The sequence below is a fragment of the Castanea sativa genome, chromosome 6 (genome assembly GCF_040712315.1).
Source record: "Castanea sativa cultivar Marrone di Chiusa Pesio chromosome 6, ASM4071231v1".
NCBI classification, from domain to species: Eukaryota; Viridiplantae; Streptophyta; class Magnoliopsida; order Fagales; family Fagaceae; genus Castanea; species Castanea sativa.
In genome coordinates, this window is record NC_134018.1 from 29,302,880 (window position 1) to 29,374,968 (window position 72,089).

Here is a 72,089-nt window from a genome sequence, read left to right on the forward strand (position 1 = left end):
CTTGGATAGCTTTGACAAGTAGGTCACAATTAACACATCATCAACCAACTTATTGGGCCTGATAAAAAAATTTGGTTTCCCGTCTCTCTACCGACCTAGCCTCAGTCGAGAGACGATTGACTGGCTGTTCTCAATTGAACAAGGGTCAATTGAAATTCAAGTGACTTCCCTTTCTTGAGCTGAACCTTGGAATTGAAATAAAACTTACATGTCATGGAATTAGCTAACACTAAAACTAACAGAAAGTTTCTGTTTAGATGACTAGGATGTGTGATCACGTGCCATTTATATAGTAATGGTACTGAATCAATACATTGATGTTGCTATTATTTTGTTCTAAGTAGTCTTTAGAGAAACTAAAAGATAAATTAATTTAATGGACTTTAGGTTCAAAAGAAATGATGGTGACTTTATGTTCAAAACTAGTGTACCCTACCTTTGAGATGTCGTTCCATCTGGGAAAATATAGAAAATGAATATGTACTGCGGGGAGATTGTAACTTCTATCAAATGCAGCTCTTTGAATCTCCAAATAACATGTACAATTTAGTGAAGTTTCTGAACATTATATAGAAATCTCATCCTGAAGTTGCTTGCAGAATCAAATGCAAATCAAAATCTCTTGTTGGATCCATATCAATTAACTGCATATGGAATGTGATTTGTTTGGAACAAACTAAAGTGACTAAATGAAAGAAAATATGAAAATTAGGAGAGCAAAAGTCTTACTCATGGACAGAGTTGGGCTTTGTGATGTACCATATATGTCACTATTCACCAGTTTTTATATATAATTTGGTGGGCCAACTTCTGGCCGAATTCTCAGACTTCTTTAGATTCCTGGCTTCCAAGTAATTCTGATCGCTGACATTTTTTTTTTTTACCAGTCCTGCATATCTTGACACCTCTAGTGTATTCCATTGAGAATTCCGGCATAAAGTTTCAGTACTATTTGTATCCCTTCCTACTTGTACTATTTAACTACTAAATACCTAAACTTTTCTCTGCCAATCACATTTTTCATTTCCAGCTTGTCTTATACTCAAAAAGTTTTTGGTTAAACATATGTGCTAGAAAGTATAAAATCTGGAAAGACATTCATAATTGAATGTGTTGTTGGTAGGCTATCTTTTGCAACAGTTACGGCCCATGCTGAACTGTATACTTATTGATTGATGGGGACTTGACGTTGCTTACTTTACATGTTCTGGCATTAATTGTACAAAACAACTTTAGTACCACATGGGTCAAACTATAAAACTATGGTGCAATAATTGCTCTTTAAACAGCTTTTTATTCCTAATATATATTTACTACCATCTAGTCTTATATATATCTTCTCTTTTGTAGTTTTTAGATGATGATAACAAGTGCTACTTGGAGATCAACTATGGCTTTGATATCCGAAAGGAATGGGCTTCAACTTGAGCAGAGAAATTTTCCAATGAGAGCTAGCATAAGCCATAATTCAGCTGATATTCTTATATTCACAATTAGCTTTAGTTTTTTTTTTTTTTTTGCCCTATTAATTACTAGAAGATTCCTGCCTGTGGCTAAGTTACATGCGGTTGGAGTGTATGGAGATTGGAGAGAGATGGATTCTTTGGTGACTGCCTTTAATAAAAGAAGAGCTTAGACTGACTTTTTCATATCCTGCTTGTACTCTTACCATTATTGACGTGAAGTCTGAAAAAGGGATGGAGTAACTCTTTGGGTCAATTTGTTTATAATAAGCTCTTTGGGTCTCATCTATCTGCTACTAGTACTGGGTTGTAAAGCATTTGGTTTCAGCCAAGAGTTGTAAAGCATTGGATAGCGGGTTGTTTTTGAATTGAACTCTACCTTTTCTTTAATTTCTTTATCTGCTTGTTATAAAGTTAGCTGGAATGTTATCTTTTTCATTAGCTATTCTTCTATTAATTGTTTCTTTTCTTGAATTTTTCATTCCTTGGTGAAACTATTTCCCAATATGAATTGGAAAAAAATTTGCCAAACTATAACTTAATAATGCTCCACCCAAAATGCACCTATCAGAATAAGGTTGGTGATTTAATGCTAGAGCAAAAAAAGAAAAGGGTTAAAAAATATACATTGGAATTTGTGTGCTTTGATTAGAATAAACTTTGCATTAGATATGAAATCTGAGAGACTCCAAGTGAGATGGTTTTTTTTTTTCTTAAGGTTCAGGAGCAACAAGCTGCCCATTGAGCAAAAGTTCAAGATATTAGACATGGCGGCCAATTCTGATTTTCATACTTTGGCTAACATGCAATTCTCAGACCCTTCTTCATTTTACTAAGGGGGAGATAATACTTTTGAGAGACTCTAAATAAGGCCTCAATATACCTTGTTAATCTAAAAGCCTAACTCGTTCAATAATGTTATATTAAATTCTTCAAATATTATCTGTTTTCTTGTCAAATTGGCCTGGCCTAGAGCAGTGGGCTTTCCCCTAGGGTGTAAGCTCTATTAGTAGAATGAAAGTGGCATATGGTTTTTAGATACAAGAAGATGGATTCATTGGTTCTGTAGAACTTGACTAGTTTCAGAACAGAAGAATCAAAGGAGGTTAAGTTGACTACGTGAGCAATTAAGGCTTGTTTGAAGAGAAACAAAAAGATAGATTAGAACATGTGTGATTATTGCTGAATTGAAGTTTGCATCTCCCAATCAAACATCTGGCCACTAGATCTAGGAGCATTGGTATTTTACTTTTGAAGTTAGATCCTGACTCCTGGCTCCTGAGGCATCAAATTATCTACTGAATTGTTTGCTCTTTTTGACCCAAGTATTCCAGGGGACTCGGATTCAAATACTCTGCTTTCTTGCCACATGCTATCACGGGCTTGGCCCATGAGCTCACATTCTCATTTGAGAGTGGGCCATATGTTTTTTATCCTTAGTTGTTCGTGGTTGAATTGGTCACTATGCGTTTTAGGATTGTTCATGTTTGTGGGGCAAGTCTTGCGATCATCCCTGTGCGCATTGGGCTAGTAAGTTGATACGTATAAAAATATCTCTTACCTCTCTGAAGATTTCAGCCAATTAAGACCTAATATGTAGTTCGCCAAAACAGAGTTGTTGAACACAAAATTTAATTACATATCTAAGAGGTTTTGAATCCTTGAACTCTACCACAACCATATATTTATAGGAGGTAGAAATGCTATACGGCCCAGGACCATGGGCAATAATAGGTTGTTAGAGTTTATTCATGCAAATCCATGGAGGTATAACAGTCAAGCTAGCTAAAAAGCCAATGTGTAAGCCGCATGCCAATAGGTTTCTAGCCCTATTGGCACCTTTCTCCTCCATAATCTTTTATGCCAATAGGTTTCTAGCCCTATTGGCACCTTTCTTATCCATAATCTTTTATGTCGTAGGTTTGACCTACCTCCCTCCTCTACTCCAAAAAAATAAGAGCAATGCTATATACACAAAAACTGAACATTTTTCAGCTCTTGTTGATGTGTTAAGGGCAAGCTTATATTGGTTCTTAATTAGGCCCACCACTAAGATCAACTTTTGTATGTTAATGCAATTTATTTTAAAGTATTTTCTATTTTTATAAGTATTATGTTATGGAACATATAATGAATTTTTCATTATATAGTGATATATGTATGAAAGACATACTTTAATAAAAAGATTTGAATTTCATGGTTTTAATATTGTTTTACATTTTTGGAGAAGATGTTATTAAAAGAGATATTTTATTAACATTAAAATGCAAATTGCACCATTTAATTTTGACTAAAATTCATTTCAATTATTTAACTTTACTTTCATTCAATTGAGCTCTTTAAGTTTCAATTTTATTTAATTTAGATATTCCCTCCAATTTCATTGAAAATTTTCCATTAAAAATATATCATTCTCTCATGAAAAAGACCTATAAAATAAATTAAAATATTTTTTTATGTAATTTTTTTTTTCAAAAAATATTTTTTCATTAGTTAATTACATGCTGTTGATGCTCATTTTAGGAAAGCCCAGCAGCAGGAAGAAACCCAACTATATGGGCAAGAAGAGAGTTAATGGATTGAGAGAAAGAAACTCATCAAGCCCAAATGGTAGGAATGATGAGTTTTAGGCCCATAAAATAAACAAATGGGCCTTGAAAAAGCAAATGGGTCAACAGGAGCCCAAAGGAAGAAGCAGTAAACCCATGGGTATTATGTGATGTAGAAAAGTGAGAATGGGCCACAGCAGGTCCGAAGTAATGAAGTAAGAATGTAAGGAGTTTATGGAAAGCCCATGAAGTCCAAGGATGAAAGATATAGTAATTGGGCTAGGGAAGCCCGAAAAGAGTTAGTAAAAACTCATGGCAATGTAGAGTTAAAAATGAGCCGAGGACGCCCAAGGATTAAAAATGGGCCGAGGATGACTAACAAGGAAGAAATTGGTCAAAGGAGTCCATAAGCAATGTAATGGGTCCAGGAAACTCAAAGCAACATAACTACAAACCCAATGACAATATTGGGGCATTGTAACTAATTGAGGGAAAAACGGGCAAGAGGCCTAAAAAAGGCCCTGCAGGCAGGGATCAAATAGCACCATAGCAGGAATAACAGAATGGCATGGCAGGAGCACTGGCAAGCCAGCGGAAAGAACGATTGGGGGGTTAAAGGAGAGAAAAGTCCGCTATCAAGCAAGGCCCAGCCTTTGGGGGAAGTAAGCCATGAGGGGTGGAGGGTCAGAAAATAGTTTACGCCACAAGAGGTCAAGAATGGGTGGCAGAATGCATAGGCAAGTCTCCAGTCCACGACAAACGCATGACTAACAGACAAGTCTTGGACATACACGGAATGTGAAGCACGCACAAGGCCTAGGCACCATCTCTTGTACCCAGCCAATACGAGAGTGGTGGAGGGTCAAAAAATAGTTTACGCCACAAGAGGTTAAGAATGGGTGGCAGAATGCATAGGCAAGTCTCCAGTCCACGACAAACGCATGACTAACAGACAAGTCTTGGACATACACGGAATGTGAAGCACGCACAAGGCCCAAGCACCATCTCTTGTACCCAGCCAATACGAGAGTGGTGGGTCATAAGTCAGAGATAAGAGAAGGTATGGTCTAGTATTGGGGAGAAGGGAATACTTATTCTGGGGTTTTGGTTCAAACTTTTTTTGGGGAAATGTCCTGCTGGGATGGCATACTACTCAAAAGAGGGAGGATGAGTTGGAACTACTAGGTGCATGCTATGAGAGAGAGAGAGAGAGAGAGAGAGAGAGAGAGAGAGAGAGAATACCCACACTGTGATGGATAAGAGTGCTACGGTGAGCAAACAAACAACGTAGAACTCTTTGTTTGGTAATAGGGTATGGCATAGCCAGTGCAGGCAAGTGGTGGTGGCCGGGCAGCTGACAAGTCAGTAAGTGGCTTAGAAATACACCTACACCCAGACAAAGTTGTTAAATGGCAAAATAGTAAAAACAGTCACGGTAGACAATATATAAAAGGCCTTCGCCATGCACAGAATCATCATCGAAAACAATAGCAACTACTAGGAGAGAATCACAACACTACCATCACCATAACACTACACGAATAAGCACTAAGAAAGAGAGAAAAGAGCCGAAACGAATCAAAGTGACAAAACGGAGAAAAAAGATAAAAAGAATCAGGAAGAGAAATAGGGAGTGTAGAGTGGCAAGTATGCACCAATAGGCTAATCGTTTCTCTCCCTCTAAAAGCTTGTCCTCTGTCAAAGATGAATGTTTTGCTTGGGTAAAAGCCATTTAGGCCCGTTCCCTCAAAGTGGGTAATTTCTAATGGCAAAATTGTCATGTGAGATTACCACGTTGAGGAAGTGGTTACCTTCTTGGTCTTAGTCTCATAATACCACTAAGCACAGCAGACTAACCTTTTGATATTATTGTTCATCATAATCATTTCATTTCTTGTCTTTGTGATTTCGCCCATAGTGTATTTCTTATTGCCATATCTTTTTCTTAAGGATTCCTTATTTATTTCATCTAACAGGAAACATATTGCCTTTATTATTATCATACTATACTTGTCTACCATAACCCCTCTGTAACAATCTCGTCTGCCATGGGCATGTGGCCCAAGTTTCAGCAAAGAGTGGCATAGTTTGTATACAAGCCGGCCTAAGGTGGGTTGTAATTGGACTGGTCCCAACTCTCCTATCCAGAATACTTAGGCCTCGGTACAGCAAGAGGTAGTCCAACCCAAAATCACAAAAAATGCCCACCACACATACTTAACTGCAAATTTTATGAAATTGGACAAAAAACCTAAATGGAATAAATTTGAAACTTAAAAGCCTTAAATAAACCAAAGTAAATTTAAAGAATTGAAATAAATTTCAATCAAACTTAGAGTATATAATTTGCATTTTAACTTTAAAAAAAAATGGCATAATCAGTTGACTAATTTGAACATCTTGAAGAATATAAAAAGAAAAAATTGTCCATCTCCAAATCCATTCACATATTACATGTTACTTTAAATTTAAATATTACATAAGTTTAGAATTGTAGCCAAATTTTGTTTTCTTTATGAATATAAATGTAATGTCTATATTTTTTTGGGGAAATTACAGTAAACCCACCTATGATTTGGTCCACTTTCACTTTGCCTACTCGTGGTTTAAAACTTAACACTTTGCCCACTCGTGTTTAGCTCCGTTTGGTTTCTGTTACCCACCTTTTGGCTTTTCCATTAAAAAACAACTTTTACCACCAAAACATAACATAACACAAATCTAAAAGTTAGGGTTTGAATTTTTTGAAAGAGCTTAGGTTATGGGGTTTTGAAAGGGCTTGGGTTATGGAGTTGTAGGAGAAGAAGAATATAGTTTCAAGTGCCTCCTTGATAGATTCATTACTTCTTCTTCTTCTTCTTCTTCTTCTTCTTTTAGAGACAGAGACAAAGATCTTGTTGTTGTGGATGTGGATCCTAGCGATGATGTTGTTCTAACCGACGCTCTTTCAAAAAATAGTCAATCTTATTCTTAATAGCTTTCAACAAGTAATGGTCACCAATTGGGTTATCACAAGGTTCAAGAGGATACCCAATAACGAGCAAGACACAAGGCTTACCATTAATAAGCAATCATGCTCAACATCTCGATTCTCAATCCCATGCTTCATACAAACCCTTTATCATATACGTAGTGGTCATCTTCCCATTCGTCCCAATAATGGCTATCACCGCCATATTCTTCGACAGGTGTCAATAAAAAGACACGGCCAACACAAGAAGAACGTCATTGGTGTCCTCTACAATCACCAAAGCCTTACACACCAAGGTCTCCTCTATATCAATCTCCTTACTGGCCACAACTGCCATTACACCACTCTTATCAGCCTCACTCAAATACAAATGCCCATCAATTTTCCTCCCAACACAGCACACAAATAAGTCCCTTGAGCAAACTAACCTAGAATCATGTTGAATCTAGTAATCTCAACCTCCAAATCACCATAAACCGACATAGGCACGACCTTACTCTCATCCAAAAGCTCAGCTAAGCTCATCTTAAACTTGGGTTCCACTCAGTCGTCCTTCGCCACTGCTTCACTTTTGAGTTATGTTCTCCTATCCCATTGTGTCTCTCTCTCACACACACTCTCTGTGTCTCAAATCTAAAATTATGTTTTTCTTTTGGTATTTTTTGTGTAGGTAAGGTTGTATCTGTGGGAAGAGATCTATAGAATTCTATATATCAATGTGTGAATTCTATATAATCCATGCTTTTTCAAAAAATTCAAACCCTAACTTTTTGATTCGTGTTATGTTATATTTTGGTGGTAAAAGATGTTTTTTAAGGGAAAAGCCAAAGGTGGGTAATAGAGACCAAACAGAGCTAAACATAGGTGGGCAAAGTATTAAGTTTTAAATCACGGGTAGGCAAAATGAAAACAGTCCAAACCACAGGTGGGTTTACTATAATTTCCCCTTGTTTTTTAGAAACAAAATTTTAAGATAATCTTTTGAAAATATATGATATTAGATTGCTAGTGCGAACTTTTTATGTTTTTGTGCTATTAAACACTGTTTATGTATCAAATGCTAAGGAGATGGAATGAAATAAATTCATTTATTAGTGTTGTATTTATCCTTATTTGTGAGTATTAAATATTTGTCCTAATCAATTCCTTTTGAATGGTTTAACAATCTTCTCTTTCTCAAGACTGTGCTTTGTCTTTCCTTGGTTGGTTATTTATTCATCTCCTTAAGTATCAATTTCACATAACATTAGAAATTTCAAGTAGAAAAATAGCAAACATACCTTCGGTAGTCTGAACTCAATATCTAAAAAAGCTAGAGTTTATTGATCTTTAAAATAGAACTACAAAATTTTTTGTAAAAGACATATTTGTTCGACAGCAATTGGCAATGCACACTTCGAGTCTATGGTTAGGCATTTTGGGAGCTTAATGAACATTTTTAAATCCCAAAACTCTATTTCTGCAACAACAACTTCTCATAACTTTTTTACAAATGCTTATTTTAAACTCAAAACACTGTTTTGCAATAGTTTATCCAACTGCACCCTTCAAAGCATTGTGCATTCCTCATATGGCCAAAATAAAATAAAAGAACAGCTACTCAAAAACCAAAACAAAGTTGTAAGAGCATATTCGCTACACTTTTTAAAAACATTACATTTCTATCCATAAAACCATAAATAAGACATGTTTTTTGCGTGGATAATATTGCCTACTAATAATTTAAATAGGAACAATATGTTAACCGCTCTATTTGTGCTTTGTATAGTACTTTAATTATTAAAAGAAATACATAACTTTTCGTTGGGATAAATTGGAGAATTAAATCTGTGAAATTTAGGAACTTATCTAATACAATTGGTGAATATATGCAATATCTACATAACATTTTCCCATATACTTCTTTCATGAGAAAAGTTTAAAAAAATTGTGATCTCTCTCCATAATTTGCTTTGATTTGTTATATCAAATTATCAGTGTAATGTATCCAAGCAAAGACAACCAAATAGGATCCATGACAAGAAGTGGGTAGTCTCATCATTTACAGATTGTTCAAGCGCTTCTTTGACAATGACAACATTTTGGAGGTTCAATCCTTTAATTCTAAAAGTTTTTGGTTTTTGGTTTTTTTTTTTTTTTTTTTTTTTTGGGTCTGCTTGGTTGCTAAGAACCCAAGACAAATATCCATGGCTTCAAATATGATAATTTGGCAGGGGCTCCCTGGTGGGAAGGATTGGATTTTGCATTGGCCATATGTTAGGCTATTAGGCTCCTTATCTATGGAGGGAGAGAAATTGCAGATATATATAGAAAAAATAAATCAATGGGGGGTTTTATTTCCAAGAGGCAACAATTAAAAATTTTGAATATATGCAATACTTATGTAAGAACACAATTCAAACTCCCAATCTAAGGTTGGAAATGGGCTTGAAAGGCCCTTTTACAATAAATTTGTAGAGAGTGTGTTTGTAATCTAGTTCTCAAGGATGGTTTTTGATTTACATAGAAAAGAAAGGGCTCCGAGCCCAATGGCACGAAATAAAGAGTTATTTGTAAGAGTATAACTAAGACCTCCTCCTCGGACACAATCCGAGGATAGTTTATAATATTGCTTCCTAAGGTTGGTTACAATTGTAGATTATCATATACTATTGTCTTTCTCCTTTACAGAAAGAAGCCCTCCCCTTGATCCGAAGGTCTTTCTCTTTGTTTATACTTCATCTTCTTCTCTTTATCATCTTCCACCTCATGGTTGTAATGCTGGCTTGGGATACTTGTCCCATCAATTCTTCCCCAAAGTCCACTGGGGTCAGGGACCAAGTTCCAAACCTCATGCTCAGGTCCCATCTTTCCATCTATGCAGTCAGTATTCAATTACAGAGCTTTTAATGTATGGGCGGTGGTAGCAGCTTTACTTTAGATATTCCACCGCTCTTCCTATTGTCCTCCACGTGTACCGTGTCTTCTCGTAATCATAGGATTTCTTATAACATAGCCCGGGGACACTAAACCTCTCTTCTTATGACCTCGGCTTAAAAACCCGAGGACAAATCTATTCCTCGGACGTAATTGGTCACTCGTTTATCATATCTTTACTTGGCATTTTCTTTATGAGGTACATTCATGTACTCTTAGATCATTTGATGTCCTCGGATTTGGGTTTTTAGCCCAAAAGACTTTGTTGGGCCATCCTTGGTAAATTACTGGGTCCAATGCCCCTACAACTTACATAACATTTTCCCATATACTTCTTTCATGAGAAAAGTTAAAAAAAAATTGTGATCTCTCTCCATAATTTTCTTTGATTTGTTATATCAAATTATCAGTGTAATATATCCAAGCAAAGACAACCAATAGGATCCATGACAAGAAGTGGGCAGTCTCATCATTTACAGATTGTTCAAGCGCTTCTTTGACAATGACAACATTTTGGAGGTTCAATCCTTTAATTCTAAAAGCTTTTGGTTTTTTGGTTTTCTTTTTTCTTTTTCTTTTTTTGGGTCTGCTTGGTTGCTAAGAACCCAGGAAAAATATCCATGGCTCAAATATGATAATTCACCGAGGGCTTCCCAGTCGGAAAGATTGGATTTTGCATTGGCCATAGGTTAGGCTATTAGGCTCCTTATCTATGGAGGGAGAGAAATTGCAGATATATATATATTAAAAAAATAAATCAATGGGGGGTTTTATTTCCAAGAGGCAACAATTAAACATTTTGGAAAACCTCTTGATCAGGAATGGGAAGAATCACCACTAATCAAGAGGCACATATTTGAAAAATGGCTGAATTAGTGCTGAATAAGTTTTAATTGTAAGTCAAAAATAAGGGAACGGTTTGGTGGAGTAGATGGGAAACATTAATTAAGAGTGAAGAGATTGAATTGGAAAACTTTGAAGTTAATGGGATTTTTTTGGGGGGGGGGGGGGGCTGAAGGTGATAGGAAATGGGAAGTTGAAAAAAGAGCAAAACATTAATTGCAAAAGGAAGGGGAAAAAAAGGGGGAAAAAAGGAAAGAAATATGTGAGAATTTTTTTTTTTTTTTGATCGGAGGTATTAGAAAATGGAAAGATGAAAGGAGAGCAAAACATTAATTGCAAAAGGAATGGAAAAAAAGAAAGAAAGAAATGTGTGGATCTGATGTGGCATCTTGAGAGAAGAGCAAAATTAATTGCAGATGTTTCAGTTTATATATAACTTGTCACATTAGTAGGTATCAAATTTTTTTTGTTTATAGACTCTTTAAAAAATGAGGATGAAAGAAGAAAAAAGATGGGTAAACAACATTAAATTTCTTTTGTGTGTGTGTGTGGGGGGGGGGGATTTTGAATTTGATTATGAAACTATAACTACTATTATTTTTTAATTTATAAAGTATTATTGCAACGTCAAACAAATTTAGAGCATTCATATCTGGTTTTTATAAAAAATTCAATTTTACTATCTCAAAAGCTACTTTTTCATTTATACTATACCATTTTAGAATACACCCAACATCCCAACTTTTATTTATCATTCAACACATCAAAATAATATAAATTATACAATAAAACAATATAAAATTATCTATCACTCATTTCTAATTTCTATCTCTCTGTCACTCTCTCAACTACACCTCCACATGATTACCACCCTCTCAACCACGCCACCTCCACACCGCAACCACCATGACCCCAAACCCACCACAATCCTAGCAAATACCAACCCGTAAACCAACCAAAAACCAACCACAAGCCTAGCCACGACCCATTTAAAAAACTATCAAAAACCCAGTCACCACCACACAGCAACCACCATGGCACCAAACCTACACCACACAGCAATCATCATGACCAAAAACCCACCACAAACCTAGCAAATATATAGGCACAAACCAACCACCAACCCAACTACAAACCCATTAAAAAATATCAAACAAACCCAGCACCACAAGGCCACCACCATGCCCACTGCCCTCTGCCCACCACCACGGCATCATGAACCCACATTAGCCACCACCACCATCAATCACCCATCCCTACCACCACGGAAACCCTCCACCACCATGAACAACAAATATAGAGAAACCCATCCTACCCACAACCAAATCCATCATCACCCACAAACCCACATCAGCCACCACCACCATCAATCACCCATCTCCACCACCACGGAAACCCTCCACCACCATGAACAGAAAATACAGAGAAACCCACCCCACCCACGACCAAATCCATCACCATACCTATGCTGATCTCGCTACCGCAAACCACGCTAGAAACCACCACTGCAAACCACCATACCACATTGATCTCACCATAAAAAAATCCCTAGAAAAATGGTGTCAGAAGAGTGAGGGAGACAAAAGCCGAAAAAATACCAAAAAAAATACCCACCATATCAACCTCACACCTTCGTCGAAGCAATGTTTCGACCAACAACGGCACTGGAAGAATGAGGGAGGCGAGAGCAAGTCTGAGAGTGAGAGAGTGGGAGACGAGAAGACAGAGATGAGGAAAAAGAGAGTTGAGAAAGAAAAGGAGACCATCTCAACTAGGCCTGTCCACGGGTCGGTCTGGGTCGAATTTATGCCCAACTCAGAACCGACCCGATCAATTCAGGTCTCTCATTTCTGGACTCGCCGCCAACCGGTGAAAGGAGTCAGTTCTGGTGGTCGGAACTCGTCGGATATCGGTCGGAGTTGAAACCTTCGAAACTATGCCAGATTTTGTCGAAATCCATCGAATTTGGTCGAGATTGGGCCGAATCTGCCAGGATCAGGTCGGATCTCGATGAGATCTCGCCAGATCTCGAAGAAATAAGCCCAGATCTCAACTAATCGGACCAAAACGTTGGTGAAACACAGTCACCGATGGAGAACAGCTACTTTTTCGGTGTAAATATGGTCGGATCGGTTTTTTGTACTCAAACCCATTATCTGACCCGATGGTATCGGGTTTTGGGGAAGGAGACCTGTCGCAGACCCTCACCGGCATCGGGTCGGCCGATTTTTGGGCCGGGTTAGCAGGGTTGGGTGGGTATCGAGTCTGGTTAGACACCCTTAATCTCAGCCCAGAGAAAGAGAAGACATGGGAGAGAGAGAATAAAATTGATTAAAAAAAATACATTAATGCTACAGTGCCATCATACATTTAGGATGGCAAAGTAGCACAATTGCAAAAAATTTTTGCAAGTGCTAGATTTTACAAGACCGGGTAATGGGGGGTTTTAGGGCTCTGATATTAAATATTACCAACATATGGCATTTGCAAAACTAAATGTGAATGCTCTTAATAGTAGGATGTGTATCCAAATTTTCTAACTAATGCAACCATGTCGGTGCAGACAATATGGTATAGGTAGGTGGCAAAACTCACATGATAATCACCTAAAAAAAAAAAACTTGTGCAAGAAATAATATATATATATATTTTTGGTTCGAATGTTCAATGATAGAAAAGTTAATTATTCTTCTTCTTCTTATTTTTGGAGTTGAGCATTAAAAATTATGAAAATAAAAAATAAAAAAAGTTGAGCCCCAAGATCGAAAACTTTTAAAGGATGCAACAAATACGAGGAAGACCGTAGACCAGAACAAAAAAAAAAAAAAAACGGTTCTCACTTGCAAGTTTCAAATGTGACCCTGCCTCAAACGCATGATGCTCCCCTTTCCGAATTCCAATATAGCAACCGCGGTTTTCTAGAATGAACGTATTTAAATTTAAAGGGCTCCTATCCTATCTTCTTTGTCATGTCGTTTTGTTTGAATTTGATAGAGCACTAACGAGGTTGACGGTCAAGACCAACCAATTTTAAATGGATACTAGAATCAGCTTTTCAACTTGATAGTGCTATGCCAGCTGCTACCCCACATCTGAAAATTACCTTTTATCTTCTCACCTCATTTGCTAATTCTTAATTGATATTTATGTATAGTGACTAGTCATTAAATTTTCTTGACTACTTCTTAAGTATCAAACTTTCTTTCTTTCTTTCTTTCTTCTCTTCTCTTCTTTTTCCTTTTGCATTTCTTGTTTGCTTAGCAAAGGAGCTTGAAAATGATATGATTTCTGCAAAATAAGCTTAAACTAATTTATAATATTTTTAAAAACTATTGATATTATAAATTCTTATTAGTTTTAATCTGGACCCACTACTCACATCATATTTTCACCTATAAATAATTATTTAAAACTTTGTATTGTGTAACATTACTCAAAATGAATTGGTGTCCTAATTTGATAATAAAAAATAATCATTATAAAGCGGATGTCATAAGTTTGAAATACAACTTTCTAATAATAATAATAATAAAGAAAATGCTAGCGAATGCCTTTAAGACAATAGTTAACAATCCATTTAAAAAAAGTTTTTATGGAAAAAGAAAAAAAAACTAATATTTTAACAGATTTTTCTATTTTTCAGTAGTGTCAAAACTTTCTTACAATAAATTGTTAACCAATGTCCTAAAAACACTCGTTAGCATGACCCTAATAATAATAATAATAATAATAATAATAAACCTTCAATTAACCCACTTAAAAAACTACTAACAACTTTGAAAAGCCACCGGCTTCCATGGATCAACTTGACAAACACAAGCTTACCTATATAATTAACACATTGAAAAGCCCCTCGAACAAAGCCTTTCCATGTAGGGAATCACGTTTATTTATTTATAATTGGAATTGCTTAGCTCATATCAAACGAGGATCACGTGCAATAACGCATATCCGAACCCCACTGATCGGTAGGATTAGGATTAGATATGCCAGTGCCACCACACCTTCCCCGGATACTTGTATACCAATCTAACCTCTCTAATTAAGTCAAACTTCATTTACTTAAATCATTAAATTAAATTACTTAAAACTTGATTTGACCGCAGATTCCAATGAACTTTCACATGCCTCTACAAGAGGGATCTTCTTTTCGAGCTTAGAAGCATGCATTGTAAGATACCCGAAAGAGACAAATTAACGAATAGTAAATAGGAGTATTAATATGAGCTATAGCGTCCATTTTTCGAAAAGTCAAATATATTTTTCAAAAATTCATTGGTTTATAAGTATAAATTCATTGTGATTGTTTATGTTTTTTTTGATATGTGTGCACAACTTGATTTGATTTCTTGTTTAAAATTCATTAAAACATCATTATATTTAGCATTGAGAGTCTGTTTACCATCAAATTTTTGGTTTAATTTTTTTAAAGTCCAATAAATGGCCATTAAATACACCTTAACTTTAAATTTCAGAAGGAAAAAAAAAAAATCACCTTAACTTGTGTTTTTAGGATACTTAACAAAACTCATTTATTTAAGACTAAAGCTTAGATATAGTTTCTTTAGCATTGTAACTTATGTTTCTTAATTAGATTTAATAAATGTGATTGCATTGACCAAAAAACCATCTAGTTAAATTTAATTATTCATGAAAAATGATAACACTATTATTATTGATTTTATTCATGCATAAGTATGATTACAGTCAATTAAGAACCTAAGATAGCCATAAAAAACTCTACTTAAGAGTCCGTTTGGTTGGAGGAGTAGAAAAGTGGGAAGATAGAAAATTGTGGAAGGATAGAAAAGTGAGAGGATAGAAAATATTTTATTTTCTCTCATTTTTGTTTGGTTGAGAGTGAAAAAGTAGAAGGATGGAAAAAATGAGTTTGCATAAATTTACTCATATACCCTTATTGAAGAATGATACTTAATTAAAACAAAAAAAGTGACAAATAATCACAAAAAAAAGAGCAATCATCCAATTTTATCAAAAAATAAAAATAATATCCCAAAAAAAGAAGAGGCAATGTTATTGCCAAAAAAAAAAAACAAAAAAAGGCAACAGCCCAAAAAAAAAAAAAAGGCCAATGGTACTGAAAATCAAAAGAAACAAAAAGAATAGAAAAAAAAAAACAAAAAAAGGGCAACGGTACTGCCTAGTTAAAAAAAAAGGAAAAAACAAAGGCAATTGCCCAAAAGAAGAAGAAAAAAAAATGGCAACGTACTACCAAGTGGAAAAGAAGAAAAAAAAAAGGCAATTTAAAGAATGTGCAAATGGGTATTTTTATCAATTAAGAAAAAATTTATCCTCAGTTTTTTCTCCATTTTGGAGAAAAAACTTTTTGGTGGGCCCGGAGAGAAAATACCTGAACTCCACTATTTATTTCCTTCCTCTCCACCCAACCAAACACACTTAAAAAAGTTTTCATTTCTATTTTCTGTTTAAAGTTTTTCATCCTTCCTATTTCTCCAAACAAACACACCCTAAGTTTTGTCTATCATTTAAACCTCTTAACTCATCATGAACAAGTAGTTTTGATCTTAAGCCACACAATACAAATAGTCTATGCAAAATTAAATTATTTCTTAAAGTCATACCTAGAAATTACTAAATCTTGTCAAATTAAAATTAAAGGATCCAATTAAATCATCATTTGAGCAGATCCATTAGTGGAAAACACAAAATTAATGTTGCTCCCAACCCCTTTTAGAAAAGAAGAAAGAGGATGAAACAATTTTAGATTCACATTCTATAATTTGACATAAAAAAAGAAAAAAAAGAAAAAAAAATGTTAGGTGACTAGGTGTATCATGTCCAAATGCGTACAATGATTCATAATTATATCATAGAAATTGTAAGTGCACAATTGCACCTGGCCCCAAGAACAGTTACGGACTCAGGTCCAATGAGCCTTAAACAATATGATTTGTAGAGCGTGGGCTTGAAACCCAGGTTAGAAGTGTTTGAGGATTAAATGACAAGCCAAAGATGGTAAACACTTGAAAACAACAATGAATACTGTAAATCAACCTGCTCGGACGTAAGCCGAGAACTGTTCTTATATTATTTCTCTCTCTTTTTTCTCTTTCTTTTAGGTTACAAAGAAGGGGGTCCCCCATTCTATTCTAAGTTGCTCCTTAAATACTCTTTTTTTTTTTATACTTTGTACACGTGTTGCCCCCACTCCCCCTTAGCCTAGATATTTCTTTTCTCAGTGCCTTTGAATAGTAACCAGAAGTTTCACTTCCACTGTTCAGATGTCACTTCCCCATTAATGCGGCCAGGGTGGTAGGTGCAGGGTCTTTAATGTGGAGGTGACAGCCTTTATCCTTGGTGTTTCTCTAACATCGGTGCTTCTAGGACATTCAAGGGTTTACCCCTTTTATCCATTGGTTTTGACCATGTCATTGCCTAACGTTTATCATGAAGTCCCGGGTTTTCCGGTGTCCGTCCGAAGAGAAATTCACCCTCGGCTGGATCCTCGGATCCTCGGCGTATGGGCCGACCCGTAGTACTAACAAGTTCTAAACTCAAGAGCAGGTCGGCCTTCCTTAGCACGGCCCAAAGGCCTATATCTCCATCAGGGTCTTTTTACTCCCCACAGAAATATTATTAATTTCTAATTGTTCCTATTAATAATGATAAAAAATTATAGTATTTATTATTGGCATGTGATTTCAAATTTGGAATTGTGATTTTGTGACATGAAGCTAGCGTAGCGTGGCGTGGCAAGGGAGGTGTGGTTGGCTTGGGTTGGGAGTGTCGGCAAAGTGTAAAACAAAAGGAAATGGTGTCGTTTCGTTTTGCCTTGGTCTTTGCTAACGTGAACCAAGGGGCCTTAGTGTAAGTGTATGACTTTTGCTGAGGTGCGCATGTTTGCATTGCGGTTTTGCCAAATCATTGAACACAGTTGGCATTGGGCTTCTCACTCTTAGTGGTGAGAGCAATGATCCGACAGCCTATGTTGGTTGCCCAAATCTCATGGTGGGCCCCTTCAACAAAACCAAGCTTCTTAAACCCAAGATATTGTGATCAATTTTTATTTTTTAGTCCTTTATTTTTACTATTTTTTTAATGAAATATGTGTCAAAGTTCAATTTTGTCTCTAAATTATCTATTACGTTAATTAATTTTGTATGTTTTAGAAATGATTTTGTGTAATTTTCTCAATTTTAAATATTCCATTGAGGGTAATTCAAATTGATTCCTATGACAAAAAATTCTAGTATTGGGATATCATGTTGGGACATAGTTTGTACATGTAAAAATATGAATATTTTCTTATAAATTTTTTTCTTTTGAAAACTCTCATAAAATAAATGTAAGAACTATATAATTCATGTTATCTCATTATCGAATATAAAAAGGTTTATAACATGAAAATCATGAACAATAATCAAATCGTTTCATATACTCATTCTATAATTATTCTCAAAAGAAAAATGAAAATAAAAATTTTAAAATAAAAAATAAAAAACTAAAGTGTACTTGATTAAGTTTGATTTGGGGGAAAAGGTTATCAAAACGTTCAAAGTCTGAATATGCATTCACACAATAAATATTGGTCAAAACATAATCGAGTTCAAAGCATTGGTATTGTCTACCTCTACTTTCTTTTTCGAAAGCAAATAATTTTTATGAATTTGAAACCAAATGATTCCATTTTTATCTCTACTGTAAGGACACAATTTGCACTCAGACCCAACCGTGTGAAGGGTGCAGGCCCAAAAAGTCTTATACAATGAAATTTGTAGAGCGTAGGCTTGAAACCTAGGTTTTATAGATATTGGATAACAAGTATGGTGGGCTAGATCGCCAATACATGCGCAATGAAATGATTATATGACAGAAATTCTCCTCGGACAAAAGCCGAGGATGACTTATCTTATTTTTTCTTCTTTTCACAATAGATTATAGTTGAAGGTGGTGTGTACAGTGTTTTTTTTTTCTATCTTTTCCCGCTCCCCCTCCTTGAATGCCACCTTTTCCCTTTTATATTATCTTCCTTCTTCCCACCATCTTCCACGTATGGACCAAATCACCAATCTAGATACTTGTCTCATCCACCGTCTTCTTGAAGCCCTCAAACAACAGCTGTAACACTGTCCACCACTGTTCAGAGGTCATTTTCCAATTAATGCGCCCAGAGTGGTAGGTGCAGAGTCTTTAATGCGGTGATAGCAGCTTTCTCTAAGATATTTCTTATTTACTCATTTTCTATGTGTCTTTGCGGAATCCGTCTTCATCCACCATACCTCCTAAAATTTCCTCACAAACATCGTGATGAACAATATATTCTCCACTTCATATAGCTGAGGAGATGCCCCTCCTCGAACCATTACCACCTAACTTCTGTCGCGATAGTTTGTTTGTGGGCCTTTGAGTCCAGTATCTTTATTATCACTATACCCTCCTCGGACAGGTCAATATCCTCGGATCAAGCTCAAGGCCCAAGAACATATTCTGACCCCTCTGCCCCCACACCTACTATATATGACACCAAAGGTTCCAAAATGCATAATTTTTATGATTTTGATAATTAGCTTCAACATCAAGTGTGGATAAAGATATCATTGAACCATTTTCAAAACTTCTAGATTAAATCAACATAACCTTATAGTTTATGAGCGAAATTGAATTCTAGCAATGGCCAAAGACCAAAATGATAGTTGGTCTTCTTTTATTTTATTTCTTATTGTTTTATGTGCACCTAGTAACCTAAACCAAAATAATAGAATTTTCCCATTATGTTACCCACCGATTTTATTTAAGGGCCAAAATTTGACTCATCTTTCGCTCTACTCATAAGTCATAAATGTTGGGGTACATTTTTATCCAAAGATTTTTTTTAAAGAAAATAATTCAATAATTACAACAATGAGGAACCAGGAAAGGAGATTAAAATCCTAATTCTTCTCGTTAAAGAGTACATGCAATACCATTAAATTTGTACTTTCAAATGTAGTTATATATAAAAGCCCAATTTGAGCAGTTGTTTGTTAAATAGAATCTATTTTTCTGTTGGTCTAGTGTTAAGTTACTCTATTTATAAACTAAAAAAAAAAAAGGAAGAAGAAGAGAAGATAGACTAGGCCAAAATATGGGTGGCAACTCTTTCCTAAAAGGAGCCAATCTAATGTTGGATTCAATTCTAAGATTAAATCTTTACACGATTATTACCATGTCTCAATTATCCTCATATTATTGTGAGGCTCAATTTTATTTTATCTTTTTATAACACAAAAAACTTTATTGAAAACCAAACAGGCAAAAACAAAACAACAAAGGGGCTGCCAATAAATTTACAAACATGCCCCCCCCCCCCCCCCCAAGATTACATTTACAACAGCAGAAGGGCTATTTCCTAAATCAAAATACCTAAAAACGGAATTAAGCATAAACCATCAAGTTAAGGAGTGGGCTGCTCTGTTTGCTTTGCGACTATATATATATAATAAATAGTGTGTAAAGGGAGTAACATGATCTCTAATAAGAGATGATATTTGGAGCTTGTTTAGTAATGTTGTTCTAATAACGTTATTTGTATTTTTTGAAAATACGTGTAGATGAAAAAGTGTGTGAAAATACGTGTAATGTTATTTAAACACTGAAACTATTGTTTGAACAACAATAACAAATAAGCCCTTGGTGTTTCGAATACATGCAAGATACAACATTACACTCATAACATGTGGAACTTAGTCCTGTGATACCCACGTATCATAAGTATCTATGATGTTGTAAGCATTTAAAATATTAGATAGTTATTTCTCTAATATGCTATCTAAATGTTTACCCACTCTCCTTTTTGGGTACAAATTTGGGGTTTGCCTCTTGATATGATGACAGAGAAGATTGGAAAGGAGATAGGCAGCAATTTGGGTGTTTTTATTGCAGTGGACACAAGATCATTGATGTCAGAGCAAGCAAAATTCATGAGGATAAAAGTAAATCTTCCGCTGGAAAAACCCTTAAGAAAGTGTGGAAAAGTTGCTAGCCCTAAGGGGGAGAGTTTCTGTATTCAATTTCGGTATGAGAGGTTGCTAGTTTTCTGTTTCAGATGTGGAGTAATGGGTCATGATGAGCGTCACTGCAGAAAAAGTGGCCAACAAAATCAAAATCTGCCATATGGTGAATGGTTAAGGGCTCAAGGAGGAAGCAAAGCTAGATTGTCAAAAGGAAGGATGCAGGAAGGGGCGGAAGACGGTGGCGATACTCCTTCTCGTGGCAGTGCACAATCTAGGGAAGATATTGGAAATGGAAAAAGAGGAAGTCTTGTCACAGTGGTGTCAGAGGAAGGTGAGCACGACACGCAAGAGGTACGTAATTTTAAATTTCAAATTTCAAATTGTATAAATGATGAAATAGGAGCAGGAAAAACAGGGGGAAATGCCCAAGGTGAAAAGGGCAAGGAAAAAAAAATCAGAATATGGGGTCGGCCCATACCTCTATATCAACAGTAGAATGTGAAAGTGGGGTGAGTGAGGTAATACACATGGGCCGAGAAGAAGCAAATAATGAAGAGCCCTGGGAAGTCACCAGCTCAATTAAAATGGATGTTGGGCTTAGCATAGAGAAGGAAAATAATGAAGAGAAAAATAAAGCCCAAAAAAAGAAGGGAAATTTGAAGAAGTTAGCCCGGGGTCAAAACAAAGAAAATGAAATGGGTATGGAGATAGCCAGTAGTATTGTGGGTGTCAAGTGGACTCTATGGGAAAATGATGAAGAAGCAGAGGTAGGAAGGTAGAAAAAGTTTTGTGGTAGCAGCTTAATCCCCCTTAATCTATCGGCGGTGTCTGCAAAGCAGCACCGCCGGGAGCCATGAATGCCTTAAGCTGGAACTGCCGGGGGTTGGGGAGCCCCCAGTCAGTTCGAGCGTTGTGCAATATTGTGCAATGATGGTGCCCCAAACTGTTTTTTTTTTTTTTTTTTTTTTTTTTTTTTTTTTTTATGGAGATGAAAGTTAGAGTGAGAAGGATGAGAAGAATAATGGTGAAGATAGGTCTGTTACATGGAGTAATTGTTCCTAGCCAAGGAAGAAGTGGGGGAATAGCCATGTTATGGGAAAGGGATCTAAACGTGGAGCTTAAAAGCTATACTAGGTATCATATAGATGCAGTAGTGACTGATCCTACTACTGGTTTTAAATGGAGAATTATAGGGTTCTATGGCAACCCGGATACAAACCGGAGGAAGGATTCTTGGGAGTTACTACAATTCTTAAATGCTTAATTTTAGATGCCATGGGTTTGTATGGGGGATTTTAACGAGATCTTATCAAGCTCTGAGAAATGGGGGGGGGGGGGGGGTCTAGAGAGATCCCAACAGCAGATGGGGGGGTTTTAGAAGAGTAGTTAATATGCGTGGTTTTCTGGACCTTGGATATGAGGGACTAGATTTTACTTGGTGTAACCAAAGGCTAGCTGGGGAAAGAATTCGATTAAGACTTGATAGGGTGCTGGCTTCAACAGAATGGAAGGATCAATACAAAGATGCTAGGGTCATCCATGTAGTGGATTCAACTTCAGATCACTGTGCTCTAATTCTAACTAACCAAAGGAATATCCAAGGAAGGGAAAAGGGGAGGTTCCATTTTAAGGCAGTATGGGTTAGACATGATAAATGCAATGAGATAATTCAAGATGCTTGGGAGAATCATTCAGGCTTTCAAACAGCTAGTGAACTTGCTAAAGGCCTGAGAGATTGTGCTGCGGGGTTGACAAGATGGAACAATTCTGATCTCAGGCATGAGGCTCGACTGATAAATGAGAAGAGAAAGCAGTTATAAGTACTAGTTCAGGCTGACAGGGATGGAAGTAGGGGAGAAGAAATTAATGTGCTAAGGAAGGAAATCAATGAGATGTTAGAAGATGAAGAAATTAGGTGGAACCAAAGGTCTAGAGTCCAATGGCTGACCCTGGGTGACAGAAACACAAAATATTTTCACCACAAAGCATCTCAGAGAAGGAAGAAGAATGAAATCAGAGGCTTACTGGATGGAGAAGGGAATTGGTGTGAAGAGAAAACAAACATAGCAAACATTGCTCTGAGTTATTTCAAGAGCTATATTCTACCTCGGCCCCAACTAGAGTGATGGAAGTAGCAGACCTGATACCGAGAAGGATTACTAGGGAGATGAATGAAGTATTTACAAAGGAATTTCAAAAGGAGGAGATCATTCAAGCTGTTCAACAAATGCACTCAACTAAAGCACCGGGCCCTGACGGTATGTCTGCTATCTTTTATCAAAAGTATTGGGGTATCATTGGGGATGATGTGATAAAAACTGTTCTAAATATTCTTAATTTTAATGCCCCCGTAGCTGACTTAAACAAGACAAACATAGCTCTCATGCCTAAAATAAATAATCCAACAAAGATAAGTGAATTCCGATCAATAAGCCTCTGCAATGTTTCATACAAAATTGTGTCAAAGGTGCTTGCAAATAGACTGAAACCCCTCCTCTCCACTATCATTTCTGAAAGCCAGAGTGCTTTTGTCCCAGGTAGGCTTATAACAGACAATGTCCTGGTTGTCTTTGAAATCATGCATTATCTAAAGGAAAAGAAGGATGGCAAAGAGGGGTATATGACAATTAAATTAGACATGAGTAAAGCTTACGATGGAGTGGAATTGTGTTTTCTTGAAAAAACTATGATAAAGATGGGATTTGATAATAAATGGATAAAATTAATTATGAGCTGCATAAACTCTGTCTCCTACTCTGTTCTCATAAATGGTGTGGCCCATGAGTGTATAACTCCCACGAGGGGGCTACGTCAGGGTGATCTCTTATCTCCTTACATGTTTCTTTTATGTACAGAAGGGCTAACGACTTTGTTGGTGGAGGCTGAAAGAAGAAGGAAGATTTCTAGTATTTCTATTTGCTGGGAAAGCCCAAAAATAATATGCTATCTAAATGTAATATATATATATATATATTAATGGGATATAGGAAAATTTGTGGAAGAGTGACTACCATTCTATAATACATATCAAAGCGCGTAGAATATCTGATGTAATGACAAACATCGAATGTCCAGTAAATTATCATGAGATGATAAATTGATGAGAAATTAAGGGAGATAATGATATTGATGGGGTTGGTGTGTGAAGGAATAAAAAATGGAATTAGTTGTTGTGGTTGCAGTGATTTAGAAAGCCCACCCTACGATACAATGCTGAATACATAGGCTCTTTTACTTTACGTGAGAGAGTCTTTCTAATAAAGTCTACTAATTAAAATAGTATCTTCGAGGAGCGGAACAAACCAAAACCATCCCTTCATATGTTTTGTTTTGTTTTGTTTTGGGGTATTTACTACAGAAGTACCCCTCTCTCCTCAATCCTCATCTCATCTCATGTTACTTTGTACTTGTACCTACTCTTTATATTTGTAATTGTTCAGCACCAGCTGGTACCACCACCATTCCATTGTCTTTTTTCTTTACTAATAATTAATCCATCTTTATATAGACTCATCACATTTCAATCTTCATTGCATTGTCATCACTACTACCACCTCTCTCTCTCTGAATTCCTCTTGGTCAGGTCAGTGTCCCTCCCTCCATCTATGCTCTAATTGCGCCTCTTTGTTATGCTTCTTTCAGTTTCATGTCTTACGTCTCTCAATTAACATTTTGAGATTTGCTAATTTGTTGCCTTACATTTAAAAAAAAATTTATAATGGGTATGTTTTTATATTTATGGGTGATATTCTGAGCCGATCTAGATCTTACATTTTGTGGCTGTGGACTTCACTTCTTGTTTCAAAATATTTGTTGACTAGTTTTACTGAGAAAACTTCTAGTGTATACATGCATATTTTCAGGGAAAAGAAAAGACGAGGAAATGTAATATACGCTGAAATGGGACTTTGATCCAAGTTCTTGAAAGTGATATTTGATCTTAGCTAGTCTGGTATTTTGTAGGAGTGTTCCCATACAAGAAATGGCTCACTTATCAATAGATCTTTGATTGCAAAATTCATGCGTCCATTGTCTCCACATTCCAATTTCAGCTGTCATTGCATCCTTTTCTATCTGATTTAATTTTAATATACCTTCTTAGACCTTCATTTAAGCTTTCTTTACTCTTTATGAGCTTCCTCTGCTGCTCTTATTATCATTCTATCATTTTTTCCCCTTCTTGTTAGTACTGAAATTTCTTGATGAGCCGGTTAAGATCTGGAATTCGCTTACTAGTAGTGATGCTTATTGTGCATCTGGGCTTTTCTGGTTCCTGTAGTGGTCTCTTGAGTTGGGTTTTTTGTGTGGAGTATATTTCTCCTAATAAAGTTGGGTTTTTTTTTTTTTTAAATTTTATTTTTAATCTGGTTTTGGAAATGGGGTTTTGATCCTGGAGTGAATTTGGAAGAATTTTAACTCACATTGTGGTTTAAATGAATTTGGACCACTGATTTAGTGCTAATAGGCTAAGATCCATTTACTCATTTTAGTTTTAATTACTGCAGGAATTTGGAGAGTCCGGTCACATCAGGAAGCAAGATAAGATCTATGAAAAACATGGAATTTCCAATGATTTTTATTGTCTGCAGTGCCCTGCTTCTTCTGTGTACTTCAACAGCTTATGCTCAGACTGCTAAGTCTCCCTCAATAAGCCCAACCCCAACCCCAAGCCCAGCACCAGCACCAGCACCAGCACCAGAGTATGTCAACCTCACAGATTTGCTCACTGTGGCTGGTCCATTCCAAACCTTCCTTAACTACCTGCAGTCCACCAAAGTCATAGATACCTTCCAAAACCAAGCCAACAACACTCAGGAAGGTGTTACCATATTTGTACCAACAAATAGTGCCTTCTCATCTCTTAAGAAGCCTTCTCTATCCAATCTCACTCAAGACCAGCTCAAGTCACTCATTCTCTTCCATGGCTTGCCCCATTTCTACAGCTTAGCAGACTTCAAGAACCTTACCCAATTGAGTCCTGTACCTACCTTTGCAGGTGGGCAATACACATTGAACTTCACCGATGCATCCGGGGTAGCACGAATTAGTTCAGGATGGTCAAACACCAAGGTGAGCAGTAGTGTGCACTCCACTGACCCTGTTGCAATTTACCAAGTTGATAAGGTCCTTCTCCCTGAGGCAATCTTTGGCACTGACATCCCTCCAACCCCGGCACCAGCACCATCTCCAGACATTGCTCCTGCTGCAGATACTCCATCTGGGGCAACCAATGGAGGCAAGTCATCTTCAGCATCTTCACCAAGCAATTCTTCATATAAAATGATCAGCTGGGGGATTTGGAGTCAGTTGGTTTTGGCACTTTCAGGTGTGCTGGTCTTGTTCTTGTGAGGGAGGATTTGTTGAACCAATTCATTTTTATTAAGGGGGGTATATTCGGATTTGGTTCATTTGCTTTGATATGAAATCATTTTTTGAACATATTTGTTATGGAATTTATGTATGAGAATGTGATTTACCGTTATTCAAAATGCATTCTGTTTGATTTATAATTTATAAGGGGGTTGGATGGATCTATAATTATCATATTTTTGAGGGGGGAAGCAATATTGTAGTTTATGATGTTCTATGCAACATGGTTCCTGTGTTATCTCCCTCATTGATACGGAATATTTAAAAGTGGCATATTGATATTACTGTATGTACTGCATAATAAGATGAGCAAGATGCCCCTTTTAAAACAAAATAATCCCACATCATGGTGGTTTTCTTCGAAGGGACTTTTGAAAGTTTCTGTTAATTAGTTCGTTTACTTTAACAATACTCGAGGTCGAGGGGATAACTTCCACAAAAAGTGACATGTTCAATGATTAAAAAAAAAAAAATCATATTGTGTTTGGTTAAGGTTGTCGCTCTCCCCCTTTTTTTTTTTTATTTTTTTATTTTTAAGTGCTTAAGGTATTAGCATTGGACTGGCCATCTCCATCTGACTAGTCTAATTAAAATTTTGCTTACGAACTTAAAAAAAAAAAAAATCCAATATTACAGTGGACGTTTCATGTCCACAATCATGACGAGTTTGACGATAGTGGGGGCGGTTGATTTTCTCATTATTGAGAATTTGAGACAGCTCTATCTTCGATGTCAAAAAAAAAATTGAGACAGCCGAGTTTGGTAGGGGCGGAGCTATTAATGTTTAAGAAAGAGATTTTTGGCTTTATGGTGACTTTTGTAAATTGTAATGATGTTGGCTCCGACAATAAATGAATTAAGGCCTGGTTCCATAAAAGGTTTGTTTATGTTTTTTTTTTTTTTTAATTATTTTTTTTTATAAACAAGTCAAATGTGAGCTAATTTTAAGCTTGTTTAATAAATGAACTAAAGTCTAATAAAAAAATAAAATTATTTACAAATAGGTTCATGAATAGTAAGACTAGATAAAAAGCAAGTTGGGTCTAAACTCTTTTTATGAGCTTGGAAATAAGTTTGATATGAGCCTAACAATTAAACTCACATCTTGCTTAAACATTTAAGTAATTGAGAATTATGATTTACTCATTCAAGCCAAATAGACTTTAAATGAATTTGATAATGTACTTGTGTTGGATTTCAAGTTCAAAAGAATGATATTAAACTTGAGCTCGGCTTGACTATTAAATCAAACCGAGCTCCATCTTTTAGACTTTTTGATGAACTCAAGCTCGAATATCATTTATAGGCTTGGTTCAAGCTCGATTCAAGCTTGAACACTCACTACTCGACAAAGTTTGACTTATTTATCGTTTTAGTTTTGGTTTTGGTTTCATTTTAGAATTGGTTTCAGATCTGTGAATATATTTGTTTTTAGTTAAGAAAGAAAGAAGCATGGAAATACAAAATAGTATTTTAATAGAATGGAGGGAGAAAATAGATAATTGGATGTGGAAAATATAAGACAGTGAAGAGGAAAAATAGAAAATCCAACTTCTTAAAGTTAAAGTGCTGCTACTCTTTTGCCAAATAAATTAGGCCAAACTCAGTTGATATTAAAAGCTCCACAGGCAACAGAAGCTGGTTTACGGACCACCCATTATGGCACAACAAATATTATCACGGATTGGGTATGTTCACCATCAAATTTAAATCATATCTAGCCGCAACAGACAACTACCATTTCTTTATCACATAGTAGGTGCCAAAAAAAAAAAGTTCGGAATTCTCAAATCCTTTCGGTGTTTATTATTATTATTTAGACTATTTTTATCTCAAGGATATTCTCACCAATTTATTGTTCCCTTAAATATTTCTTTTCTTTTTGTTTTTCTTTTTTAATTTTTTTTGGTAACTGTTTGTTAAACATTTAATAAATCAAGTTCACGCTCACAATTTTGTTCAATAACATATTATTATATTTGAACTTGATTTATTTAATAATTAAATCTAAACTCATGATTAAGCTTAGTTCCAAAACACTCAGAATTAAGCTTGATTTGTTTGTTAAATAAATGAATATATATATATAAAAGTGTAAAGTTGTAATTTACAACTATTTTGTGTTAGTTTTAATTCCGTGCCAAATTTGATTGTAATTTCTTCAATCATATTTTCTTGTATTTATGTGGGTTTTTAATTGTAAGGGATGAGTGTGAGAGAGTGTGAAGACTCAAACTTAAAATGATAAACAAGTGGATTTAGTGAGTGTCTCGCGAGAAGCTTACTTGCGAAAGAGCCACGTGTAGAGTACATGACTGGAAGATGAAGAGTTATGCTAACCTGGAGGTTTTCGCAAGTGTCTCGTGAGTAAGGCCAACCCACGAAGTACTCACAAAACTTTCTGATTGGCAAAAAGTTGTGTTTTGCTTTACCAAGTCTTTACCCACAAATTGTAAGGAGTGCTTTTAGAGAGAAAACTCTAGAAAATACACTTGAGAGTTAGAGATTGTTATACCCACAATCATCTACACATTTCCTTGTGGTTTTCCTCAACTCCTACCTCTCCATCTCTATATCTTTGAGAGTTGATAGCGTAAACACTTACCACACCTATTCTGAGTGTCAAGTGAGATTTTGGTACTGTTGGAAAGTATTGAAATGAGTCATTCATTGGCAAATGCAATTGAGTTGAATTGTGGGATCTGGAAAGCTAGAGAGGACAAGGTTTCGAATAGCAGGAACTTAGAGGGCTTAAGTACATGGGGTAGACTAGGCTTGAAGGGTCTTCTGTTATTCATGTACTCCAACTTTATCCTCTAGTGGATCGATTTCGACTTGGAGGGTCACGAAGAGGTTTTCATTAAGTTCTTCGGTTTCTTCTTCGATAACACTTCTCAGTATTATCTTGTGTTTGCATATCTCTTCCCTACTCTTTAAGCTTTTCTTTTATTGTTGATAATTGATGAATATGGCTTAGGGTAGTGTTATCGGTTGTTTGTGCTTATTTACTCTTATTCCGCACTTAGCTTAAGTTAGAGTAAAAACAATCTAACCATAATTTTTATTTGGGAGTCTGAACAAGCTCTTGTGTATTTACATCATCTGAGATTTAATTAAGTTTTTTTCATTTATATAAAAAAAAAAAAAGAAATTAAACAAGTCTTTCACTAAGTTGAGCACGATATATCTTATAATTATCTCAACACTCACATGAAGCGAATATCAAAGTTAGGCTAAAAAAAATTTTCTATAGACTTTTATTTTTTGCACATTAACATATAGTTCCTTAATTTTCTTATGTGCTGATGGGAGGTTTACTTTGGGAAGAGAGAAAATTATCTGTAGTTCTCGGTAATTCACCTACGTAAAGAACCAATGAACCATTGATGGAAAAAATAAATAAATCATAACATTTGATATTTTCATGAGCATTAGGCATCAATAATCATAACATAACAAATCATAAGATGTTCATATTTCTTAGTATTATTTTGTAAATGGCATCTTTAACATACCGCGATGCTCATGTGCTTGTACTATAAACTTTAGAAGGTATACGGCATACCAGCCCAGTAAATACAATATGGTGAAGGAAATTTATTTTATATTTCAATGCAAAACACAAATATTGATTGACGAGTCACGAGTCACGAGTCACGAGCAGATTGGTATGAAATTGGAATTGACCCATCCATCTACCTACTGAGAATCAAAGCCCGATTAGCTCAAGTGGGTAGAGATTAATATCAATTTATATTGGGCTTCAGCCTTGAGCTTGTCTCAACCCAATATTATATATATATATATATATATATATATATATATATATATATATATATATAGATGGGTTCAAGTTAACTCCACAATGACTTACACCTTTTTATGACCATTGATTTCTATTGAATCTAATGGTTAGAAATCTCTTATATCCACCTCATCTTGCATAATTAATGGAAGCATTTTTTTTTCTCTCTCTCTCTCTCCCTATTTATTACATTTACAGTCGTCTAAACGTTGAGAGGAAGAGGGAAAAAACTGCAAATTTGATGCCACCCTCTTCGATGGTGAATACGCAGCCAGTTGCAATATTGTGGCATGAATGAGAAGGAGCTCGAGGAGGCAGACCCAATCGCAGTGGCCTTAAAAGAAACTTTTATTCATTTTCTCTAAGATTCGTTTAAAGAGATCAAAGACTTCTTTTATTCGTTTTGCGTGGAGGAGTATTTTGATAGATAAATTTGTCCTTTTATATCTTTCACACTATTTTCTTTGATCACCATGGCCTTTCATATATCCTAAATAATGATGTTGTTTTGCCATGTGTCCCATGTGCGGCTCTTATTTCTAAAACAATGCGACTCTAAAATCATCATAACAATTAACTTTGACCCAATTCTTACTAAGCTTCAATTCTCTGAATTTTGATCAAATTTTCATTCAGACTACTAGAACACCCCTATTTCATTGTTAAGTGACAGAGGACTCTAACCAGTAAAAAAAATTTAATAGATCGGTGTTAGACTTATATCTAAAACTAAATTATACTTCTGAAATTAACCAACTAAATTTAACGTGTAGCTCCGGTGAGTTGAGTGGGTTAGTGGAGGAGGAGGTGAGCTCAAAGAGGCCTAGGCAGATGAGAGAGAAGAGAAGAGAAGAAGAAGACGATGGGGAGAGAAAGTGGAGCTTAGTGACACTTAAAATATACATACATGCACTTAAAATATACATACATGCATATATATATATATGTGTGTGTGTGTGTGTGTGTGTGTGTGTATATAAAGGCATTAATGACTTTTAACGCTTTGACATCACTTATTTTTGGAAAGTTGATAACGTGGCAATTAGTGTGTTATTTACCGTTAGATCTAATAGAAATCAATGGTAAAAAAAAGGTGTAACTATTATTAAGTTACACCATTCAATATTTTTTAATTGGATGCAAATTTTAATAAATCTACCGTAAGATTACATTATTTTCATAAATTCTCCATACTTGCAAAATTTCAAGGTAATAAAAAAATAATAGTCGTCATCAATCAATTTTTTAAATTCAAGTTTTTATAGTTTAAAATAAAACATAAAAGATGAACTTATAGATCAAATAGTAAATAACATCCAATTGACATGAAAACTAGCATGATTATTAAGAACATATAGAACATGTAATTTAATGGTGAGATTTTCAAAATATGAATTCTATAACAAGTTATTGAGTGGTGTAACATTACTTAGAGTTACACCAAGTGTAACTTGATCCCATCTCTCTCTCTCTCTCTCTCTCTCTATATATATATATATATATATATATATATATATATAGAGAGAGAGAGAGAGAGAGAGAGAGAGAGTGATGGGTTCAAGTTACACCTGGTGTAACTCTTTAGAATTACACATTTTCTAAACCATTGGATTTAAGTAGATCCAATGGTCAAAAAAGACACTCATCAATACTAATATTCTGATTTGTATCTCATTAATTATCCATTATTTATTGCAATCCATACCTATCTTTAAACCTAAAAAAACACAAAACATTGTACGTCTCTCTTTCATTTTTTTTCCCACCGTTTCTCCACAAAAAAAAAAAAAAAAAAATTCCTCCACTACACACCTCTTTGTCTCTTCCACCTCCACCGCCAGGTCGCCGGCAGAAAAAAGAAAAAAGAAAAAAGAAAAAAGAAAAAAAAAGAGACCAAACAATCCAGTTAAGTTATTGAAATAAAGGGGGATGGTTAGAGATTATGCTTGACCGCCGATTGGTAAGAGACGATGGACATGGTCTTGGGCAAGGAGTGATGGATAATCGTCCTATGAATGTAGTCTTTTGCGTCCTTGTGGAATCCAACATTTCCACCCCTCTAAGCTCGGTTTCCAATCCTTTTCCCTTAATGCGGAATACAAGTTTTTATTTTTATTGTTTTCCCAAATCAAATATATTTGTTTGATTTTTTATATTATTTTATTTCAGTAAATGGTTTGGTACTTCTTTCAACCATACAACAGAGTCTTAAATATAAAAATCATCTTACTCTTGTGCTTATCAACAAACATTTCATTCCTTTGAAAGACAAAACTGTGTTACCAACAATTTTCCTAGGATTGGCAATCACGGAGGCTGAAACTTTCTAAATCTCAAGTCTTGTTTGAACCTTGTAAAACCAAATATGTTCATGTCATTCCTAGCTATTGTGGCTGACTAAAATTTAATTGACTGATTCAGGCTGATGAAGACGACAATGCAAAGCTTGGAATTACTATCCTGGGTATGCATCCTCTCTTTCTCGTTTGTGTCTTATATATTTCAAGGCTTTTGGTGTTACGACAACTGTAATTCCAGTGTGCTTCGCCAATGTTGACTGTTAATTTATCATTTTCATAGGAGAAACAGTGACAGTGGAAGATGAAATTGTGGTGATAAACAACATTGTTCTGCCAAATAAGACTCTTAATGTTAGCATACAGGAGGAAATTATCTTATGATATCAAAGATATAGAGATCCTGCAATGCCTCTTAGTTTTGTTGTAATTTTATCTTTTTCTTTTTTCCTCATTTGTGTTCTTGCTGTGGAACTATATGATAGAGATACAAGAACAAACTAGACCAAATATCCCGGCCACATTAATTGTAATGTTGGATAGCTGATTGCGGATTTGTAGACTTGCAATATTTTTGGATATTAATGAGAGGTTTATGATATACGAGTACTACTGGTAAATCACATTCTAATTTTTCATATACCCCAGTGAAATCTGCTCTCAACTGAATATCCAATTTTAGTTGCCTCTAGAACAATGACATCCAAGTCAATTTGATGGCAACTGCCAACTGAAATTTCATCCGTTGGGAATTTTCCCTGAAGGAATCATGCCCATTGCATATCTTTAAAATCATTCTTTAATTTTTTTTTTTAGTACCCTTTTCTCTATGTAAGAGAGGGGAGGGGTTGAGCATGGTTCATGGAGGCATACAAGGTTAAGCTGATGCCAATTCATGAAATTGTAGAGTCCTTGTTTGCATTGTTGATAATAAAACTGTCTCAATTGAACAATAGATTAGAAAATTGTGGATTGAGATCCAATGCAATTCCTGAGGTACTAACTATCAAGGTAGGTACTAACTATTTCATACAAGCACTTAAAATAGTTAGTAACATAATAAAACAAGGCTGCAAGAAGTAAGATTTTTATATTTAAGACTCTGTTGTATGATTGGAAGAAATACCAAATCATTTATTGAACTAAAATAATAGTATAAAAAATCAAACAAATATATTTGAGTTGGTAAAACAATAAAAACAAAAACTTGTATTATGCATTAATAAGGCAATAAAAAATAATAATATACTTTTCATACATTATTATTCAAGCTATTAAACTAAAAAATGAATTTCAAGGCTGAGGAACCTTAAGGCCCACAATATGCAAGTCACATGGTAAGGGAGCAGCTAAAGGAGAGAAGGATCTTGGGAGTGGCTGCATTGATAAGTCCTGTGCCTTCTTCGCAACGAATGCATGTAATGGATAGTTCAAATGAGCACCAACACGATGAAAAAGAAGAGAGGGGTCAAGGGAAAAGGATTGGAAACTGAGCTTAGAGTGGTGGAAATGTTGGATTCCACAAGAATGTGGAAGACTACATTCATAGGACGATTATCCATCACTCCTTGCCCAATACCACGTCCATCGTCTCTTACCAATCAGCAGTCAAGCATAATCTCTATCCATCCCTCTTTATTTCAATAACTTAACTGGATTGTTTGGTCTCTTTCTTCTTCTTCTTATTTTTTTTTTCTGTCGACCACCTGGCAGTGGAGGTGGAAGAGCGGTTGAGGAGTCAGAGACAGAGAGAGAGGCGTGCAGTGGAGGACTTTTTTTTTTTGAGAAACGGTGAAAAAAAATTAGAGAGAGAAGTACACTTTTTATGTGTTTTTTTAGGTTTAGAGATAGGTATGGAATGGAATAAATAAGAGATAATTAATGAGATATAAATCAGAATATTAGTATTAATGAGTGTATTTTATGACCGTTGGATCTGCTTAAATCTAATGGTTTAGAAAATGTGTAACACTAAAGAGTTACACCAAGTGTAACTTGAACCCATCTCATATATATATATATATAATCTAATGGTAGATAATTATTAACTTAAATATAATTTTAATTTTTAACCTTAATACGGATTATTTTCATTTTGATCCTTAAAATTTCAAATTTAACATTTTGATTCTTAATGTTAGATTTCATTTTCAAAAATGTCGTGCCATTTACCTGTTAGTAGTCTCAAAAACATATGCTTACTCATTAAGGAATGTCACCAAATGTTTCGAAGAAAAAAAAAAGGTGTAAATCTAAAAATGACATCATAGTAGACTGTGGCATAAAAGAAAAGAACAAAAGTAAATAAAGTTGGTTATATCGAATGGGTGAAAATCAATCCAAGAGTAGCAGGGTCTTCTCAATCTAATTTTGGTTATCGATTTAGATTCCCACCATCTTCTCAATCAAACATTTGGTTTCCTCATTTCTTAATCAAATTGCGTCTCTTACTCACCATCTCGTTATCAATTAATTGCAAGTTTCTATATAGAGTACTTTCAATTGCTTTGTTATGGTACTTACTTTTCTTTAGGATGCGCAAGAAGAGCACAAACTTGGCTGGTGTGGTTGTCGATAGCGATGTGTTAGGACCTTTACTAGTTGCTAATGATGGCATGAGGAATGAGGGTGCTTAGATAGCATTGAGTCAATCAAATGGCTTCATGTTTTCTCAACACACTCATGGCTCCTCATGCCTGACTAGTGATGCTCCTAAGGGCTCTTTGAGGAGTACTTGCCTAGTCTCCCTACTCGAGTTGGATCGATGAGCAATGATGAGGGGCAGCATGTGGAGATACCTTGCTCCACATGATGCCCCAAGACCATGGCAGAGGTGGGCCATGGTGGGCAAAGATGGGTTTGATGATGATAGTCAATAGCAAGTGGTGTTGACCCTAGGTGGTGGTGCATGGCATTGATGGCTTAGTTGTTGGTTCCTTGTATGTGGGTTTGGTGGCTCAAGTGCAAGGTAAGGCTGGGCTACTGTGATGATTAAATGTTGTGTGCAGGGCATTGGGCTGGATGGGATTGGCTGAATGCATGGACAAGTGCTTGTAGGCTGATGGTAGTTACTTTGTGTGCTGCATACAGGCATGCTGTGTGGGTTGTAGTGCTGATGGGAAGCCTTGAATATGGGCCAAGCCTTCCAAAACGTGTGGGAACATGTTGTGTGGGCTACTGGAGGATGGGCAAAGGCCCCATGGTTTGCTAAAACATGGGTTATGCATGTGTAGCATATGTAGTGGCAGTTACAAAACAGTTACCAAGTAGTTCCTAGCTTTCTAGATGTTCAGACATGCTGTGTAGGGGCTGGAAACATGGAGAGCAAACCAAAACAACATCAGTTAAAGGTGTCCTAAGTCAGAACACAAGTGGCAGATTGTCCAAGATCCAAGCTGTTACTAGGTAGTAACCGTCATAGTGATTAATTCTGTGTATTTAACCCTAAGGCTGTTGAGGGTGTCAATAGCAGAGTGTATTTGGTAATGGGAAAATTCTGTGTGATTCACTAGGCTTGTAAAAGGGTTTCATTTGTACTTGAGATTAAGTAATAAAGGTTGGAGGTGGGTTCCCTGTGAATATTGTGTGTACCGAGTATTTAAATGTCCCTATATAATCTGTTCTAAGTGTTATTGCAATGAGTGTGTGGTGTTGGCTGAGACTAAGTCAGTGACTTAAGGCCATCACAAGTAGAAAATTTGAGTGAAAAATTGACTCTGTGACAATTGGTATCAGAACCTGGCTACAATGTCTTCGGAAACCAAGGCAAGGATGACTATCTTGGAAAACATTCTTGGAGTTCCTGCAGAGGGAATACAACTTTCTGTGTGTGACAGATTGGATACACTGTCTGCAGAAACTTCTGTGATACGGAATGAGATTGTTGATCAAAGGGATGTTGTGTTGATTCGTGTTGAAGAGTTGGCTGCTACACTGGATGCCTAAGGCAGAGCAACAAGGGAGGCCCAAAGCCAACTTGAGACAGAAATTGCCTTGTTAAAGAGGGCAATGTGTGGCCGGCCTAGGGAGGGGGAAGTGGCCACCAAAGTAAAGGTGTCTGAACTTAAGCCCTTTAATGGTGCTAGGAGTGCCAAGGATTTGGAGAATTTCCTTTGGGACATGGAGCAGTACTTCAAGGCTGCAAGGGTGCCGGATCAAGAGATGGTAACCATCACTAGCATGTATCTTTCAGGGGATGACAAGTTATGGTGGAGAACCCGTGTGGAAGATGATGTAAATGCTGGTAGAGGGAAGATTGACTTGTGAGATGCCTTTAAGAACGAGTTGAAGGACCAATTCTTGCCTACCAACACTGCATGGGTTGCAAGAGACTCCTTGAAGAAATTGAAACAAATTGGTACAGTAAGGAAATATGTCAAGACGTTCAGTTTTTTGATGCCTGATGTAGAACACAATTTACTATTTAATTATTTTAATTTATTATTTTTGGTATTTTTATGTAAAAACGTTATTTTAGGTTTAGGTGATTTATTTCCTTATTTTTAGGTGCATTTAATGTTTTTTAGGTCAAATTTGATTCCTGATATGGTAAGGTATCAATTAGGAGTTATTTTAAAATATATTTACTTATCTGTCAAGTTTAATGGAGCCCTTAAATAGGCTCTTAAGTCTGTAAACGTTTTTCGTATAATATTATTGAATAAAAATCAGAAAAGGTGAGGCTTTGCTCTTCTTTTGGTTCTTCAAGAACTGTGAACTTATCAAAGATTCTTCCTTGTGGCGTTCAAAATTTATACCTTTGGTTCGTGATTCTTTATAATCATTGGGTCAAGGTCAACTTATACCTGTGGTTCGCGTTTCAATTATAAATGTTGGGTCAGGGTTTCTATCAAAAATCTGAATTTTAGCTTTCTTGGGTAAATATTCCAATATTTTTGTTGGGTCTCAAAGCGTGTCGATTGAGGTTCGCATCATTTGGTATCAGAGCACAGGTTCTAAAATCAGTTTTCTATCCTTTTATCTTTTATTTCCTGTTATCATAAAAAAAAAGTGAAAAAAAAAACTTGAAAAAAAAAAATGGTAATTATTGAGAACATTGTAGAAGATTCAATTGAGGTTAAATATGAGGATGAGTCCACAACTCACAATCCTCTAGTCTCAGTTGATTTGTTGAAGATGACTATTCAATTTGTTGATTTTCTTGGAGTAGAAAATTTTAATTTTATTATCAACCCTTTGTTGATTGATGTTACAAATAAATTGAAAGTAGATGAGAAGAAATTTTCTGCTACACTTTATGAAGGATTCAAGTTTCACAACAGGATCAAGTCATTAAAGCATTCAAAGTATTTGTTTATTTGGAGCGGAAGATTTCAGATTTCAAAGATGAACTTGAGGACGAGTTTGTTTCAAGTGGAGGGGTCTGATATAGAACACAATTCACTGTTTAATTATTGTAATTTATTATTTTTGGTATTTTTATGTAAAAAAGTTATTTTAGGTTTAGGTGATTTATTTCCTTATTTTTAGGTGCATTTAATGCTTTTTAGGTCAAATTTGATTCATGATATGGTAAGGTATCAATTATGAGTTATTTTAAAATATATTTACTTATCTGTCAAGTTTAATGGAGCCCTTAAATAGGCTCTTAAGTCTGTAAACATTTTTCGTATAATATTATTGAATAAAAATCAGAAAAGGTGAGGCTTTGCTCTTCTTTTGGTTCTTCAAGAACTGTGAACTTATCAAGGATTCTTCCTTGTGACGTTCAAACTTTATACCTTTGGTTCATGATTCTTTATAATCATTGGGTCAAGGTCAACTTATACCTGTGGTTCGCGTTTCAATTATAAACGTTGGGTCAGGGTTTCTATCAAAAATCTGAATTTTAGCTTTCTTTGGTAAAGATTCCAATATTTTTGTTGGGTCTCAAAGCGTGTCGATTGAGGTTCGCATCACTGGATATCAAGAACATGTCAGAGGAAGACAAACTGTTCAATTTCATGTCTAACTTGCAACCTCGGGCACAATTAGAGTTAAAGAGGCAGGCAATGTGTGATCTGCCCACTGTTATGTCTACTACAGATGCCTTAGTGGACTACAAGTTTAGTACGCCTAGTGGGGATGATGAAAAATGTAGGTCCAAGGACAAAGGCAAAGACAAGCAGAGTAAGGATGGCAAGAAGAACAAGGATAAGCAGAAGAAAAATTGGGGTAATAAGAGTAGAGGAGAGAGTTCTACCTCTCAACAAAGCAAAGAACAACCCAAGTTGAATGCAAGCTACTTCACATGCAATGGCCCTCATTGAGCGAGAGACTGCCTTAAGCGTGAGAAGCTTAATGCAATGGTTGTGGAAGATGAGAAAGGGTAGTTCGATGAAGAATTTCCCAGCAAGGTGAACCCCTTACAATTGTTGAATGTCATTAATGCAGGAGGTAATTCTAAAGGGTTGTCTTATGTGCAAGTGGAGATGAATGGGAATGGGGTTGAAGCAATGCTTGATACTGGTGCTTCCACAATTTTGTTGAAAAAGGCATGGTCCAACGGCTTGGTCTGAAAATGAGCAAGTGTCCAAGTAAGATCAAGGCTATACACTCTGAAGTAAAACCTTTTTCAGGACTTGCTTTTGGTGTGAGGTTCAAGGTTGGCAAGTGGATAGGAAAGGTGAATTTCCTGATTATGAAGTTGGATAACTTTGATGTAATTTTGGGTGATGAATTCTTTGTGGCTGCCAAGGTTGCCTTGTTGCCATTCATCGATGTGATGCTGATTTTCGATGAGAAGCAGCCATGCTATGTTCCTGCTAGGTGTGTGGCAGGAAATAGCAAGACTAACAAGGGGAAAGAGCCAATGGTGTCAGTCATGCAAGTTAAGCATAGGCTGAAGAAGGGGGAGATAGCTTACTTGGTTGCAATGATTGAAGTCAAGTAGGACAAGTTTGTTGAAGTTTCAAATGCTTTTGCTGGACTGTTGGAGGAATTTGTTGATGTGATGCCTCCAGAATTGCCTAAGATTGGGACTATCCAGTGAGCCAGAGACCTGATCAACTCGACTGAATTCAATCGAACTAAAGCCCAGTGGGTGGATCCAAATGGCCTGATCAGTCGGATGCAGGTCTACTTTCTTTGAAAACCAAAATTTCGGTTCGGGTGGCAAGTTGAAGAATCAGAGATCGGCAAAAATTGACCCAACCGTAGTGCATTTGAAATGTGTTTTAAATTTCTTTCCCCCCCATGTGTCTTCCTCTCATTGATAGAAAATCTAGCACCTTATCTTCCAAAAATTATATTTTTTCAGCCTTCACCAGTTTCAAGGCAAAGTGATAAGGTATAAAAAATTTCCAGCACATGTCTTTCTCTCATTGGTAGAAAATCTACCACTTATCTTCAAAATTTTTTTTTTTTTCATCTCATTAGTTTCTAGGCAAGTTGTATACAGCTGGTTTGCACTTCAGTAAAAGACTTGCATGCAAAATAAAAACATCAACTCAAACTAACAATAAAAAAATCCGGATCTCTCTCCTCCTCTCGTTACTTTCCACTTTTCACTTCTCATTTTTCAAGCTCTCTCCAGTCTTGAGACTCTTCTCCAGCTGCCCTTGTCATCACCATGTCTCTACCTCACTCTCTTTCTACCATGTCTCTACCTCTATTGGCTTACTGACAAAGTACCAACACCTTATGGCAACACAACGAAGCTCCTGACAAAGAGAGACTAGTGGTGGTCTTCCTTATAGTTGATTGCTGGCACGGCTTTGACAGTTTCTTTTTTCATTTTGCTGGCATGGGGATTTTTTTAGGTGGGTTGTGTTGTTTTTGAAAATGGGCCTCTCCTTGTAAACTTTTTCTTTGTAAACTCTTATTCTCTTTTAATAATATTCCTATCTTTTATCAAAAAAATTATAGTTATTGATTTGATTTATTTAGTCATAGATTTAAGTTATCACTTAGCAAACTCAAAACATTAACTTAAAAAATTAAAACCCAAACTTAAAATAAATCATTTGTTTGATATTTTATTGATAATTTGTTTGATTTATATTGTTACCTAATCTGTAGTTCAGACCCGCCAAACTGACGGTTTCAACCCGCCCAACCGACGACCCAAAACATCGGGTTCGACCTGTATGTTCGATCGAGTACGAGTCTAATTCTTAGTAACCCGACTCCATCGAGTTGAGTACGGGTCAGCTCCAAACTCGATCCGACTTGACCCATGGACAGCCCTACCTAAGGCCCTTCCACCTAAGCGTGTTGTTGATCACATGATTAAGTTAGTTCTTGGTTCAAAGCCTCCTTCGAAGGCTCCATACAGAATGGCCCCTATGGAGTTGGCTGAGATGAGGAAGAAATTGATTGAATTGCTTGATGCAAGCTACATTCAGCCCTCCAAAGCCCCTTATGGTGCCCCTATTCTATTCCAAAAGAAGCAAGATGGATCACTGCGTATGTGTGTGGACTATAGAACCTTGAACAAAGTAACGGTGAAGAACAAATATCCGGTTCCTTTGATTCAAGACCTGTTTGACAAACTATGCAATGCCACTTATTTCACCAAGTTGGACTTGAGATCAGGTTATTGGCAAGTGAGGATTGCTGAAGGGGATGAACCAAAGACAACTTGTGTAACTTGGTATGGTTCTTATGAATTTTTAGTTATGTCTTTTGGTTTAACAAATGCCTTTGCTACATTCTGCATTTTGATGAATGATGTGTTCTATGAGTTTGTAGACCGTTTTGTTGTGGTTTACTTAGATGATATAGTGATAAATAGTGAGTCATTGGAGGATCACTTGGAACACCTTATGAAGGTGCTATCCAAATTGAGGGAACATTAATTGTATGTCAAGAAAGAGAAGTGTGAATTTGCCCAGCAAGAGATTTTGTTTCTAGGGCATAAGGTCAGCAAAGGTCTAGTGATGATGGATGAGAGAAAGGTGCAGGCTATCCTTAATTGGCCTCCACCAAGTAAAGTTGCTGAGTTGCGGTCTTTCCTTAGATTGGCTAACTATTACAAGAAGTTTATTCAAGGGTATTCCAAGAAGGTGGCTCCTTTTACAGATTTGCTAAAAAAGGACAAGAAATGGGTGTGGATAGATGCATTCCAAGAAGCTTTTGAGAAGCTTAAAGCTTACGTGTCAAGTGAGTCGGTGTTGCGTTTACCAGATTTTGAGTTGCCATTTGAAATCCATACTGATGCTTTTGACAAAGCAATTGGTGGTGTGCTGGTGCAAAAGAAACATCTAGGTGCCTATGAAAGTAGAAAGTTGAATGATGCAGAACAGAATTGTTTAGGACATGAGAAGGAAATGATTGTTGTGGTTCATTGTTTACTCGCATGGAGAGTGTATCTGCTAGGGCCTATGTTTGTGGTGAGGACCGATAATGTGGCCAATACCTTCTTTAACACACAGAAGAAGCTGTCTCCTAAGCAAGCTAGGTGGCAAGAGTTGCTGCAAGAGCATGATTTTGTGTGGGAGCATAAGCTTGGTAAGCATAATCAAGAAGTAGATGCACTTAGACACAAACAAGTGCTAGAGTATGTTGCTGCCTTGACTAGAGTTGAGTTAGATTTTGTGGAAAGGATCAAGGAAAGTTCAAAGCTTGATGCCACTTACTAGAAATTGGTGAAAGATGTGACTACAGGCCTTGTATGTCGCTACTGGCTTGAAGATGGGTTGCTGTATGCAAAGGGTGGTAAGTTGTTTGTTCCTAGTGGGAAGATCCGTAGAGAGTTATTGAAAGAGACTCGTGATCCACAATGGGTAGGACATCCTGGTAAGGAAAGAATGTATGCCTTACTGTCCCGTTCTTACTATTGGCCTAAAATGGAGTTAGACATTGAGTTATATGTTAAGACTTGTCTAGTTTGTCAACAAGACAAGGGATTAACTCAAAATTAAGCTGGTTTGCTACAACCTCTTCCTATACTAGAAAGTCCATGGATTTCTGTTTCAATGGATTTCATTACTGGTATTCCTAAAGTGAAGGGAATGGGTTCAGTTTTTGTAGTAGTTGATCGATTTTCGAAGTATGCAGTGTTTATGGCTGCACCAAGTACTTGCACAGCAGAAGTAACTGTTGATCTGTTTTACAGAAATGTGGTGAATTTCTCTGGTTTGCCTAAAGATATTGTGAGTGATAGAGACTCTCGTTTCACTGGTCAGTTTTGGACAGTTTTGTTTGGGTTGCTGGGTTCACAATTGAAGTTTTCTACCGCTAATCACCCACAAATAGATGGTCAGATCGAGAGGATCAATGCTATATTGGAAGACTACTTGAGGCACTATATGACTGCAAGTCAAAAAAACTGGCTAGACTTGTTGGATTCAGCACAGTTTGCTTATAATCTGCATAAGTCTTCTTCAACGGGAATGAGTCCATTCGAGTTGGCAATGGGGTAGCAACCCCTAACACCTCATGAGATTGCAAAACAGTGTTCAGGGGGCAGGTGTCCTGTAGCATAGAGGTTTGCTATTTCTAAATAGGAACTAATGCAGGAAGCATAAGACAGTTTGTTGAAAGCATAGCGAAGAATGAAAAAGTATGCAAATAAAGGGAAGAGGCCTCTTGAGTTCCAAGTTGGGAACAAAGTGTTGTTGATGCTCACTCCACAGATTTGGAGAAATTTAGAAGTGAGAGTGTGGACCGAGGTTTAATCCCAAAGTATGATGGTCCCTTTGAAGTTTTGAAGAGAGTTGGTAATGTTGCTTACAAGTTGAAACTGCCAGAAAGGTTGCAGATTCATCCCACAATTCATGTGAGTTTTCTAAAGCTTTATCATGGGGATGAGCAAGATCCTGCAAGGAATGAGGTAAGGCGTGCCCCGCCTACTGTTATGGTACAATTTGATCGAGAAGTGGACAGAAATCTTGATAAAAAGGTAACGGATTATCAAAAGGGTGGAATCATGATAGCTTATTGCTTAGTGAAGTGGAAAGGGGCAGCAGAAATAGAAGCAAGTTGGGAGAAGGCATCGACTTTATGGCAGTTCGAAAAGGAAGTGAAGGCATTTTAAGATACCCTATCGACGAGGACGACGGCTTCTTCTAGTGGGGGTGGTTTGTTAAGAGCTTTGCTAGTTGCTGATGATGGCATGAGGAATGAAGGTGCTAGGGTAGCATTGAGTCAATCACATGGTTTCATGTTTTCTCAACACACTCATGGCTCCTTATGCCTGACTAGTGATGCTCCTAAGGGCTCTTTGAGGGGGACCTGCCAGTCTCCCTACTCGAGTTGAATCGATGAGCAGTGATGAAGGGCAACATGTGGAGGCATCTTGCTGCACATGATGCCCCAAAGCCATGGTAGAGGTGGACCATAGTGGGCAGAGACGGGTTTGATGATGATAGGTAGTAGCATGTGGTGCTGACCCTAGGTGGTGGTGCATGGCATTGATGCCTTAGTTGTTGGTTCCTTGTGTGTGAGCTTGGTGGCTTGAGTGCAAGGCTGGGCTGGGCTGGGTTGCTATGATGATTAAATGTTGTGTGCAAGGCATTGGGCAGGATGAGGCTGGTTAAATGCATGGACAAGTGGTAGTAGGTTGATGGAAGTTACTTTGTGTGCTACATATGGGCATGCTGTGTGGGTTGTAGTGCTGATGGGAAGCCTTGAGTATGGTCCAAGCCTCCCAAAACATGTGGGAACAAGTTGTGTGGGCTGCTGAAGGATGGGTAGAGGCCCCATGGTCTACTGAGACATGGGTTGTGCATGTGCAGCATGGCAGTGGCAGTTACTAAGCAGTTACCAAGTAGTTCCTAACTTTCTAGATGTTCAGACCTGCTGTGTAGGGACTGAAAACTGGAGAGCAGGCCAAGACAACATCAGTTGAAGGTGTCCTAAGTCAGAACAAAAGTGGCAGATTGTCCAAGACCTAGGCTGTTACTAGGTAGTAACTGCCATAGCAGTTAATTTTGTGTATTTAACCCTAAGGCTGTTGGGGGTGTCAACAACAGAGTGTATTTGGCCTTGAGAAAATTATGTTTGATTCTCAAAGCTTGTAAAAGGGTTTCCTTTGTACTTGAGATTAAGTAATAAAGGTTGGGGGTGAGTTCCCTGTAAATATTGTGTGTGTGGTTTGTGGTTAAACGCCCCTATATAATCTGTTTTAAGTTTTATTGCAGTGAGCGTGTGGTGTTGGCTGAGACTAAGTCAGGAACTTAGGGCTATCACAGACAGAAAATTTGAGTAAAAAATTGACCCTGTGACACGATGGCATGTGGTGGAGGTTTATCAAAAGCGTCAAGATTTTCATTAAGGAGTGGTCTAATACAGCGAACAATGGTCTAAGGTTGCTCTCGTATTGGAAGAGAATTATGATTATAGTAGTTATGAAAGGGCCAAAAGTATATTTTAGTTTTTTTTTTTTTTTTGAGGAAGAAGTATATTTTAGTTGTAATTATTGCTAGAGCATTAAACATATATTGTCCGTGTAGGTAAAAAAAAAAAAAAAATCATTTTGAAAGTTGAGATCTAACCAAGTATTTCTATCCCCTCCCCCTACTTAAAATGTGTATAAGGAAAAAAATAACTTAAAATTAAAATGGCTAAATGTCCTTTAAATATTAATATTTTATGGCTAATTGTAATTGAAAGTTGAAAGCTGAAACCCGATGATTCAGCTTTTTGGGGGGCGGCAGGCAAGAAAGTGGACAAACCGCCCAGGCCCTTATGTTTAAAAATCTGTTGACTTTTTATTTGTGGTTATAGTTTTGGTCGGTCGTAGGTGAGCACTGCAAACGTGTTTTTTAGTTAATCAAATCTTAAACTAGTCCTTAAATAGTGGTACTTTGATTATGTAATATACTAGTGGTTAATCTATGTGATACACGAGATAATTTAAAGCAAGTTGTTGACAATTGTTTGTGTTGAAAGTAAGTAATTAACCTATTGAAAGAAATAAGTTTTTGTTGACATTTTTCCTTTAGAATAATTTTCATAAACTTAGAAGAGTAGGTGTTTATTCGCTTGCACATTTCTTGTAGGAACACTTTGTGGCATATCTGTCACTAATTTAGCCACCCTCAAGTATTATATATAGCACCTTTTCATGTATCAATTGTTTTGTCATTGAGCCAGCCAACATTGACGCCTATAAATAATGAAACTAATAGTAATTAACTGAAAAAAAAAAAAAATTAGCAGTGTATGTTGTTTTCTTAGCACAGAGATAGCCAACAAATTAATTCATTTGAGATTCTAATTCAAAGTCTCACTTTAGCCACTACATTCCGTCAATGATCAATAGAATCTTTTTTTTTTTTTTTTAAATCATACCCAACAACTATATAAAATGGCCAAATCCCAATAATGCTACCAAAAATAACCTGTAATTATATATATATATATATATATATATATATATATATATATAAATTACATTCCCACTTTTTTTTACTGACCACACATAAGTCATTATCAAAAATAATAATAATAATAATAACGCAATGATACAAAGAGAGAGAGAGAGAGGGAGAGGGGGATTAAACATAAATTTGACATAGACCCCAGAAATTAATATCGAAAAATGAAAGCAAACTCAGAAACTTCAAAACTTCAAAGAGTCTCTCAAATATATAGAGCCCCTAAAACAATTGGGGTAAAAAACCATTTTGAGAGCAGAATATATTCTTAGATCCCTTCATACATTAAAATAATAAACGAAATTAGCCTTTCACAATCATCATTATTATATTTCCGCAGAAAATAAACATGATAATCACAATAACAAACTGCAAAATTTGTACTAAAATTATAAACTTTGACACTTTCAATGATGATAACTATCAAACTGGTAGCAGGAAAAATTAAATTTGAAATCATAATGGAGATTAAATTATAAGCTTACTATTTCAATCAAATTTAATAGAAGATTAAAATAATTTTAAAAAAAAACCAAAAAGTACCTCTCAAAATATGATTTTGAATAAAATTTATCACCAACTTAACAATAAATTAAGGATTATTAACATATAAAATTTAAATAGTAAAGTCATTTTGGAAACATCATATAGCCAAGTTTCAACCAATATAATCAAATCCAACGACACCAACACATATTAGAAAATTCGTATAAGGTTAGCACAAAATGTTGCTTAGATAAGCATATCAAAGCACTCCGCAAAATAGAAGTTTTTAGCAAAGATGTGAACAAGACTGGCATACTAAATGGGCAAATAATGTCACCTATTTAGGATTATTAGGTTGCAGCCAATTTGATCTACAAAATATAGTAGAATATAAAACATTGTAGAATAAAGCTGAAAGAAGCAATCTTTTTAAGCAGAATTTTTTAATGTTATGATGTGCTCATGCTCATTATCTTGAGCATATATTAATCGTTTCCATTAATAAAATACCACAACTTATCAAACAAAAAAGTAATAATTTTTATGTAATTCTTTAGACCATCTTGTGTGTTATGAACAAAAAAGACTGATTGAAATGGTGAAAATTTCAACTGGGTTTCACACTACAAACAATGATGCATGCTTAAAAGCATTGAAACAAACACAATATACACACTCATATTAGACATGTATTGTGCATATTTTGAAAGAAGACTTTTATCAAATAGCTAAACTACATTCAACTAAGAAGCAAACCTTTTAAAGTTATATAAAATTTAAATAGTCTAAGTCATTCTAAAAACATCATATAGCCAAGTTTCAACCAATATAATCAAATCGAATAACACCAATACATATTAGAAATTTCGGGTGCGTTTGGATACTGCTTATTTTGCTGAAAACTGAAAACAATAAAAATAATAATTTCCAGATTACTATTCACACCAAAAACATTGTTCATTTTCCTATTTGCACTGTTCAAGTCCCATGAATAGTGCAATAGGCGCTGGTTTTGATTTAAAAAAAAAAAAAAAAAAAAGGCAGAAATGCCTAACGTCCAAATGTGGACGTGATCCAAACGCCCTCTTCATATAATTCATACACCAAGTTTCAGCTTTTGTGTTTTTTCAAAATAATTGAAAGCCAGAAGGCAGAGAAGCAACTGGGAGGGGAATACTAGAGGCAGGGAAATGACCAATACCCAAATAGTGGAGAAGATACTTGACTGGAGTGGAGACAGATAAGGTTGGTGTTTTAGGGTTTAAGAGAGGAGCAAAGTGAAGCGTGACTAAAAGATAAAAGAAAGAAGCAGATGAGAGAGGGGCTGCATGAGAGACTAAGAGTTGACCTTTTAAAATAAAACGTAAAATAAAAAGAAAAAGAAAATAGTGGTTATGTGAAAAATTGTGGGAGTTTCAAAGGCTTCGATTTTAAATATATATATATATATATATATATATATATATATATATAGATTATAAGTCTGTTTAAAAAACTCTATATACTATCGTGTTTCTGTGTTGTAATAAGTATTACTGTTTTCTCCAAAAAATTATTTTTATTAAATCTTAAACTTAAAAAAAAAAAAAAAGTTCATTCAAACATCTGATTTAACTACTATTTAAAACATCTAGTTATAGTTATAAGAGATTTCTTTTATCTGGATCTAGTAGTTTTGTATGCCCAAAGTACCATTAAATTCATATGCTTATACATTTTTTTTTTCCTAATAAGAAACTTATAGTTTTATTAAGAAGAGGATAAAAATAATATATCTTGAATCAAAATTGATTCAATGATAAAAGGATTTTCCTCATTCCATGTATCATAACTATCAACGTTCTTAGCATATTGTGCTATGATATGTGACAAACGATTCCCTTGTCTTTTAACATGTACTACCTTTGCATCTTTGAAGTCATTCATCCGATGTTGAATGCCATCAATAATATTGCTTATAGTCATTGGAGCTTCACAAGTCCCGTTCAAGGCTTCAACTACAATCAGGGAACCACATTCAAACACTACCTCATGAACTCCCACATCCCATGCAAAAATCACCCCCTCCTCCATTGCCGGGATTCTAGCATTTTGCCCTTATTTTTTTTTTAAATTTAACAATATGTCCCTGCTTTGAAACTATCTAGGTCCATGCCCCTGTTTTGAAACTCGATTTTCTCAAAATCGAGTTTCAATGTAAAACTCAATTTGTAGAAAATCGAGTATAGGGCGATCAAATTTTTTTTAAAAAAAATTGCATGGAACTCGAGTTCAGGAGCTCGAGTTCCATTTAAAACACCGCTATAGGTCCACCTGAACGCAACTATAGGTATGGAACTCGAGCTCTATGAACTCGAGTTCCATGCAATTTTTTTTTTTTTTTTTTTTTTTAAGTTTCATTTGGCATAACTCGATTTTAAACCAATCGAGTTTTTGATTGAAACTCGATTTTATTAAAATTGAGTTTCAAAACAGGGACATGAACTTAAATAGTTTCAAAACAGAGACATATTGCTAAATTTTTTTTAAAATTAGGGCAAAATGCTAGAATTCCCCTCCATTGCCTTTGCTTCGCTTTCCAATGGTCCTAATGGACAAGGTATCTTCATGCTCATGGCAGCTGCGACCCTCCCTGCATTATCCTGATGACTATTCCAACTCCAGAGTAATGGGTTGTGGAGAATGTGGCACCATCGTCATTAATCTTGTACCATGGGGGAGCGGGAGGAATCCAAGTTGCTTCCTCCCTAGATGAAAGATATGGCAATTTGAAACTCCTCTAACAAGAACTTGGCCTTTTGAACTATCACTGAACTCTGAAGCCGAGCTCAACCTTGGCGACATTCATTGCGACTAGACCACAAGCACCAAGCCACCATGACAATCAACTCAAGTATTTCTTCCCCAAAGTGCCTAACGTACATCAGATACCATAGGAAGTTGGCAAATTTAGGAAAGGACAAACCGTGAGCATCAAATGAGATTCCTGTGACCTTCAAAGCTTCTCGAGTTGTTATGCAATCCCAGAACATATGCCCTCCACTCTTGACTTCAGCATCACATGCCTCACAGGTTGGGTTATCTAACACTTTCCTGTGGCACAAATTAACCTTGGTTGGGAGGATGTTTTTGCTTGCTCACCATGCAAAAGATCTTTATTCGGAACTTGTAGCTGCCAAATCTTCCTCCAGAGCTTTTTTTTTACAATTTCGAGAAAAAAAATCCTAATTTTTAGAAGTTTGAAATCCTCTACTAATAAGTAATAACCCAATAAATACAACTAATCGAAACATCCTGATTCTAAAATTTTGAGATTTTGTAGTTTAAATTTATATATAAAAAATAAGTTTATGTATTAAATAGTAAATAACATTCAATTAATATGAAATTTGGCATGTGCTTTTTTTTTTTTGGTTGATACAAAATAGAATTCTATTCTAACCTAATCTAAGTGTATACGTGTGTGTGAAACTCCCTCCTGGAGACTTGAACTCCGGCCCTTGCCCCCCCCCCCCCACACTCTACAAGTACTTATATTTGTGGAGTGACCATCGCACCAAGAGTGTGCGGTGGTAAATTTGGCATGTGTTTTAAGAATATAAAAACATGCAATTTAACAGTTAGATTTTCAAAATTTGTAGCCATCTTAATTATTTTAGTGAGAGTTGTAGTCTTAGGCTACAACTAAGTTTGTAGTCAAACTTTGTCCTTAAATTTTGGTCCCTTAGCAATATATTAGGACCTTACAAATAAAAAGAAAATGCCCAATTTTTTTTTTTACTAAACTAAAAATTTGAAAGATATGCAGTTTGCAACATTAATAATGAGACTATCATGCAATGATTTCAAAATTAGAAAACTTGTAATTGCAAAACTTTATGTATTTGCATGTTTTTTTTGTCAATATAGGAAGTTATCTTTGTATTAGATTTTGTATAATTTAAGTTTCTTTATAACCACTCTAGAAAAAATTCCTAGAGCCATCATTGATAAGGACTTACTTTTTCCTATTTTACACAACCACTTTTCAAAAACACACACATCAGATTATCTACTCAAACATTCTATTTTATTTAAATAATCATTTTTCATTCTTTGTTTATTATTATCTTCAGAGAGAGAGAGAGAGGGAGAGAGAGGCAGTGATGGCTCCAGGATTTTCTTTTAGGGGGGTCAATAGTGTCTTGAGCTAGAATTTTTTTGTGGGGGAGTAAAAGATAAAATGATTAATTTTTCTTTTTGTATATACAATTGCCATATTACATACAATAATCTAACACAATATTCTAAATAGTATATAATACAACTATATTGTAAAACAATCTAAAAAAATTATTAATAGTTTAAAAATCTGCAAGAAAACAACAATAGAATGCATATAAATAAATATAAATAAATAACTAATCATAATATTTGTCAAATTAATAATAATTTATTATAATCATATGTAATATCAATTAAATAAAAATATATGATAAAGAAGAATAGCAACACACCTAAGAGTAGGTTTTAGTAAATGTTAAACTAAGGAAAATAAATTGTAACTTATATAAGATTTTGCTTTTGAAGTGTATGGATTTTTACCCACACATGTGGTCATTCTCTTGAAATTGGAGCAAACACTAAAAGACTTTTTGAATTCGAAAAACTATAAAAGACATAATCAAACTACTTGATTAGATAGAAAGAAAATATAGAAGGGAGAAAGAGAGAGTGAGAAAAGAATCATAAATGTAAATATAGATCAGTTGATATTACAAGTGGTGTAAGTTTTTGTTGATGAAGAAGAAAAGTGCAGAAAAAAACAATTTGATTCTACCATCAAATGTAAAGTAAGCTAGAATTCAGAGAGAATGTTTATTTATTTTTTAATAAATGAGCAATTTTAAGAGGACAAAGCATTTACGCAATAAAATCTAGATGGCAAGTTGTTAAAGGTATGTAAAAAAATGATGTTAGTTATGGGTTTAGATAAAAAGCCAACATATTACAACTTGTCACTTAACCTTTATTGTAAAAATATTGTTAAAATAGCACTAATATAATCATATTTCAAGTTTATTTCAATTGGATTTAAACAAAATTTAGGGTTTGGGTGTTCAAAATTTTATTTTAAGGCTCAAATTTTTTTTAAATATATATATATACCAAAAGGGGGGTAAGTTACAAGCTAAGGCCAGCTGAGGCCATGTGCGGAAAATATAAATAAAGGCCAGCTGAGGCCATGATATTACAAAGCTGATAATAGGCTAGAGCCATCTGATTACAATGCTAAGGGTTGTAAAGAGGAGGCAAAGCTGTACTCTTGGCTGGAAGAAGAGGGAATTTTGGAGTTGCTGAAGTTGCTCCTAAAATTGGACCTGCTTCAGAATGGAGAAATGGCTTCCTTATATAGGCTGGAGGGAGCCTTGGATGCTGGTTGGAGACTGCTGAAATTACGGAGCATAAATTGCTTTTACTAAGGTGAAAGCTGTTTCCACCGAAAGCAATAGGAACTCTGGATGATTGTGTCGGTGAACAGTAAAAACTTTCACTGTTCATGAATTGTGCTTTGTCCCCTTGCTTTTCCGGATTTGGTCACTGTTAAAATAGTAACCTGTCGGGGGAATCTGCTGGGTGCTGGCACTGCTGATGATGCGGGTACTGTTCATATCAGTGGTTGGTGTTGATTCTGAATAGTAACTGGATTGTGATCTTATCCTGAGCTGCTGGGTCAGGATGCTTTAGTCAGTATCAGGAGCATCTGATGGATAACCATCGTAGGGATCCCATGGGGAACTGTCATCGAAATTGTGCTCGTGATATCTGGCATAATGGTTGCAAAGTCCACAATATATCAATGGCTCATAAACTGGTTCCTTTGTGATGAATCGGTATAGATTCATGTAATCAACCCTGTGGAGATTTGGAATAGCGGTAGAGTAGGGTTTGTTGGTGAAAACAGTTATTCTTCCTGTGTTACCAACATGATGGTAGTCTCTCCATAAATCTTGCATTTTATCAAGGATTTCATTGGTGGAATGCTTTTTCCAACAGTCTACAAGAGTGTATGGATACCTGTAGGATAAGTAGGAATCTCCTTCATACCAGGGCCCTTGATGGGTATGGCCATTAATGAAAATAAGATGAGTGGATGGCTGGACTGTCATCCAGTTGTTTCTTTCCCATTGTGGGATTGTGCTCCAGCATCTGATAGAAACAAAAAGACCGTTGACCTTTTTCACAACCTGTTGAATGATTTGGGGAAACTGGCTGATCTGGTCATGGCTTGATAGTTTGATCATTTTTATGAAGCCATATTCGAACATTTTTGATAACCAGCTGGGATCTTTGTCAGGTTCTGCTTTAAAGTTTATGAGGAGTCCTGGAAAAGGATGATGTTGCTCATATACTCTGAGGCTGTTCCCAAAATACTTCTCCCATTTATTCGGAACTGGATTATCACCTGTATCTCCTAAATTTGCATATGGATAAGGAGTGGTGATCAACACTTTGAAATGCTCAAACCATTCATCAGATGATTCGAACATTGCCTTGGATCCCAAAATACTAGATTGTATCATAGGAAGCAAGTTGGCAACAACACTTCTTAAGATAGACTGAGTCTTAAGACTGAGCCTAGCATAGTCGGTGCCCATGATAGTTTTTTTATCCGTGGAATGGATATCCTCTTTGCCAAAGAGTTGACTAGGGAAGGATAGTTTTTCCGCCTCAAGGTTTACTAAGTGGATTTCAATTGCTTTGAGGGTTTTTTGGAAAAGTTTATTGCTGTTTTGGGTAAAGGCCATTTGTAGGTTATCAAGGATAAATTTAATGGAGGCTGGCAAATTGGCATAGGCTCCATTTTTGAAATGGTATTTCCTGGATAAAACTTCCTGTAGGATAATAGCCATATTACCACTGGAATATGTCACCTTTGCAGGGACAAATTCCTGAAGGGATATCGATCCTCCATGGCTGGTAGAGGATGCGCCTTCATGCTTTACAAAAGACTGTCCCGCTGGTAGTCTTTTGTCTTGAGGATATTCCCTTGCGGGTACTTTCCCCTTGCCCTTCTTCTCTGCTGAAGAAGTCATTGTCCACTTACTAGTGATATTAAATATTGCTCTCTCTCTTTCCTGCCAAGAAAGGTTTGGATCATTTGAGATTTTCAAATAATTGTTAAAAAACCTTTTGTTTTCAAAATTGATGGATGTAGAGATGCAAATATTTTCATGATGGATGCATGATGACAATTGATTGGAGTCAAAAGGATGATCAATTGTTTTGGCTGAATCAAGATGCTGGGCTTGATTATGAGATGGAAGGATGGTGACAGTGCTGAGAGTTTTTGATATAGAAGCTTTCTGGAGGGAGCAGACTTCCCAAGGTTCGGGGCTTCTCATGAACTCAAACTTGACAGACTGACCAAAGGGATGGGCTGTGATTCCTTCATTGTCTGTGATGAAAGGATATAATAAACACAAGAAAGGATTTCCTAAGATGACTCTATCTATCATGTTCTTGACAAGGACAAATTTTGTCATAAAGGATATGCCGCCTTGGCAAACCTCAGCTTGTGGGATATTGAAATCAATTTGCATTCTTCCGCCACTTGCGGATGTCAATCTCTCCTTGGACTTCTTAAAATACTTGGAGGGAATGATTCCTTCTTGAATGCAATTAAGATCAGCACCTGAATCAATTAAGGCTATAACCTCAAATTCAAAATCATTGCTGATGACAATCCTGACCTTGGAATGCCATTTATGGAAGTTAATCCTGCTGATGGTATCTAAGAACAACTCATTGCTAGGTTCCTGGATAAGGTCAGCTGTAGGGTTAACTGTTTGATCAACTTCTTCATCTGAGGGATTTTCCTCATTGCTTTGATGAGAAGAGTTTTCCAAAAGTTGGATTCTTCGATTAAGGAGATCATAATCAACCCTAAGAATTGTTAATTCTTGCTTTAGGGTTCTAACTTCTGATTTGGTTTCCTTAATTTCCCTTTGAAGGTCGTTGATAGTAACTTCCTTCTTGGACTGGGTAAACCTATTGTAGATTTGCTCTAAATCTACTTTGGGTTGCCAGCTTTGTAATATCATGGCCTCAGCCGGCCTTTATTTATATTTTCCGCACATGGCCTCAGCTGGCCTTAGCTTGTAACTTACCCCTCTTTTGGTATCAGAGCCAAGTTTGGCCCGGGTCGAGTTGTAAGTTACTGTTTATCATTAAATCAAGTTGGTCGGCACTACCGCCATAGTTACCCAGATTATTTTGGCATTATAATTATTTTGAATTATTTTATGGATATATCTCCCATACCCCATATTTTGTTTTACATCTATTTCATGATAACTCTTCCATTCCCATTTATTTATTTCTTCGTCTGCTATTATTTCATCATTTTCTATTACATTTGCAAATGGTAGGCTGAGCCTCCTTCTAACCATTCTATTTGTTATTCTGTGATTATTTGTTCAGATTAACCTTTGCTTCCCTGTTTTCCCGATTCTTCCTATTTTTGTGTTTAGCCCTAAAGTTTGTTGCAGATTTATATACCTGTGAGATTTGTTACCAAAGTCTGTGGTGTGCTCTGTTCTATAAAGAGGCCGAAAATCTTCCTAGGTTTGGTTTGGTCATCCCGTTGAAGCCGAGAGAAGGCGTGTTAGGGTGGTCCCCATTATTGGAGGAGAGTCCGGCGGAAAGGAGTTCACAGATCAGGTGTCTATCCCATAGTTGTATATTTGTGCTTTAGATCTAAAGGTTAGATCCAAAAGTTTGAGGATAAAGGTGACTAGGTTGTAATCGTTGATTTAAACTTGTAACCCCAGAATCATGAATAGGTTGTTTAGAAGTTACTCTTCTACCAGCAGTAGATGTTCCCAACCTACATCCATCCCAGATATCCCAGCAGACACAGGAGTACTTAATTCAGAGTCTTATGAGCTATCCGATCTAGATCTAGACATAGGAGATTGGAATATTCCAAAAGTAGCCACCAGCCAATTCTATAAGTCTTCATGGTCTTTGAACAGAGCGTTCAAAACAGACTACCATGTTAAGACCATAGAACAAGTCTATGGAATAAACAAGGAGTACGGAACTTGCTACTTGTTATCCCCTTCAGCTATCCAGAAGCATAAAGACAAAGGACATAACTTCCTACACATAGGATTAGTCCAAGTTGGAGTGAAACCACTCACCAGAAGAGGTTTGAACAGCTCAATCCTCATGGCCCTTAGAGATGCTCGTCACATCAGATTCGACGACAACCTCCTAGGAACCATAGAAACCAGTCTTAGCAACGGACCCATCCATTTTAACTGTTTCCCTGATTTTAGCATCTATCTCCATGACAGCACAGTTATCAAAGCCCTCACACTCAATATCAAGACCTATGGAACCTTCATGACACAAGGGACCAGTCAGATTTCCTTGATATACAGAGTACAAGTGCATGAGAACGAACATGAATGTTGGAGCACTTGATAGGAGACAAAAAGGTGAGACAACCCTCATCCAGACCACTGACCCTAGCGCCAAGATAAAGGTTCCGAGAACCCTCAAATGGTCAGAAGTCACTTTCCTAACCAATTGGACTTTAGAGAATGAGAACCATACTCTACAGATCCAAAACCCAGCCCATAATCCAGATCTAGAATTTGTCCAACAACTAGCCGACGGCACGGTTAGGTTAAGTTTTGACAGATCTAGGCTTAGCACTCCTCTAGATTATGAGTGTAGGCAACCTCTGGACATATCCCGGTTTAGATCTCCAACCGATCTACATCAGCCCCATAGGCAGTCACCTATCTACCTTAGAGATAGATCTGCATCCCAGTGTAGCTCAACCAGACCTCTAGGATCACCTTTCCCAAGGTCTAGAAGAGACTTAGGTGTTCAACTTCAGGGAGTTAGAACCAATTCCCAACTCACCACACCTTGCTACACAGCCAAACAGGATTCGATTGTCAATGAGGAAGACGATCGTGAGCAATCCCCCCCATCCCCATCTGGAACTGATATGGAACAGCCTCCAGATCAGCAAGAGGAATCTCTGAACATTTTGGTGTTAAACAGAGAATTCGTTCCTGACCTAGAAGAGTTAGGTAAGGAATTTAGTTCTGAGGAAAACAGGACTAAGAGAGAAGCCTACAAAGCCAATTATACCAAAGATCAAAAAGAAAAAGTATTTGAAGTATGGACGGCATTCATGAGGGAGATATCCCGTAATGTCCCCTTCTTCATATACTTCGAAAGGTATTTTGGCCAGTGCAAGAAATTTTGTGTCTCTACCAGAACTTGGACTTTAGATGAACCCAACCCCACTCTTAAGCAGCCTCTAGTCAAGTCCCCCGCAACCAACCTCAGTTATCCTAAGGACAAAACAGCCTTAGAAATAGTTGCCCAGAAACTTGAAGAACTAGCAAAGAAACCAGCCGTTCTTTCACCAAAGAATACAAATCAGCTTAAGGTGTTAAGAATCCGAACAACCTCTAGCAGTTCTTCCTCTGACACAGATGTTGAAACCCTAGAAGCCAAATGGAGACGCCTGAGATTAAGAAGACCTGAAAGACGTGCTAGTAGAGCACATCGACCTATTTCCAAAGCTTACAAAAGATCTAAGAAAAAGACTGGAAAATGTCATGGTTGCGGCAAGCGCGACCATTTCAAGAGAGATTGCAGCACCAAATCATGTCACCTAAAAATAGGTGACCCCATTGTCGAGCCTCATGAGCCGAGCCTAATTCGACAGCCTTCGGAACAGGAACCAAGTAAACCTAAACCCAGTAACCATCAACCCAAGGTAGATTTGGACCAATCCCACAATAGGTTTGTCCTGTCCAAGAAGGAAGTTAAGATCAACGACCTTCAAAGACAAACCAAGGAAACCAGGTGTGAAATTAGGACCTTAAGGCAAAGTCTTAAAGCCCTTCAGGAAACTCAACCCTTGGAAAACACTTCTTATCAAAGCAATAAGGAAAATCCCTCCGATAATGAAGTTGATCAAACAGTTGACCCTACAGCTGATCTCATCTATAAACCCAGCAAAGAATTGTTCTTAGATGCTATCACTAGGATTAACTTCCATAAATGGCATTCCAAAGTCAGGATTGTCATTAGCAAAGATTTTGAATTTGAGGTCATGGCCTTAATTGATTCAGGTGCTGATCTCAACTGCATCCAAGAAGGTATCATTCCCTCCAAATATTTTAAAAAAGTCTAGGGAACGATTGACATCCGCAAGTGGCGGAAAAATGCAGATTGAATTCAAACTTCCTAAAGCACATGTTTGCCAAGATAACATGTGTTTCAAAACCACATTTGTTCTTGTCAAAAATATGACAGACAAGGTCATCTTAGGAAATCCTTTCCTTTGCATCCTTTACCCTTTCACAGTGGATAGTAAAGGAATCACTACCCAACCCTTTGGCCAAACTGTCAAGTTTAAGTTTACCAGTGAACCAGTGCCTAGAAACATTAGCACAATCCAAGCTGACATAGTCTCCAAAACCTTAAACCTGATTAATGCCAAGTCCATACACCTTAAGTATCTTCAGGAGGAAATTAGATACAAAAAAGTTGAGGACCAACTAGCTTGTAAAACCCTCTAAGAAGAGATCAGAAAGTTTGAGGAAGAACTTAAGCAGGAAGTCTGCTCTGATCTACCCACAGCTTTTTGGCATAGAAAGAGGCACGAGGTAGCTCTCCCATATGTCAAAGATTTCAATGAAAAAGATATCCCCACCAAGGCTCGACCCATCCAAATGAACCAGGAACTTATGGATACTTGTAGAACAGAAATAGAGGACCTCCTTAAGAAAGGAATCATCAGAAAAGCTAGATCACCATGGTCTTGTCCAGCCTTTTATGTCCAGAAGAATGCTGAGATAGAAAGAGGTGTCCCTAGACTAGTTATCAACTACAAGCCCCTCAATAAAGTCTTAGAATGGGTAAGGTACCCAATTCCCAACAAAAAAGACTTAGTCAACAGGCTTAGCAAAGCAGTTGTTTTCAGCAAGTTTGATATGAAGAGTGGATTTTGGCAAATACAAATCAGAGAGCCTGATAGGTATAAAATAGCCTTCACCACACCCTTTGGCCATTACGAATGGAATGTGATGCCCTTCGGTCTCAAAAATGCACCTTCTGAATTCCAAAATATCATGAATGAGATTTTTAATCCATTTTTCAGCCATGCCATTGTGTACATCGATGATGTACTCATTTTCTCAGAATCTTTGGAACAACATTGAAAGCACTTAAGAGCATTCCTCAATACCATCAAGCTCAATGGTCTTGTTGTTTCAGCCCCCAAAATTAAACTTTTCCAAACTAAAGTCCGTTTCTTAGGTTTTGATGTCCACCATGGTGTTATCAGGCCTATAGATAGAGCTATCCAGTTTGCTGATAAGTTTCCTGATGAAATCCTAGAAAAAACCCAGCTTTAGAGATTTCTAGGTTCTCTCAATTACATATCAGATTTCTATCAAAATCTCAGACAACAATGCAAACCCCTTTTTGATAGACTTCGAACCAATCCATCCCCCTGGACTCCAGCCCATACCACACTGGTCCAGCATATCAAACAATATGTCAAAACCCTTCCTTGTTTAGGAATTCCTGCTGACAATTCCTTCAAGATTGTCCAGACTGATGCCTCAAACATAGGTTATGGTGGCCTCCTTCTCCAGCGTGCTAGTCCCAATTCTCCTGAACAGATAGTCTGTTTTCATTCGAGAATTTGGACTCCCACTCAGATTAATTATAGTACTATTAAGAAAGAAATACTATCTATAGTACTATGCATCTCAAAGTTTCAAAGTGATCTTTTAAATCAAAATTTTTTAATCAGGATTGATTGTAAATCTGCAAAACATGTTTTAGAAAAAGATGTTCAAAACATTGCATTAAAATAGATTTTTGCACGATGGCAAGCCATCCTTTCAGTTTTTGACTTTGATTTAGAATTCATTGAAGGAAGCCAGAACAGCATCCCTGATTTCCTAACCCAAGAATTTTTGCAGAGTCATAGCCAAGATGTCCGGGAAGAAACCAGTACAACAACCCCAGCCCCCTAAATTAATTAAAAAGCAAAACCCAATTGGTACTAGCCAAACGCAGACCCCAGGAAAGCTTGTACCAATCACCCCCAGTCAAATTATCCCAACATCCCAAGCAAGAAACCCTAGACAGGATAGCCCTACTTCACCATCAAACATTGCCAATCGTTATTTGGTTTCAACAATCCCTAAACCAAATTATGAACGGCCGCCTTATGGTCAGCCCAGTTACAGCTCAGCCCTAGCCTCTCCAGCACCCAATACAATCAACCCTTACCAGGTAGAGGAGAGCCCCATCCGAACTCAAAGGCCTTCGTTCTATCCATCTTAAAGAGGACAGTCCTCTTATGTCAAGAAGACCTTTACCCAACATATCTCTTATATTGAACCCCACTTGGTTCATATAACAGATCCCCTAGCCCTAGCCATGGAAGTCTTGCCACCAAACTGGCATTTCTTACCCAAACATCCGGAGAAAAATATCCAGTTCTATAAGAGCATCCTCTCCCAGGAAAAGTCTGCTCAAATAGAAAATATCTACAGCAAAGGGGACCCCCCAACAGTCCTCTATCACAAGTTCCTCATCACCGGTTTTATCAGTAGTAAAGAATGGGGACAACATCCTTCTCTGTTAAGGATCCTCAAAAACTACAGATCTCCATTAGGCTCAGTACTCCATTACAGTTATTATGACTACATGGATGCCTTTGAAAAAGTGCTCTTCTTCCAGAATCAGAGATTTAATCACTCATGGTTCTTAATGTTCAGTAAAGATTTTGAGAGCCAAACCCCCTCCTGGTTCCTTAAGTGGTGGGAAACGTTTGGATCCATCCCTCAGATCTTCCCAGAACCATTACAGGATGCTCTAAGGTACTTTGATTCAAGATGCAGCTCTTCCAGGCACAGATCCCAGTTCCCAGTAATCTTGGTCTTCACCCAGAGATACAGGATCCATTGGATCAGCATGTGGAAATACACAATTAACAGCAACCTCTTAGATCGAGAATTCTCAGTAAAATGGTGGGACAGCCTTAAGATCAATCCAATCATCAATCAAGTTTATAAGGATTATCCTCCCCCAATTCAGAAACCCATTGCCCACAGGACAAGATCTCAGTCTAGCCTAGATTCTGTCCAGATTACCGAAAAATCTAGCAAAGAGTTAAAAGAATTGGCCCAGCAGCTAATAGCCCACTCACAACAGCTAGAATCAGAAGAACAGGTCTCTCCTACTGCTTCTGAGGGATCAGTCAACCACGATCCACTGGATCCATTCCAAGATTCCCAAGATCCTTACAGCGGGTATAACTTGGACAGCGATTAGAAATTTTCCTGACAAAGCAACTCAGGATAAGATAGCAATCCGGTTACTATCCGCACCCAGCAAATTCCCCGACAGGTTACTATTTCAACAGTGAATGAATCCGGAAAAGCGAGGGGACAAAGCACTATTCATGAACAGTGAAAGTTTTACTGTTCACCGACACAATCATCCAGAGATCCTATTGCTTCCGGTGGAAACAGCTTTCACCTCAGTAAAAGCAATTTACTCTCCGTAATTTCAGCAGTCTTCAGCCAGCATCTAAGGCTCCCTCCAGCCTATATAAGGAAGCCAAAACTTCAGTCTTCAGCAGGTCCAATTTTAGGAGCAACTTCAGCAACTCCAAAATTCCCTCATCTTCCAGCCAAGAGTACAGCTTTGCCTCCTCTTTACAACCCTTAGCATTGTAATCAGATGGCTCTAGCCTATTATCAGCTTTGTAATATCATGGCCTCAGCCGACCTTTATTTATATTTTCCGCACATGCCTTCAGCTGGCCTTAGCCTGTAACTTACCCCCCTTATATTTGGGGCAAAGCCAAGGGGTTCATTTGAACCCCCTGGGCTGGCTGTAGAGCCGCCCTTGGAGAAAGGGGGGGAATTTGACGAGGTGAGAGAATTTAAAAAAAAATAATGATATACAAAACTACCATAAGAGTCTGTTTGGGATGCGCTTATTTTGTTGAAACTGAAAAGTTTTTGTTGAAAGTACTGCAGATAAAGGTAAAAATTAGCTGAAATAGTACAATGGGACCTATAAATAATACCAAAAAGTGCAGTGGGGCCCATGAATGTAACAAAAATAAGCTGAATAGTAAAATAAGCTGGAGCAAATGCACACTAAATGTGTATATTTACACATTTAATTTAGTAATTTTGCAAATTTACACATCTTTAGTTTGACTGATGTGGGTATTTCAGGGGTTAAATATGTAAACTTGACACATTTTTCTATTTGCGTACTGATGCAAATGCTCAATGTACACATCAAACATTTTATTAATACGCAATGATAGGAAGAAAACTTACTACAAAAGCCTTTTATTCACAATGGTCTATTTTTTGTTGGTTCAAATTAGCTCAAATGGTAATGTTTCTTGTCCCTTGAATAAGAGACTTGAATTTCAATCATGTTTACCCTAAAAAACTAATTGATGTGTTAATCAAATGATAGAAAACATTCATTATAAAACGAAGATCACACACTCATATCTAATCATATTTATATAAAAAATAATTATATATATGTGTGTGTGTGCGCGCACACGTGCGTGCGTGTGTGTGTGTGTGATTTTTGGTAATTAGGCTTTCAAGGACCATTTAAGCATATATGCAGCACACAACATAACTAACATAATTAGTGTCAAGGGGCTTTTTTTGTTGCCAATATGATATTTGGGAAGCCAAGATTGAGACTCCACTTTGGTCTTAGAGTATGGCCCAAAGGCTATCGGTGAAGTGTGAAAGGCTCATTTTTGTTCAAGGTCTGGATTGCATCCAGCAAAAACCATGATAAGACCTTAAAAATACTTCTTGCAAAGATAAGCTAGCACAAAATGATAGCCCACCACAATAAGAGCTTAAATAATAGTTTAGAGGTAGATGTTTGACAAATTAAAAAGTGTATTTGCATAATAAAAATTATGCATTTCCTCCATTATTATTATTATTATTCCCTTAATTAAATATTTAGGGAGGTCAAATCCAAGACTCAACGTTGGGCTTCAAGACATGGCCCAAAGGCTTTTGGTATCATGTGATGGCATGGGGTCATCCTTAGCTAGAGATATAGGTTGCATCTTATCAAAAAAAAAACAACAAAACCCAAAATTCATTTCCACAATAGTTTATTAATATAAAAGCGGGCCCATTATAACAAGTATACCAAAGGAAAATGATCTAGCAGTGAATATGACAGACCTCCAATGGTAACGTTTGATAAGTTAATAAATGTGTTTATATGATAAAAACCATATATTTTTCTCATTATTATTATGTTAATGTAAGCAAGCAAAAACACTTAAGCCCTCCTAGAATAGAAAGTTTAAGTATGAAAGCCCAATACAATTAATTTGTTAGAGAGTGGGCTTCTGAGGTCCACCCTGGATCAAAGGATTTGCTCGAAGAATAGGCTACGCTACCAGTTTATTAGCTGAATTTTGGGCCTTGAGAGATGGGTTGCAAATTGCTATACAGTTGGGTATTAACTACTTATAAGTAGAATTTGATGCCAAAACTGTTGTTCAGCTTTTACTTTCTAACTTGAACCACATTGCAGCACATTCGTCTCTCTTAAATGACTGCAGGTACCTTCTAAGCAAGTTTCGGCAAGTCATAGTCAGCCATGTTTTTAGAGAAGTGAACAGATGTGCAGATTGACTCACGAAGAGGGGATGCACGATGCCAATGGATTTTGAAAACTATAATGTACTCCCCACCCCAAAAATTGTAGCTTTTGTGAATGATGATGTGAATGGTCTGTATTTGAGGCGATGCGCCAATGCTTTGCCTATTTTGGCTAGTTAGTTCTTAATGAATAACCTCTTAACCAAAAAAAAAAAAAAAAAAAAGAATGGAAAAACATCACATAAGTTTCAAGAGAGCGGTAGATTTTTAGATTAGCACTTCCTTGAGTTAGGTTGAGGAACATTAGTTCATATAATATTCAAGTCTCAATTACAGGATAGTGTTACATAGGGAATATCTCTTTCCAGTTTTTCATCCCTTCTTCTGGAAGGGTTTCCTTTCTTTATATAGTCAACTAAATTGCATCCCGACCCTCCACTTGTACAATTACTGACCTCTCCTTAGGTTGCTTGTCCCATCAAGGTTTTGCTGGAGATGGAAAAATGTGTTGCAAGCTGCGAGGATACTGTTCAGTGGTCATCCTCATGGTTTTGAAACCTAGACCGTTCAATAAACCATAAAAGGGAGAGGTTCAAGGTTTTTAAGGTTGGACAGAGGTTGAACCGTGATGATGTCATAATTAATTTAATAATTATTTAAAATATTAATAAAAGTAGAAAAATGAACTAAAATAGTCCAAATAAATATAAAGATCTATTTTTCAAATGTCTTTTTTATATCATAACTTTCATAAGTGAAATAATAAATATTAAATTTTAAGGAAACCTAAATAATTTTTTGTTAAAGCTCAATATTTTACTCTTTTAATCTTTTTATGAGAGCTTATGTCTAAATTATCTTAAGTCATGCAGACTACCCAGTAAATTTTTTTATGCTAAAGCCCACTTGATTGTTCAACCATTTATGAAAATTTTAAACATAAAAAGTAAATAAAAGCTAGAAGAGTGACCATACAAAGCATTAAAAAATTGATAAAATAAAGAACAAAGCCCAATAAAATTTTAAAAAGAGTGGATGACACTTGACGGCATGCATTTAGTTAAATTTTTAAAAATAAAAAATAAACAACAGCTAGAATAGTGACTGGACAAACCATTAAAAATTGATTAAACTCAATAAAATTTTAAAAAAAGTGGTTGACAACACGTATTTAGTGTGTGACAGAAAGCAAGTTGTCAATCATCTTCAAAGTAGACCAGAAGACTCTAGAGTGTAAAGGAAAAAAATGCAGGATGAGAGGAAAATGCAAAAAAGACAAACAAGAACAACGCAGAGAAAGATAAAATGTAGAAACGGTAGTCTGCAAAAATGCAGAGAGAGAAGGGGCGAGCGAGACTAAGAAGAAGAATAAGAAGAAATGTTGGTTCGATCTCAAGGTCTGAGGTTGAAGCTTCAACAATGGCTGAGCCAGTAAGTACAGGAAAAAAAAAAAACTCTGAGTCAACTGAACCTGCGAAACCGTGATAACCGTCCACGGTTTTTAAACCCGGGTGGTTCAACCAAAGTTCGCACGGTTCACTGAGTTTTTCGTGTATGCTGGTTTTTGAGGTTAAAAGAACCATTTTGGTGGGCAGTTTCTGATTAACCCGGTCAGACCATATGGTTTGGTCCGAGTTTCAAAACCATGGTCATTCCTCCATTAATGTAGCCAATTAAGTTGGTGCATTGCATTGATTATGGAGGTGACGGTTACTTTATCTAGATATTTTCATTCTTCTTTGCTTGCACGTCTCTACCATTTTCTTCGGTATTTTGTCTTCTGGTGCAAGTGGTGTGCTCGATGTTTCCCGAGGAATGCTCGCTCTTCGGGTTCCTTGGGGTGTCAACCTCTTCGTCTCTCCTCCTCAGATTCTCATCCATGTGTCGGGTTATGACTGATGTGTGGGTGGACCTTTCCACCTTCTCAGACTGGGCCACCCACGGGCTCTATTCAGTACTTAGACCTTACCCCTCCCACAGTTAACATTAAGGAAAACTTTCATAGTATCCAAGACATTATGGCCTTCATTATAATAGTAATAAATAAGGATTAAAGACTTCATAATTACAAGTAAAAGAGGAAAAATTAGCATGGAATGAAGGGAGAGAAAAGAGACCAGCTTAGTGCATCAAATATTTAATCAAGTTTCCTATACCCATGATGGAATATGTGGAAGGTATGGTAAATGATGGAAACTACTCTTATATGAGTGGTGAGTAGATATATGGTGATGTGGGAATAAAATGGTAAAGAAACCTAATTATTTTTGGCCATGGAATAGAGAGACTCATTGTAGCTAATCATGAGACCTTTATGGTGCTGGGTTTTGTTAGAAAATAGAAGGAATCTTTGTGAGTTGGTGGGTATGGGCCTTTATGAAATAAAAAATGAACTTATTTATGAATTAAGGGCTGAAAATAGCAAGATTGATGGAGACTTTGAGAGGATTTCGTCCCCCTTGATGAGTAGATGGTGCTTTCCTTTTATAATGAAGCTTAGGGAGCAATTAACAAAGGCCAAAAATGTTGGGCCCGATTAGCAAGGAAATTTTCAAAGTATCCATCATGGGATTTGGCCAAAAATGGTGTGAGCTATTTTTGAATGTTTGTCTCCTTTGGATAATGTCAGATGGAGCTGAAATTCAGAGCATCTAACCTAGAATTTGGCCAAAAATGGAGTGTGAGAGACTAACTCTCAAAAAAAGATGGTATCAGCACCTCTTTTTTAGGGTTTTATGGAGTCACCACTATAGACACTCAATTTTGCACCCATAATCTAATCTTGGAAGATGACTGAAATGATCACTCTAAATACCCAAAAATCATAATTGCATTTCATGCATTAAATCATCCATCACATGTCGTAAAAATGATATTGAGACTCTAAAGATCGCAACAATATGCCTAGTTCCCAAATTGGACCGTCAGATTGAAAGATATCACAAGATTAAGTTTTCACGGTCTGCATGCATTTTATGTGGGTGAAGTTGATCACATGTGATTAATTGAAATTAATTCTAATTGGTCAAAAATTAAAATTAATTAAGTAATTTATGTAATTGGCTGTTGGATTAGATAAAAAATAAGCTTGGTTGCATAGGAATAAAATCGATAATCAAATAATAAGGGAGTTATTGATAATTGAGTTTTTTTAAAATAATTATCTTTCGCATAATTATTATTTTAAGGTCCTAATTATCAAATTAAAAGGGATTTATGTTGGAATACAAGTTTAAAATACGTCTGAGTGCAATTCCCGACTCAGAAAATCCCTAAAAAAAGAGTCCAAATCAAACCAAAAGAGAAAACTAGGACGAGCACCAAAGAGTGCCAATTGGCACTTGGTAGGTGCCGAGGGGCACTTCCATAGTGCCGATAGGCACGGGCTCCAAATCTGCCTAGAAATTTTTAGATCAAGTTAAAACACATCAAATTTGATTTTTTAGGGATAAAAATCGACCTAACTCGTGCCTGCTAATTTTCTAAGCAACCCTAACTTATTTTTTAAGCACAATACCTTTATAAATACAGAATTGAAAATCAGAATTCGAGACCCCTCTGCTCTTAACGTAAAAGAAATTCTGGAAGTTCAACTTTATGAATTTCTTTCCTATTAAGCACAATCTCTTTAGAACTTAGAGAACCTCATCCTCTTTCTAACTCTAAAGTGATTTCCCCATTCCCTTGCAATATTCATTGATGCAGGTAAGTTTCTATTTTCTTATTTACATCTCCATGAAGTTAATGCTATTCTCCATGCCTTTTCTAACATAATCTCTCTTATATTTGTTTTGATTCTTATTTCTAATGGTTATGTGATGAATGTTTGTTCTTGTATATGTGTTTTGTTTATGTAGTTATGTAATATATATATATATATATATATATATATATATATATATATATATCATTAAATATTATATCTGTTTATTTATGAAGAACAAAAATCAGATATGAATTTATTTTGCAAATTTCCTTTGTTTTCCAAAACCAAAAATCCGATTTGAATTTATTTTTCAAATCTCCATTGTTTTCCAAAAACAAAAATCAGATCTGAATTTATTTTCCAATCTCCATTGTTTTCCAAAACCAAAAATCAAATTTGTATTTATTTTTCAAAACTCCTTTGTTTTCTTAAACAAAAAATCAGATTTGGATTTATTTTTCAAAATATCTTTGTTTTCTTAAAACAAAAATCGGATTTGAATTTATTTTTCAAATCTCCTTTGTTTTCCAGAACCAAAAATCAGATTTGAATTTATCTCTAAAAATTCATTCCTTTTTACTTTGAAAAATTAGATCCGCAATTCCTTTTGAAAACCATTATGTTTCTTAATTAAACAATCAGATTTGGAATTTCCTTTTGGAGATTCATTCCGGTTATTTAATTAAGAAATCAGATTTGAGAACTCTTTTAAAAAAAACCATTTCTTGCTAATAAAAAAAAAAATCAGATCTGAATTTTTATCAAAAAAATTCATTTTTGCTTAATTTGAACCTTCTCTTAAAAAATCTTTCTTTTCATATATAAAATTCAAGTGTGATTTCTCTTTGCATAAATACAACAAATCTAGTATTTTGCACATTAACCAACCATTGATCTAGGAATATTGATACAACAATTTGCCTGTTATTTTATTTAATGGGTATTTAAAAGGTCATTTAAAAGTTTAGAAGACCAGACTCTGTTTGAGTAGGATGGGTGCCTAATACCTTCCCATCCTATAACCTAGCTCCTGAATAGGTTCGTAGAAGAGTATCTTATTTATTTTTCTTTTGGGTTGATTGTAAATAGGAAGCAAGGTCTTGTATTTTTTTTTACTAGATTGTAACTAGAAATCAAAGTCATGTAAAGTTATATCTATCCAGATGTAATTATTTTCAATTAATAAGAATGCGTATTATTCAAGATATATGTTGTAATTTCTATAGTTTTCTTATTTTACTTATAAGATAAGTGGTGACTACATATGATCCTAAAGAGGGAAGGTACCAATGCCTAAACCACTTTTCTAAGAGAGCCGAGTTTCTTGGTCTCTCACAGGCACTTATTTAATATGAAAAATAAGATAACTATGAAAATACAAGATTACATATTGAATAACATTGGATTTCATTTATTGAAACACATATACAATTTGGTAGAGTAAAGTATTACATCGCTTTGGTCCTAAATACAATCTTAAGTAAAAAAGATACAAAACTTTGATCCTAATATAATCTACCAAAAGAAAATGATAAAACACTACTTTACGAACCAAAACCTTAGGTTTCGGGGGTTAGGTTACAGAATTGGAGGGGTGTTAGGCACCCATTCTGCCTAGGCAAAGTCCGGTTTTCTAGATTCTAAATGACCATTTAAATACCCATAACTCATATGCAACAGATTATGAAATGCAACATGTTATGTTAGTTTTCCTAGATCTATGGCTTAATGTTATTGAGAGACCTCAAATCTACATTCTACTCTATGTAAAGAATCAAATATGATGTTTAATGTGAAAAACAATGTTTTGAATAAAAATACGTAGATCTAAGGTTAATTATGTTAAAAAACAAAGATTTTTTATGACAAAGTGGAGATTTGGATTCTAATCTATGAGTTTTGGTGAGAACAACTCAGATCATCGCAAATCTGATTTAGACATGAAAAGGAATGAGTTTTTAATGAGAAAATTGCAGATCTGATTTAGACATAAAAAAGAATGAGTTTTTGATAAGAATATTGTAAATTTGATTTAGACATGAAAAAGGAAGAGTTTTTAATGGGAAAATTTTTTAATGAGAAAATTGCAGATCTGACTTAGATATGAAAAAGATTGAGTTTTTAATGAGAAAATTGCAGATCTGATTTAGGCATGAAAAATTATGAATTTTTAATGAGAAAATTGCAGATCTAAAAACTTTAATAACAAATAACCATATAATCTAAGATTATGTTTATGTTATGAACAACCATAAATCTACATGTTCAAGCATATGAATCAAATAATCATTGTATTTTTATCTTGGAATCTAGACTTAAAGAAAAGAAAATTCATGCTAGAGATTGATATTTACATGCTAACATGGAATGCACAATTAAACGTACATGCTACTAAAGAAATAAACTTTATACATGCATCAATGCATGAATGAATTCTAAAGAGGGAATTGCTTTAAAAATTAGAGAGAATAGATCTCTCTCTGAGTTCTAAAAAATTATCACTTAACAAAAAATAAAATCTTAAAGTCAAACTTTTAAGAGTTTCTTTAACGTTAAGGGGAGAGGAGCTGCTGAATGTTGAGAGGTTTCCTCTATTCTATTTATAGTTGTTAGTTGCTTGAAAAATAAGTTAGATCAGCTTAAAAAATAAGCAAAAAAATGTATGGGGAAAATCCTTAAAAAAAAAAAAAAAAAAAAAAAGAGATTTGCTGAAAAATTAAGTTGATTTTTCAGATTTGAACACATTTTAGTATTTTGACCATATCTCTCTACTCAAAATTCAAATTAAGCTGAAATTTGGAAAGATAAAAGAAAATTCGATTCCCTACAACCTTGCATAAATAGCCTCCTCCTAATTTCAAAGTTTACTATGCCAAAAGTGCCCTGGAACGTGAATCTGAAAACTACTACTCGATTAGCACGTTTTTGAAGCATTTTCCAACTCTAAAACTGTATTTGGACGAATTTTAGAGTTATATTCCTGATAAAACTCATCCCAATTATCTAATTATCTATAGTCTTTAGCCATTATCAGCTTATTTGTTTAAATCCCATGTTACAAATCTCACTTTAATTAAAATACTTAACCAATCACAAAAAATTATTTAATTAATTTTAATTATTAACCAATCAAAATTAATTTCAATTAATCACGCATGGTCAGTTTCACCTTAATGAATGCATGCAAACCTTTAAAACTTGATCTTATGATATTTTTCGATCTGACCACCTAATTTGGAAACCGAACATATCGTTCTGATCGTTAGAATCTCAAGATCATTTTTATGATATACGATGAATGACTTAATGTCTAATATGAAACCATGATTTTTAGGTACCTAGAATGGTTATTTTGGTCACCTTCCAAAGTTAAATTACGAGTGCAAAATTGAGTGTCTACAATGTGAATTGCTTTTGGGTATTTTATCTTCTTTGGATAATTTCATTAAGTGCTAGAATTTGGAGATTAATCTTAGCCAATAAGATCAAAATAGACATGTGGCTAGAACTTGGTTGCTACAACTAAGATTTGAGCTTCAAAGAGTAGGAGCTATTACCCCAAGCCAGGTGTCAAACTTTTAGCCTACTTTAGGAAGCTCCATTTGAGATCTTTTAATGCTCTCCAAACAACATTTCCTTAAATTTTCCTTTTTGGAATTCATGGGTTTGGTTCATGAATTAGTTTTTTGACTTTTTTAGTACTTCAGAAGTTAGTTTGCTAGGGTTTAGATGATTTGGTCATGGCTTCCTCCAGCGGTAACTGAAACTTAGAGAGGAAGAATGATACTGGTTGCATTTCAGCCTTTTGGTGTTAGCCCAACCTCTGGTACTGTTCACATCAGAATTGGCAGTGGTAGAAAGGTTGATGGAATAGGTGGCGAGTTCCTAATTTGGTTTGGGAGCTTGGTTGCTTCTTGAGGTGCTCTATAGAGAAAGGCAGAACTGAAGGGGGTTCTCCAGTTAGGTCAATTTGTACACATGAGCTGTTTTTACTGAGATTTTAGGTTGGACTTGGCTATGAGGGCTGAGTATTTTGGTAGGCCTCTAACTTAGTGGTTCTTTCCACTTGGGCTTATCCATTTGCTTTCGCATTGTGAGTCCTACAAAATAGACAAAACTACCATATATTGCTATGAATTTTTATTTCACTTGGGCTTTAGTTGTTAGTAAAAATGAAATGTATTCATGAGTTTTAATAAATATTTATGATAAGTTTTGGGTATTAAGTTCTATGGACTTTAAATAACAATTTGTATAGTCTATCATAACATATATAAATAATTTTTGCCATGGATTATTTTGTATATGATATTTTCTTTGAGGCTTTTAAATAATAACCTCTAATGTTTCTTGTGAATAATATTTACCATGGGTTTTAATAGAGACAATATTCATGGGTTTCAAATAAAAGATAGTAACAACCACTATAATGGGATAATGTGAGATTTTCATGGGTTTTTCTATAAATAATCATAACAGACTTGTAGGATGAACAATTACCATGAGTTTTGGAAATAAATATTATAAATGTTGTGATATAAGATAAATAGTGACTATATTTTTATTATATAAATTTCATGGGTTTATAGTATGATATAAAGTAAATAAATGTCATGAGTTTAAAATAAATAATTATAATTTTCCACGGGTTTTAAAAATTGATTGTCATGAGTTTTAAGAATAGATAATTGTCATAGATTCCGATATTATTGATTCTGTTCCATTCCAGCTGGAATAACTAGAAAATTTCGTACTAGTCAGCTACCCGGTACAAAGCACCACTCTGTTTCACTTTGGACCAAATTCCGATCTATTCCGGCCTGTTTCATTCATTTAGGCCAATTCCAGCAAATTTCAGTCAGTAAACGAATTTCGGCCGGTACCCTGTATAGTCTTAACTTTCTCTTTTTCCCGCTGTTAATCACAATTATTTCCCATTTCATCACTCATTTCTAACTTCTAAGCTTACCTATCGTTCTCCATTACATATTGCAAGCCAAGAGAAGAGATGAATTTAAGTAAGGACCTTGTCATTGCTTTCTAGTGTTTATCAGTATGTGGTGGAGAGCTAGTGACTGACTATTCTTACCGCCTATTTGTCAATTTGTGGTGGAACCAGTAACTAAAGGGTGACACGCAAGTAATACTACTTACTAGAAGATTTCCAAAAACACCAAATAATAATAATAATAATAACAATAATAATAATAAATACTAGAAGAATAACTATTTGAATTTTATTACTTATTTTAAATTGAAATGTTCTAAAATAGAAGTGCTACTTCAATAATATTTTTCACAACAAATCATATGTGGTAAGTTGTTATTAGTTCTAATTTGAATCAACAACTTGAATTGCTTACCTATTACAACCAACAATAACCTATTATATAAGATTTGTTGTGAAAGTATTGTAAAAATGTTGTAGACATAGCATTTCTCATGTTATAAAACTATATGAGATCAATAAACCGAAACAAGTCCAAATGGTATGCTGAAATGGACTAGTACTGAAATATTTCGTTCCATTAGACAAACCGAAATGAAATCTGAAACGGTATTCATAACTTTGATAGATTCTATGGGCTTGTAATATTATAATAATAGGTTTAAGACTTAAAGTATTGTTCATCATTGACTTTAAGTGAAATACTTGTGATATAGTATTTTGTGAA

General features: G+C 35.9%; 2 protein-coding genes across 3 annotated transcripts in view; both read left to right on the forward strand.

The window, feature by feature from the left end:
- Positions 1–1,896, forward strand: part of LOC142637911 (rho GDP-dissociation inhibitor 1-like) — a 5,580-nt gene extending 3,684 nt beyond the window's left edge. For both annotated transcript variants that reach the window (XM_075811875.1, XM_075811876.1), the window contains one exon: positions 1,351–1,896. In XM_075811875.1, the coding sequence (XP_075667990.1) occupies positions 1,351–1,428 (78 nt within the window). In that variant the 3' untranslated portion in view covers positions 1,429–1,896. The remainder of the gene's footprint in view (positions 1–1,350) is intronic.
- Positions 1,897–24,008: 22,112 nt separating this feature from the next.
- On the forward strand, positions 24,009–26,226 carry LOC142641205 (fasciclin-like arabinogalactan protein 7). The gene is made up of 2 exons (XM_075815609.1): positions 24,009–24,299; positions 25,222–26,226. The coding sequence occupies exons 1-2, from the start codon at positions 24,037–24,039 to the stop codon at positions 26,063–26,065; spliced, it is 1,107 nt and encodes a 368-aa protein (XP_075671724.1). The 5' UTR covers positions 24,009–24,036; the 3' UTR covers positions 26,066–26,226.
- The last annotated feature ends 45,863 nt before the right edge of the window (positions 26,227–72,089 follow it).

What these genes read in the sequence shown, in the direction of transcription:
- LOC142641205 (XM_075815609.1), top strand. Translation starts at nt 24,037, where the DNA reads ATGTTTTGTTTTGTTTTGTTTTGGGGTATTTACTACAGAAGTACCCCT. An exon ending in TCTGAATTCCTCTTGGTCAG is followed by an intron (nt 24,300 to 25,221) that starts GTCAGTGTCCCT and finishes TAATTACTGCAG; the next exon opens with GAATTTGGAGAGTCCGGTCA.